This window comes from Artemia sp. Qi Xiang Cuo, chromosome 14, assembly GCF_049724085.1.
Source record: "Artemia sp. Qi Xiang Cuo chromosome 14, ASM4972408v1, whole genome shotgun sequence".
Classification (NCBI taxonomy): Eukaryota; Metazoa; Arthropoda; class Branchiopoda; order Anostraca; family Artemiidae; genus Artemia; species Artemia sp. Qi Xiang Cuo.
Genome location: NC_142807.1, coordinates 52,433,540 through 52,505,628, shown reverse-complemented (window position 1 = coordinate 52,505,628; position 72,089 = coordinate 52,433,540). Strand labels below are relative to the sequence as shown.

The 72,089-nt window shown below is 34.7% G+C and overlaps 3 protein-coding genes across 3 annotated transcripts; 1 reads left to right on the top strand and 2 right to left on the bottom strand.

Moving 5' to 3' along the window:
* Window positions 1-7,977: 7,977 nt before the first annotated feature.
* LOC148944608 (uncharacterized) lies at window positions 7,978-8,349 on the bottom strand. Its single transcript, XM_089099967.1, has one exon. It carries the CDS (start codon window positions 8,347-8,349, stop codon window positions 7,978-7,980), a length of 372 nt encoding a protein of 123 aa, XP_088956093.1.
* Window positions 8,350-15,585: 7,236 nt separating this feature from the next.
* LOC148944606 (uncharacterized) lies at window positions 15,586-68,861 on the bottom strand. Its single transcript, XM_089099718.1, has 7 exons — window positions 68,819-68,861; window positions 50,239-51,596; window positions 45,149-45,294; window positions 43,105-43,280; window positions 41,381-41,591; window positions 35,534-35,677; window positions 15,586-15,957 (listed from the first exon to the last, which is right to left on the bottom strand). The coding sequence occupies exons 2-7, from the start codon at window positions 51,566-51,568 to the stop codon at window positions 15,766-15,768; spliced, it is 2,199 nt and encodes a 732-aa protein (XP_088955844.1). The 5' UTR covers window positions 51,569-51,596; window positions 68,819-68,861; the 3' UTR covers window positions 15,586-15,765.
* On the top strand, window positions 18,140-33,100 carry LOC148944607 (uncharacterized). Its single transcript, XM_089099719.1, has 4 exons — window positions 18,140-18,261; window positions 21,788-22,000; window positions 28,860-29,084; window positions 32,885-33,100. The coding sequence occupies exons 1-4, from the start codon at window positions 18,151-18,153 to the stop codon at window positions 33,080-33,082; spliced, it is 747 nt and encodes a 248-aa protein (XP_088955845.1). The 5' UTR covers window positions 18,140-18,150; the 3' UTR covers window positions 33,083-33,100.
* Window positions 68,862-72,089: the final 3,228 nt, after the last annotated feature.

The following is a 72,089-nucleotide window of genomic DNA, read 5'->3' as shown; positions in this document are numbered from 1 at the left end:
ATTGAATTGAGGAATTCTGTAGTGAATTCAATTCCTTCTTTTTCTTTTACAGAATCATAACTTTTATAAGATTTGTATTCTCCTGGGAGGCGACCGACAATTTTCGCTTTCATTTTACTCACTTCTTTGTTGAACGAAGCTAAAATTACACGATCCTTTAATTGAAATTTTGATTGGACAAACGTTCTCCAAATACTTCCTCAATTAAATTTTTCGATCCGTATACAGTTCCTCTTTTCCAGGGGTTCAAAATGATAAGGCCTCTTTCCAGCGGGTATAATATTTCCAAATGTATTACAAGAGATAATTGACAGTAACGGAACCTAAAGCCTCATGGAAATATTGAACACAAAAAGGGGGAAGAGTGGTAGTCCCCTCCCCAATACTTCTTGTTAGGCTCCTAGGTTTCAAAGTTTAGTTTTGAGGATTCGACATCTATTACTTTCTAGGAAAACAAATTCTTTTCACTACCTATCAGTTTCTATCCGGTTTATAAAAGAAATACGAAACCCAACTTCTTAAAGATATAAACTTTATTGGCCAAAACAAAAGAAAAGGAGAGAATTGACGTAAAATTATGCAAGTATTTGATTTATTTAAAAAATATACAAAGTACAAGTTTCATTTATTAACATAAGAAATGCGCTAGAACCATCGCTTCCAGAAAATAATAGAAAAAAAAAACCAACTGACTCTAACCTGACACAAAAATCATTAAAAAAAGAAAAAAAAAGTAGGGTTTGCTCCATAAAAAATGTTCAAAGAACAACGCAGTAATTCACAAACCGTTTTTACTCTGAAACAAACCGACTCACAAGTATCAGATACAGCAAAAACGCCAAAATCAAGATCGATACGTTGTAACCGTTAAACAAAAAATATCAAATAGAAAACACGGAATTCAAGAAAAGAATGGAAGAGAGATAACATCATTTACTGTGGGGTCCAGAATACCCCCCCCCCCCGGAGAATTCTCCCCATTTGAAAAATTGAGTTGCAAAGGGAAATAAAGACAAATAAAAGAAAGGAAAAAGGGATTATGGGAATTCTACCAAATTTCCAAAATACATGTAGAATCAAAATAGTTCGTGGTACCGAACTGTAAGTAAGAAGCGACTCGGCCAATTGTGACAAAAACTCTAAAAAAAAAAACAAAACCGAATTTCGATTACAAATAATACATCTTAGGAATTGGTTTTTTAAGCTGATTCCAAATATATAAAGTTCATTAAGTTTAATGTTACGCATCAAACGCCACAAGCATGAGAAAATTTGCCTGGTTTTCGAAATATGGTACCCCCCCCCCCAAAACAGAAAATGATCGTAATTAAAATCGTACCAATAGGTTCAGCATTTTAGAGAATCCTACTCTGGAGTTTTCAAGCCCCTATCTACAAAATGAGGGAAATTTAAATCTTTCAAATTAGTCAGTAAAATGACCAGCCATCGGTAAATCCATCACCTCCCTCCCCGAAAAATGAAAACTTGGCTAGTGACGCATCTGGTCAGTACCAGACCTACGGGAAGTAATTACTCGTGCTTCTTGTTCCCAGCCTGTTATCTCTGTGCGCTTCCATCATAAAGGAATTCTTCCACAGTTGCTACTAATTTCATATCTTCAAATTATTTTCCTTTATATGTGTTTTACCCTGTTACGATAACTAATAACCCCCCCCCCTCAACCATACATTCTGCTTATATTTTAGACTATGGGTAAAATAGTCCAAAATTCATTGTTCTTCATTATTTTTATTTGTCATACTTTCATTTTGGCTGCTCAATTGTGCACGTGGGGGAGTTTTCAGAACGGGGGGGGGGCGCCTAGAATCGTTTACTGTATTTGGTTACCCCTTCAAAATATCCAGTAATTTAAAATAATAACAGATAATTTTTTGGGTTGTAATTAAAGAAAATGGGGGGGGGGGACTAGCCTTAATGGGGAAGAATGACCAGCATTTGGTAGTTTTACTGTGCAATGCAGTACTGTGTCCGCACTCCATTGCGTTTTGCGCAACTTGCCTGATTTTGTGAATAAAAGCAAGGCCGTATCCAGAGGGAGTCGACCCCCCCCCCCCTGAAATGTTTGTCCGACTCGCAAAAACGTAACAAAATGAATATAAAATTTTTTTTTATGAAATTTTTTTTTTAACCACCCCCCCTCCCCCGAAAAAAGTCCTTTTGTAACGCCTTCCCCCTAAAAAAAAATCCTGGATACGGCCCTGAATATAAAGTAATCGTTAGTCAGACATCAGTTGCATCAATAAACTTGTCAAGCCTGGTTATATAAAATTACAAAAAAAGCGGCAAGAACTTGAACAAAAAAAAAAAAAAAAATTTAAAGAGATGATTCCATGACAAAACGGGAGAATATAAGCCTATTTCTTTTTCTGTTAATGCTCATGTCAGACTGTTTTTTTTTCTTATTTTGACACTGCCTGTCTTAGTTAACTCTATGGACCATAGATTATACTCAATCACCTAAAAAACAAATTAAATTTTTTTTTTATTTTAATTGAAAGATTAAACTCAGTCACCTAAAAAACAAAGAAACAAACCAAAAAAAATAACCCAAAGGGAATTCATAGTTTCTAAATTGATACAATAAAAAATGCAGACAAAGGTGTATATGCACAGCCTGAACTTAATAAAAATGCTATTATTACATAACAATGATCATAAAATAATATTTTTCTCACAGGGAAGTAAAAAAAAGAAAAGAATATTACCTGTCAAATGATATGAAAAATAATCCTGGACACTCTGTAGTGTCTACTTTAAGATAAAGTTTGTAATATGTTCCTAAATTATTATTTATGTACATGTGTATACAATTGTCTCAACAAAACATATATAACATCAAACTAACATGCTACCAAGGGGTATCCCGCCACCTCGTGTTTATCTTGGAGCGCCACAAGTGTCGCAAGATTCCACCGCGCGTGGCATAGTTCCCGCGATGCTTGACAAGCGCTTTCTGGCATACGTGATATCTGAATTTCAGCGACCCCTCGTATGCTAAATATCACTAAGCTGGAGTGTACTCAGCAACTATAAATCATGACTGCTACAACTACTTGAATTACAACAGCAACTTTTTAATAAATCGCTACAACTACTAAACAACTTCTTTTTAAAAAGGGGAAAATTGAAAGATATGATTCATTAAAAATATGATAAAGATATGATTCATTAAAAAAATTGAAAGATATGAAGATATGATTCATTAAAAATAGAGACGCAGTTAACATTTACTGTAGTGGGAGGGGGGGGGGCAAAATTATCTATGATTAAAACTCGGGCATAAAATTTTGAGTGCTATACTTCAGTTTATTGTTGTTTCTACTTTTATATATTATATTTAAGAAACAAATTAAAGCTTATGACAGTTATAATCTACGTACAGTACGAGTACAGTAACAGATCTTCATAGGAGACTTGGGACATAAAAAAAAAACAACACTTTTATTAAATAAGAAAAATAATCAACTAAAATAAATAGAAAAACAAAATACAAAATTTTTAACATATTCGTATTTCTTCATCGTTAAATATCATTTTAAATTAATCTCCAAAATCAAATAAATACACTTTCTCGATCACAAGGAACAAAAACAAAATCAATCGAAATAAAACCATCAGAAATTTAAGCGACTGGAAACTTTAATCACGAAAAAAAATCTATCTCTATAAATAACTATAGTAGGAATCAAATGAAAGCGAACTACAAACATTTTTATATAACCTAAAACAACAAAATGTAAACTTTATCCAATGCGTTAAAACACAAAACATTACAAAAAATACGCGTTCTAACCAACTATTTTTCGTTTTGAGGACCAATTTGGGAAGGAATACCCCCCTCCCCCCGGTCTGTATCCGGGCATAGATAAAGCGTTACTACATGAATTACGCCCATTAAATTCCTTGAATTACAACAAGATTTATGAGCATTTTTTTGTCATAAATATAGTATTTACAATTTTATGCCAGCTTTTCACAACAGCCTCATGGTAGAAGAAACACATTGAATGTTTCTTTTGCTATATTTGGTATTTCGTTAAAAGGCTAGTTTTTCTTCTTTTATGAGCACTGAAGACGGCTTGGCGGAGGTCCTTCCAGAAATATCTACTTTTGTCCTTTTCGCTTCTTTTCTGTCCACTTGCTGATATTACACTCGTTTTCTTGGCTATTTAATTATATCATAATTGATGGATATTTGGTTTGTTTGTCATGCGTCACGCACAGCCCAGTGTGGTCTTAGAATGGATTTATGTTTAACTTTTTTAAGAAAGTAGGCAAAGTTTAGCCAATAGCCGAAGACTTTTGAGAAATTTCAAATAAACCAACTATATGTAATATATTAATAAGCGTCTACATATATAATAGTGTCTACTTGTTTAAATATTTTGCTGGGATAAAAGTAAGGGTTAAAATAAAAAACCCTAAAACAACTTTTTAAATGGAAGTAAACTTAGAAAAACGTGTTTCTCACCTCCACATCTGATTTATTCAAGGTATTTGCAAAAAAAAAAAAGAAAAAAAGAAAAGAAAAAAAGAATCGGTAATTTGTATAAGAAGTACCTAGGAATTCAAGAAAATTCGGGATTTAGCCCCCCCCCCCGGGTATGTGCATGTATGTAGTGTAGTATTCTTTAAAAAAAATTCTATTGGTGAATACTAACGTACAAATTATAGATCAAATATTTTCTCGGGAGAAAAGTAACGCGTTATCCCAGTGTCATGAACACCTATGAAGCTTACATTTTGCAAAAACATAGAAAATTAAGACTGCCAATTTTTTATTTTTCCTTCAAGCAAATCCCGGGGAATCTCCATGTCCCTCCCCTTGTAAGGCATAGCTTGAACAACAATTCTTTCAAACCTAATTTCTTAAGACGTATGTCAGATTTATAAGATGTCGTCAAAAGACATTTACATGAGTATGTCCCTTTCTAGGAGATTGTCTTTTTTTCTTCGCTTTTCTTGTAAATATTTTTGACTTGGTCATCTATTTTATTGTTTTATTGCTTTTCTTTTCCTTGCCTTTTTTCGTAAATACATTACGAATCAAGACACCATATTCAAACAAGAATTAGGGGCTTTCATAAAACAACGTTCACCTACGTTTTTTGCTAGACGTTTATGCCTCAACACACGTGTCGTTAGATCTCCTTGTCTTGGCAGCTCAGTTTGATACTCAACTAAAACGAGCCATAGCTAAGCACCTAGCTTTGGAGCCTAGAACTCTCCACCTAAGATTACAAATTCAGCAATTAATAAAGTTTTAGTGATAATAAATCAATTAAGTGGTATTAAATCACAGGTCACACAGTCAGGGTTTCCACAATGTCACAAAAAAATTTCGTTCATTCATCAAAAAATATTTTGCTAAAAATACAAAATAGAATCTATATTCCATACTTCCTCAGTCTTATGGGGGTAATTTGTAAGAGGCATTTTCATCATTTAGTTGTTAGAGATATGAATTATTTTGGGCATGGCACGTGTTTCAAAAATAAGAAATTGTGTAAATAATAAATTTTTGTCTTTTTCAGGCAGCCCCCTCCAAATCCGTTTTTTCCTGGACAACAACCTAGATTTCCACCGAACTTCCAAGGAAAGTCTCCGAACTTTGATCAAGCTGCGCAGTTTAGACCACCGGGTCCAGGACCAAGTCATCCAGGGCCAAACCATCCTGGGACTGGTCATCCAGGGTCAAGCCATCCTGGAACTGGTCATCCAGGACCAGGACATCCGGGACCGGGCCAAGCTTGGTCCGGTCAACCACAGTTTTATCGTTGAATTTTATTCAGACTTACTCTTTTATGTCTCTTACTAATATATCTTATTTGCTATTATGTCTGACGCTTGAGATAATTTTCGTCGGACATGTGGATTTAGAGCATAGAATGTGTTATTTAGCTACGAACTTCGCTTCGAGACCTTGGTCCTTATAGACTTCACCTTAGTTATTTTCATAGGTACTTGTTAATTATGACGCTTGAGATAATTTTCGTCGGACATGTGGATTTAGAGCATAGAATGTGTTATTTAGCTACGAACTTCGCTTCGAGACCTTGGTCCTTATAGACTTCACCTTAGTTATTTTAATAGGTACTTGTTAATTATGACGCTTGAGATAATTTTCGTCGGACATGTGGATTTAGAGCATAGAATGTGTTATTTAGCTACGAACTTCGCTTCGAGACCTTGGTCCTTATAGACTTCACCTTAGTTATTTTCATAGGTACTTGTTAATTATGACGCTTGATATAATTTTCGTCGGACATGTGGATTTAGAGCATAGAATGTGTTATTTAGCTACGAACTTCGCTTCGAGACCTTGGTCCTTATAGACTTATAGACTTATAGACCTTATAGTCCTTATAGACTTCACCTTAGTTATTTTCATAGGTACTTGTTAATTATACGGAACATACTCAAGAATTTCTCTCTGGAAGATCTGACAAAAATCAGTTTGCCTCTCTGCAATTGGTTGTAATTTTCTTATTTCGAGTGAGAAAAACTACAATTTAGGTATTTTTTAATTAAACATTTAATATACAGAGGCGGTTAGGCATTCAGTGTATCGCGTTCTGAGCGGCCAGCTTTCCATAATTCTGTTTCTAAAGTATTATATATTTGTCATATATCATGGTATATTTCATTAGAATTAACCTAACTTCACTTCTTGGGTGTTTTCTGTATAATTAACAAGTACCCTTTCCTGTACTAAATTTGAGTTATTCTCTAGTAACTCCACTTTTATATGGAGCAAAAGTGTGGAGCACTTTTATGTATCAGCAAATACCTACACTCCATGTTTCGGTTGATTTAAAGTTTATAGTAGCAACAATAGTAAACAGCAAATTGCACCGCTGAGAAGAAAACATCATTCCAAGATGGAAAATACATAAACAAATTACGTACAGTATATGCAATGGATAATCTCCTTCAAGTCATCTTTCTACAAGTCTCTATAAGTCTAATAATCACAACCACTCATTTACAATCTAACCTTCAAAATACTGTATAGCAACTATTTCTTATACTTGGGACATCCCACGGAGGTTGGTGCAAAAATGCAGCAACTTTAATCAAGCTGTTCAATTGGGCCATCAGATCTCTCCGTAACGACCTCTTGAGGACTTTTAATCAAAGATCGACCAGGGAAGACTTGAACGGTACAGAACCATTCTCGGGAGATATATTTCCCTCAAAGCCCGCTCATTCCATCAAAGTTTAACTTTTTTCGAACAGTGCTCGCAGAAAGAGCTCATTAGTATAACCCAGACATGTCGACATTCATCGGTGAATGTCTGAATTTCCCTTTTCTCTACTTGGATTCAGTCAGGTTTTCAACCCATTTCTGAGATATATAACCTAATCTGTCACCATCAAACCTTGCATAAGACTGACAAAACTGATATATATGATTCTTATATAGAGTACCGGGCACTGGTACGGCTACGCGGCAGGCTTGTATATATAGATTCTTATTGTCGCTTGTCTTCTAACCGCCGGGAATGTGAGCCTCAGCTTTTGTCATGACGTCACCGTTGGTTCGATACAAACACCCTGGGAAAACCACAAATTATTACTCAAAGTTGTGACCTATTTAAATCGTTTGTTTCTTGTGGCCAGATGTGTCAATATGCCAGTAAAAAAACAACAAAAAACTATGAAATCAATTTCGGGAAAAAATCTATAAACAAATAAATACATAATTATTAGTCGTTTAATTAATATAAAAAGACAGATAATTCTAACAATAAGATGTTTTGTTGGCAGTTGTCAGGGCTTCCTTCCACACAGCAGTATATGTTTGTCGTTCATTTTCAGGGGGTAGCAGAACGTTTAAGCTACGTTGCCTTTTAGCCCGAAAAATGCCACGTACAATATACCATGATTAAAAACAGGAGTACTGAGGTCGACGCCAACAAATTCAAAAGTTTGGCTTTGCGACTTATGGTATATTCATGGCAAATGCAGTTCGAAGTGGACATTGATGTCGTTGAAGAGTACATCCAATTGACCTTCACTAGAGTCGAGCGTAAATCGAGAAATGTGAACTTTGTTTCCTGATTTTTCCCAAGTAATTATATTCGCCTTAATTACTTTGTTACATAATTCAGTAACAATAAGGCGGGTTCTATTACACATCCCTCCTGAAATATTTAAGTTACGCCTAAGCATGACGATTGTATTTTTCTTTATTTTTAAATGTGCAGTATCAATTGAATTGAGGAATTCTGTAGTGAATTCAATTCCTTCTTTTTCTTTTACAGAATCATAACTTTTATAAGATTTGTATTCTCCTGGGAGGCGACCGACAATTTTCGCTTTCATTTTACTCACTTCTTTGTTGAACGAAGCTAAAATTACACGATCCTTTAATTGAAATTTTGATTGGACAAACGTTCTCCAAATACTTCCTCAATTAAATTTTTCGATCCGTATACAGTTCCTCTTTTCCAGGGGTTCAAAATGATAAGGCCTCTTTCCAGCGGGTATAATATTTCCAAATGTATTACAAGAGATAATTGACAGTAACGGAACCTAAAGCCTCATGGAAATATTGAACACAAAAAGGGGGAAGAGTGGTAGTCCCCTCCCCAATACTTCTTGTTAGGCTCCTAGGTTTCAAAGTTTAGTTTTGAGGATTCGACACCTATTACTTTCTAGGAAAACAAATTCTTTTCACTACCTATCAGTTTCTATCCGGTTTATAAAAGAAATACGAAACCCAACTTCTTAAAGATATAAACTTTATTGGCCAAAACAAAAGAAAAGGAGAGAATTGACGTAAAATTATGCAAGTATTTGATTTATTTAAAATATAAACAAAGTACAAGTTTCATTTATTAACATAAAAAATGCGCTAGAACCATTGCTTCCAGAAAATAATAGAAAAAAAACCCAACTGACTCTAACCTGACACTAAAATCATTAAAAAAAGAAAAAAAAGTAGGGTTTGCTCCATGAAAAATGTTCAAAGAACAACGCAGTAATTCACAAACCGTTTTTACTCTGAAACAAACCGACTCACAAGTATCAAATACAGCAAAAACGCCAAAATCAAGATCGATACGTTGTAACCGTTAAACAAAAAATATCAAATAGAAAACACGGAATTCAAGAAAAGAATGGAAGAGAGATGACATCATTTACTGTGGGGCCCAGAATACCCCCCCCCCCCCGAGAATTCTCTCCATTTGAAAAATTGAGTTGCAAAGGGAAATAAAGACAAATAAAAGGAAGGGAAAAGGGATTATGGGAATTCTACCTAATTTCCAAAATACATGTAGAATCAAAATAGTTCGTGGTACCGAATTGTAATTACGAAGCGACTCGGCCAATAGTGACCAAAACTCTAAAAAAAAAACGAATTTCGATTACAAATAATACATCTTAGGAATTGGTTTTTTATGCTGACTCCAAATATATAAAGTTTATTAAGTTTAATGTTACGCATAAACTCCACAAGCATGAGAAAATTTGCCTGGTTTTCGAAATATGGTACCCCCCCCCCCCAAAACAGAAAATGATCGTAATTAAAATCGTACCAATAGGTTCAGCATATTAGAGAATCCTACTCTGGAGTTTTCAAGCCCCTATCTACAAAATGAGGGAAATTTAAATCTTTCAAATTAGTCAGTAAAATGACCAGCCATCGGTAAATCCATCACCTCCCTCCCCGAAAAATGAAAACTTGGCTAGTGACGCATCTGGTCAGTACCAGACCTACGGGAAGTAATTACTCGTGCTTCTTGTTCCCAGCCTGTTATCTCTGTGCGCTTCCATCATAAAGGAATTCTTCCACAGTTGCTACTAATTTCATATCTTCAAATTATTTTCCTTTATATTTGTCTTACCCTGTTACGATAACTAACAACCCCCCCCTCTCAACCATACATTCTGCTTATATTTTAGACTATGGGTAAAATGGTCCAAAATTCCTTGTTCTTCATTATTTTTATTTGTCATACTTTCATTTTGGCTGCTCAATTTTGCACGTGGGGGAGTTTTCAGAAAGGGGGGGGGGCGCCTAGAATCGTTTACTGTATTTGGTTACCCCTTCAAAATATCCAGTAATTTAAAATAATAACAGATAATTTTTTTGGTTGTAATTAAAGAAAATGGGGGGGGGGGGACTAGCCTTAATGGGGAAGAATGACCAGCATTTGGTAGTTTTACTGTGCAATGCAGTACTGTGTCCGCACTCCATTGCGTTTTGCGCAACTTGCCTGATTTTGTGAATATAAGCAAGGCCGTATCCAGAGGGAGTCGACCCCCCCCCTGAAATGTTTGCCCGACTCGAAAAACGTAACAAAATGAATATAAAATTTTTTTGTAACCCCCCCCCCCTCCCCCCAAAAAAGTCCTTTTGTAACGCCTTCCCCCTAAAAAAAAATCCTGGATACGGCCCTGAATATAAAGTAATCGTTAGTCAGACATCAGTTGCATCAATAAACTTGTCAAGCCTGTTTATAGAAAATTACAAAAAAAGCGGCAAAAAAAAATATTTAAAGAGATGATTCCATGACAAAACGGGAGAATATAAGCCTATTTCTTTTTCTGTTAATGCTCATGTCAGACTGTTTTTTTTTCTTATTTTGACACTGCCTGTCTTCGTTAACCCTATGGACTCAATCACCTAAAAAACAAATTCAATTTTTTTTTATTTTAATTTAAAGATTAAACTCAGTCACCTAAAAAACAAAGAAACAAAGCAAAAAAATAACCCAAAGGGAATTCATAGTTTCTAAATTGATACAATAAAAAATGCAGACAAAGGTGTATATGCACAGCCTAAACTTAATAAAAATGCTATTATTACGTAACAATGATCATAAAATAATATTTTTCTCACAGGGAAGTAAAAAAAGAAAAGAATATTACCTGTCAAATGATATGAAAAATAATCCTGGACACTCTGTAGTCTCTACTTTAAGATAAAGTTTGTAATATGTTCCTAAATTATTATTTATGTACATGTGTATACAATTGTCTCAACAAAACATATATAACATCAAACTAACATGCTACCAAGGGGGTATCCCGCCACCTCGTGTTTATCTTGGAGCGCCACAAGTGTCGCACGATTCCACTGCGCGTGGCATAGTTCCCGCGATGCTTGACAAGCGCTTTCTGGCGTACGTGATATCTGAATTTCAGCGACCCCTCGTATGCTAAATATTACTAAGCTGGAGTGTACTCAGCAACTATAAATCATGACTGCTACAACTACTTGAATTACAACAGCAACTTTTTAATAAATCGCTACAACTACTAAACAACTTCTTTTTTAAAAGGGGAAAATTGAAAACAATACAGATATGATTCATTAAAAATAGAGACGCAGTTAACATTTACTGTAGTGGGAGGGGGGGGGGCAAAATTATCTATGATTAAAACTCGGGCATAAAATTTTGATTGCTATACTTCAGTTTATTGTTGTTTATAATTTTATATATTATATTTAAGAAACAAATTAAAGCTTATGACAGTTATAATCTACGTACAGTACGAGTACAGTAACAGATCTTCATAGGAGACTTGGGACATAAAAAAAAAACAACACTTTTATTAAAGAAGAAAAATAAGCAACTAAAATAAAGAGAAAAACAAAATACAAAATTTTTAACATATTCGTATTTCTTCATCTTTAAATATAATTTTAAATTAATCACAAAAAACACATAAATTCACTTTCTCTATCACCAGTAAAAAAAAAAAAATAAATCTAAAAAAAACCATCAGAAAATTAAGCGACTGGAAACTTTAATCACGAAAAAAAATCTATCTCTATAAATAACTATAGTAGGAATCAAATGAAAGCGAACTACAAACATTTTTATATAACCTAAAACAACAAAATGTAAACTTTATCCAATGCGTTAAAACACAAAACATTACAAAAAATACGCGTTCTAACCAACTATTTTTCGTTTTGAGGACCAATTTGGGAAGGAATACCCCCCTCCCCCCGTTCTGTATCCGGGCCTAGATAAAGCGTTACTACATGAATTACGCCCATTAAATTCCTTGAATTACAACAAGATTTATGAGCATTTTTTTGTCATAAATATAGTATTTACAATTTTATGCCAGCTTTTCACAACAGCCTCATGGTAGAAGAAACACATTGAATGTTTCTTTTGCTATATTTGGTATTTCGTTAAAAGGCTAGTTTTTCTTCTTTTATGAGCACTGAAGACGGCATGGCGGAGGTCCTTGCCGAAATATCTGCTTTTGTCCTTTTCGCTTCTTTCCTGTCCACTTGCTGATATTACAATCGTTTTCTTGGCTATTTAATTATATCATAATTGATGGATATTTGGTTTGTTTGTCATACGTCACGCACAGCCCAGTGTGGTCTTAGAATGGATTTATGTTTAACTTTTTTAAGAAAGTAGGCAAAGTTTAGCCAATAGCCGAATGCTTTTGAGAAATTTCAAATAAACCAACTATATGTAATATATTAATAAGCGTCTACATATATAATAGTGTCTACTTGTTTAAATATTTTGCTGGGATAAAAGTAAGGGTTAAAATAAAAAACCCTAAAACAACTTTTTAAATGGAAGTAAACTTAGAAAAACGTGTTTCTCACCTCCACATCTGATTTATTCAAGGTATTTGCAAAAAAAAAAAAGAAAAAAAGAAAAGAAAAAAATAATCGTTATTTTTTATAATAAGTCCCTTGTAATTAAAGAACCTTCGGGTTTTAGCCCCCCCCCCCCCCGGGTATGTGCATGTCTGTAGTGTAGTATTCTTTAAAACAAATTCTATTGGTGAATACTAACGTACAAATTATAGATCAAATATTTTCTCGGGAGAAAAGTAACGCGTTATCCCAGTGTCATGAACACCTATGAAGCTTACATTTTGCAAAAACATAGAAAATTAAGACTGCCAATTTTTTATTTTTCCTTCAAGCAAATCCCGGGGAATCTCCATGTCCCTCCCCTTGTAAGGCATAGCTTGAACAACAATTCTTTCAAACCTAATTTCTTAAGACGTATGTCAGATTTATAAGATGTCGTCAAAAGACATTTACATGAGTATGTCCCTTTCTAGGAGATTGTCTTTTTTTCTTCGCTTTTCTTGTAAATATTTTTGACTTGGTCATCTATTTTATTGTTTTATTGCTTTTCTTTTCCTTGCCTTTTTTCGTAAATACATTACGAATCAAGACACCATATTCAAACAAGAATTAGGGGCTTTCATAAAACAACGTTCACCTACGTTTTTTGCTAGACGTTTATGCCTCAACACACGTGTCGTTAGATCTCCTTGTCTTGGCAGCTCAGTTTGATACTCAACTAAAACGAGCCATAGCTAAGCACCTAGCTTTGGAGCCTAGAACTCTCCACCTAAGATTACAAATTCAGCAATTAATAAAGTTTTAGTGATAATAAATCAATTAAGTGGTATTAAATCACAGGTCACACAGTCAGGGTTTCCACAATGTCACAAAAAAATTTCGTTCATTCATCAAAAAATATTTTGCTAAAAATACAAAATAGAATCTATATTCCATACTTCCTCAGTCTTATGGGGGTAATTTGTAAGAGGCATTTTCATCATTTAGTTGTTAGAGATATGAATTATTTTGGGCATGGCACGTGTTTCAAAAATAAGAAATTGTGTTATACACATGCAAATATCTACCACAGTCGTGACACAAGAACTTCATTGGATGGTTCAATAACAACAAAAAGCCCTTGCTTTTAGTCCTTGTATAACCAAACAGTACATGTATTTATTTGTAGTTTAACTTACGGCGTTCAGGTTCAGACCCCTCCAGGGTCCGATTTATCGGACTATATCTGAAACATTGAAATGACTGACCAAATAAGGAGAACAGGCAGAGTTAGCAGTCTCTATGAACAGAGGATTTCGGTAACCGGTTCTACAGAGAGCGGCACCTAATGGTAATAAAAAGTGTGTACAGAAACCTTATATGATCATTGTCAGACATTATTGATCGCAGATCACATTATCATAAAACTGACCATAAACATTCGAAGGAAACTACACATACGAGTCGTGAGTATGATACAGTAACTAACCGGCCTGTTTTTCTGTTTCCACCACGACACGTTTTTCTGCAGTTTTCCTTTTGTCAAAGATCTGACGATAAAAAATAAGATCTGACGATTTTTTTTTTTAGCAAACAACAATTTTCTTTTTTAGCAATTGACAATTTCTTTAGTAAATGACAATTTTTTTTTTTTAGCAAATGACATTTTCTTCGGCACATGACAATATTTTTTTTTAGCAAATGACAAAACTTTTGACGACAAAACTAGGGAAACATTGTGACCAACACTTAATAATATGCATTCGTTGATGCTCAGAAGAGAATTAGAAAGTTACTTTTAAAAACTAAATGCCATGTATGACCAAATACACCAAAGAAGCCAATGGAAGAATTCAAAAATTCCAAAATTGTGGAAAATATAATACTGGGAGTTTAGATACAGACTCCCCCCAACCACCACATGTTTATGTTATATTTCACCAAGCAAATACGGTTCAACATTCAACATTAGCCGCCCAACGATTTCTTTTTATAAATAGTTCTAAAGGGGATTCCCGGCTCTTTTTAGAACTCGTTTACTTCGAGAGTTACTAATTACATAACCAATTACATAAAACGGAAGAAAACAAATTACAGAAAACGGAAGAAAACCAAGCAAAAAAAAAACGGAAGAAAACAAATGAAATTTGTATATAAAATAAAACTCTAGTTCATACAAGAATGACTCAACTTTGATATTACAAGGCTAAAAAAATAGGGGGGGGGGGAGGAAATCTGAAATAAGTGTTAGTGTATGCAAGAAGAACCCAACTCAATTATTACAAGGTAACATAAAACAAGGTTAAAAAAGGAAAGCAGGAAGTTGAATTAAGTCAGGAAAAAAAAAAAAAAAAAAAAAAAAAAAAATTATGCAAGAAGGATTCGACCAGGTTATTACAATGTAAAACAAATTTTAAAAAAGGAAAAAAAGGTGAATTATTTTGCAAAAAAGTAAAGTTCAGTGTATACGAGGAAGATCCAAGTCAAATACAAGAAGTTATCAAATAGCTATGGTAAGTTTCGCGCAGCAATTTCCAGCAACTCTGATGCCGAGGATCCAGGATTATTTGACGTGTCGTCTATGTGGGTGTTCTATAAATACATGCATTGCTCTCCGTCAGAGAAGGTGTCAAACTCGTTCCGGACAGAGCAAAGCCTTTGCGATCAACTCGCCAAAGTACAACACTACCTTGTACAGGGTACACCCCGCTAAGATTGCTTGAAAACGAGTTTCGCCCGACGATCCATCGCCACGCAAAATGGCCTCCGAGTAGAGGTAATCTAAGAAAATACTCTCTAGCTGTTCAAGAGAAGATATAATAAATACCTCAAAAGTAAAAAGCGAGGTAATTACCAGGACTAGCGGCATATCGCTTGTGATGGAACCGTGAAGCCTGTAGTAAAAAAAAACAGAAAAAAAAAAAAAATCCAAATTCATCTATCATTCAAGGAAAAAATTTACAAGTTGTGATAGTAAAATAAGGGAGAGCTGGACTTCCACCGTACCAATTTTTCTCTTTGGACGACTCCTCAATTAATAAATCACTGCCTTTCACGACTCTACAAAAAAGATAACTATAATAAATATAAGGGTTTCCTAATCTCAGACTCCAAATCAAACAAAAAAGAAAAACAAACTATTAAGACGTAATATGACATTAGCCATTTTCACTTTGTCATAAGCACTTCCTTTTACCATTTTTCCAGTTCAGTTCGACCAAATCTTCATCCCTCAAATATTGCCTTATTAGGTGTTGCCCTTCACTAGATGACCAATGGTCCACAAGAAGCAAGGATTCATTTTCTAGTGTCACCGCCAGCTTAGATCTAACCTGGTGCCGCAAGAGGGCTTTAGTGGAAGCCATTCCCTGGGAAGAAACAAAACATAAATATACAAATAGTTTAAAAATATGGAAAAAAATAAGCAATCAGAGCCTAATGACTGAAATATAGATTTTCAAATACTAAAAATCTATCTATTGAATAGATCTTCAAATAGAATAAATCTTACAATAGATTTTCAACGAGTAACTAAAACTACCCTTAGACCATTCCTCTGATAAAAAATTTAGCACATGTTCCTTCAATTTTCAAAGCACCGAAATGTTTTTCCAAAAATAAGGCTCTAAGCGAATTTTCCAGAAATTGTTACCTACCTAGATAGTTTTTCACGCAAAAAAAAATCTCAGCGTACCAATTTAAAAAAAAAGAAAAAAAGAGCCGTTTTCGAAAAAAAATCACACTTACAGAGAGTAGATGTAGAAACAAATATATATATATATATATATATATATATATATATATATATATATATATATATATATATATATATATATATATATACATATATATAAATAAAATAATATATGGAAATCATTTTTGTGGGTAAACTATTTGGACAGTGTGAAGTCAAAAAACAATTCTTACTTCTTAATATGCAAAATAATTATAGCTAACACATTTTGAAGGCAGACCCGCTGTACTTTACCCCACCCACCCTAATGTGCAAATTTACAGCCTTAATTATCTATATATATATATATATATATATATATATATATATATATATATATATATATATATATATATAAATATATGAAATTATTATTCGTTTAATTAAGTAAGATTTTAGGCACAAAGTTAAGGGATGATAAGCGACTCTTCTTTACATTTATTTAACGGCAATAAGCGTATGGAAAATTCATTGCCTATTTACAATTCAAGTATATTTTTTATCTATCTTAATAATCTGTGAATCGAAAAATTTACCAGACATTTTTCAGGTAAATCATATAAGGATATTTTTGGGCACAAAGCACAGTTAATTAGGTACTGAACTCATCTGCTTGCGAAAGAACTAGTTTGATTCTATTCATCATGTACAAGGAAAGAGCGGCTAAGTCTTCCAAATAAATACAGACCATATCCCTCGAATTGTATCACTATTTGCCACATAACAGGTTTTATCCCTCAGAAGTAATGGGGTGTAAAAATAACTAAAAAAAGAGATCACAATAAAACTTTGCCTCCTACAAGGGGGAAGAGAAAGGCTAAACATTCCAAATTAGGCTAGGATGAAATGACCCCAAAATTACTAAATCTTTGAGAGTTTCTTGGTCTCTAGCTACTACTAGTAGTAGCTACTTTTTCTTTTTTTTTCAAAATTACAAGACTTAAAGGACACCCTAGAGGGCCAATCGTTTTGATCAAAAGCTTCCGTCAATCAATTGATTAGATGATAATTGACCGTCTAGGAACCGATTGAATCACTCAGACTTCGTATCAATCACCGTCAACGCTTGACTCAACCATCAACCAGGTTCCTAGATGATCAATCATGCTTTAATCAATTGATTGACGGAAGCTTTTGATCAAAATGATTGACCGTCTAGGGTGTCCTTAATAGCGAAGTGGTAAAATTACTTGCCTGCGGCTATGGTAGCTTAGATTTTAATTGGATAAGACAAATTTTTAAGAAATTCAAAATCAAATGAAATAAAACATGGTCTCAATAGGAAACTGAGGGAGTATAGTAGTTAGAAATATGAAGTATATAAATTTTTGCACAGAAACAAAATACAATTTCATGATGATAAAATCAGAAGACCAAAAGGTCAGAAATAAATTTTTTTTTTCTAGAATCTACAGATGTAAGTGAAAACGAGGGGCACGAAACCGATTAAGCTTTACATAATTTGATCTTTTTAGATCGTTTTCCTCAACTCACCAACTTTTTTCATTTATGCATTTATAATTTAATCAAATTAATATTCCTAGATTATTGAATTTTTTTTTTATTTTTTAGTCCATTTTGCAAACGAGTTATTTTTTTTTCATATTTATTATTTATTGTTTCTCGTGCTGTATATATACTTAGATGTTTGTTTGTGGACAGATTTTCAATAAGTTTGATTCAACAAATCATAGAAAATCGTTTACAAAAAGAAAATGCCAGACCAATTTCCTCCTCGAACGCATTCGCCAATAAGCACTCCGAGGAATGGTTTCCGCTCCAAAATTATCCTCACAGCTTTTAGTTTCCCCGGGAAAATAACAAGGGAATGCTTTGTATTATTTTCCTATTAGCTTTCATAGAAGTGAACAGTCAAACTGAAATTGACAGAGATGCTATTCTAAGGAAAAATGAAGCAATTATTGTCTATCCAACAAATGTAAGATGTTTTGGGTTTTTATTTATCTAATAATCAATGCTAGGACTATCGTTTGACGGGCATGTACAGACGGAGGTGGGGGAGGGGGGGGGGAATCCAAGCCTTAGTTTTCGATTGAGTTCTCATAACGTCCGCGCAATTTGCTGCTTTTGGTTTTATAATGAATTGCGCCTCCTCCCTCAACAATATAAACCCATGTGTTTATCATTTGAATTAAATTCACGATGAATTATTTCAAATTCACTCCCCTTCGGATAAATTTCTGATTAGATAAGCCTATATTTATTCACTTAGTTTCAACCGTACCTTTACCCATATAGAAACTTTCAAAATATATGCATTAAGATGAAATCGTAGCAAATTTTTCGTACACAGAACTAGTTGAACTTTTGTAAAACCTATTTTAATGTGAGGTGGAGCTGGAGATTACAACTAACTTAGCTAATTCATTCAAAACCAAAACACGGTATGTATACTTTCCAGTATTGTTAACTGCATAAATATGCGTAAAGACTGCTGTCTTTATTCGTAAAGTCTGAAAAACCTCTAAACATCTTAAGATCCAAAATTTAATATATACCGTTATTTACCATATAGTAAGTCAATGTTTATTTCAAAAAGCTCAATGGAGCCAAATTCGGACGTCAACCTTAAACTAAAATTGTTCAAAACTTTTCGGTTTTATTGCACACAAGTTCTTTTGATTTTGGACAACAGCTTCACCAGAACTTGTTTTCATTGGTTGTACTGCAAAATGAAAATGTATTTCTTGCGAAGTCAACAAGTTTTTGGTGTTTTTAAGCTTAAAGGCTTAGGAAAATACATACATTCCGTTTTTTGTTTTCCGAGAATGCTAGCAGGAGGAAAGGCAATAGCTTTCGAAATTTCAATGTATCTTACTTTTAGTTAGTAAATACTTATCAAAATACTTGCTTAAAAACTTTAATGTTCAATATTTAAATAAATATTCAACATTTATTTAATATTCAGAAATACAAAACTTCAATTAATACCACATTCTTATGATTTTGGATAACCAGCAACGGCAACAGTGGCGTAACTCTGTAAGCTTAGCCAGAGTCGACCTAGCTCTAAATATGTAACTATAGAAATCTGGGGAAGGTAATTAGGAAGGTTGTGCAAAAGCACATGATGGCTGACACCCAACCCCAAATCGCCATTCCTGGCTGAAGGGCCATAAAACAGAAATCAGCACCGCCAGTTTGGTCTAGTGCCGCATCGTTTTCTTTTTTTCTTAAGCTCATATTTCGTAAAAATCTATTTTTATTAGTTGCGCTGCAAAGTGAAAATGTGTTCCTTTGGAAGCAATCATATTTCTTTTCTTTAAAGCTTCAAGGCTTAGCAAAATACAAACACTCTTTTGATTTTCGTAGGAAGGGGACAGACAAAAGCTTTTAAATAATCACAAATAATCACAAATATACCTTGCCTAAAACTAAATACTTTTCTTTTGGTTTTAATTTTGTAAGAACAGCACACTTGTAGGATCAATTTTCCAGGACCCCTACATTTCGAAAACTACGTTCACCCGCATCCCACACCTTAAATATGGCGAATATAAACTATGGCAAAAACCATGAAAATTTGTTGATAAAGGAGCCTCTAGCCCCTTCCAGCCCTTTTTTACACGTTTTTCATACCTTACCTAAAACTAAATCCTTTTCTTTTGGTTTTAATTTTGTAAGAACAGTAAACACTTGTAGAATCAATTTGCCAGGACCCCTACATTTTGAAAACTACGTTTACCGACACCCCACACCTTAAAATTTACGCAAATTGACGTCACCGGATCTAATGAACCGTTATGAAATCAGACGAAATAAGGACATTACTGTTATTATTCAGTTTGTTGCAAAAAAAAAAAAAAAAAAAAAAAAAAAAAAAAAAAAAAAAAAAAAAAAAGGTCAAATAGACGGGGGGAGATTCCAGGTTTTCACCCAAGTATTACGAGCTGAGATAAATATTTATGGGCTAAAGCTGAGCTGAAGTATGAACCTAACCCCCTCCCCCTCCCTTGTATACTGGCCTTTCCCAATGACAAATGGTTTGGTTCACTAGGCATTTTTCGAACACTCCAATAAGCACTGAAATATCTGACCAAGGGACGAATTTGGACTGGGATGCTGAATTCATCGAAAATATTGAGCTTCAACTACGTTGAAAATCAGGACTTTAAACTACGTACAAAATAAGTACTTTTGAAGCAATTCGAAACCCCAGAAACCATATAGGCATTTACCACCCTCTTATAGTTTCATTAACTGGCAAATTCTCGTATAACTTTTGGGCTTTATCATTTAGTTATGTTTGATACTTCCACTTATTAATCACAATCAGGCCTTTCTTCTATCATTCTATTGTATTGTGTTGGCTTTAGGCTATACTATTTATTAGTGGGTAACCACGTCAGGGCATAGGATGCGGCACCAGAATTCACCGTCCGAATCGACGGTGCTGATTTCCGTTTAATAGTCCTTTAGGCAGGAAGAGAAATGGGCGGATGGGGTTATCTATCCTTTGTTTGCGCACAACTTCCTGTTTACCTTCCCCAGATTTTTCCAGGCACTCATTTACAGCTGAGTTCACCCTGGCTGAGCTTACAGAGTCACGCCATTATCTCCCGCCCCAAACCAAATAATCACCAGGACTCCAACTCTTGTCCAAAGGAATGTTGGGCCATGCCCTAATTTGAATAGTTTTTTTTTGTATGAATGCCAAGTTTTTCTTCAAGTATTAAATTTTCGCTTTCCCGATTTGGATACTTGCCTTATATTAAGTGAATTTGAATCCAAAATAATTTATTCTATAATAATCCTATACATTCTGTACCCAGAAAAAAAAAAAAAAAAAAAAAAAAAAAAAAAAAAAATCTGATTGTTTGTATTGGTAAAGTAGAAAATTTACCTACGGCCAACAACAGCCATATATATCTTAAAAATAGGAAAAATTTGGGGAATAATTTTTAATGAAAAAAACTTCGGTACGCAGTTATGTGAATTTTTGGTAGCAGCAGGTGCCAAGTAAAAAAAAGAAAGCTGGGTGAAAAATCATCAAATGTACAGTTGTATTATTAATATTTGAATTTTTATGGACGTAGAGCGTCGTCGACTTTAACTTTTTACATTTGCTAATTTATTTTCATAGTTTAACGTGGCAACGCTGACAGAAATATGGTACTGCACTAAAAACTTTATAATTTTGAAACAACCAAAAGAAAATTTTTGGGTATTCACAGAATTTAGATACGAACAGTTAAAATGGGCCCAGGGGATCAAAATATTTTATTTTGATGTCCTTGGTACATTAATTCAAAGATTTAAGTATTAGTGGGGAAATGGTTAAACGGTCTTGAAAACAGACTTCTTCAGCAAAGGCAGGAACAATCCAAGGTCATATAAACCCCTTGTAGCCATGATCCAAATGTTTTCATATTCTATTGTCTCAGGTGTATCCAACTCATCTTATTACAGCTCCTTTTCCACAATTCTAATACTATATATAACAGATAAAAGGTGAAAGAGATTTGCCATATTGCTCCAATGAGCTTGGAAAGGTGGCTTGTAACATCATCCAACAACGATTTTGGTTTCTTTTAATAGCCTACAGACAATGCAGATGCCAAGACAGAAGCGAATGTGATAAAACACCAACGAGATATGGCAGAGATAACAAGAGTGTCGAGCCAAGCGTTTTCTTAAGCAGTGGAGCAGAGCTAAAGGTATGGCGACGAATAATTGTATGGTCGTTTTTAACAAAGCATGTAACAACATAGTTTTATTGTTAAAAAGGGCAAAAATTGTTCTCGGCAAAAATCCTTGATTTTTCTTCCCTACAAATTAATTTCACACTGAAAAAAAAAAGTCTCCAAACGTAAACATACAAAGGTGAAGTTCTTCCCTTGAAGAGATCCCGAAGAGTGAGACTAACATATGTCTCCTCAATAACACGAGATTGAAGTTCTCTATCTCCTTATGACTTCTACGAAATAATTCGGCAAAAATCGGAAAAAGGACAAAGCGACGTCACTACATTTATTCTATCCGGTATATATGATTGAAAACAACGTTATCTGATTTTTTTTTTTTTTTTTTTTTTTACAAATTTGTGCAGTGGGTAAAAAAGGTAATTATTGTTAATTATTAAATCTTCATAAACAAAAAAAGACTTTTCAAACACCCCTTCATTTTGGGCAAAACTACTTAAAGCGACAATTCTGACAAACCTACGTATTTTTTTCAAAGACTTTTCATACACCCCTTCATTTTGGGCAAAACTACTTAAAGCGACAATTCTGACAAACCTACGCATTTTTTTCCCACCGTTGACGTAATCGTGACGTAATATTTTCTATCGTTGACGTAATGTTGACGTAATATTTTCCATCGTTGACGTAATGAATATCGTAAAAAAGCTCCTTATCGTGGAGTTGGACTAAAGACCTGGGATAGAAGGAAAATAAAGGCAGAGAACGGACAGAATGACCAAGGGAATTCGCTATATTCATTCCTGTTAGTGTATATGATTGGAAACAACATTATCTGAATAGTTTCATTTTTGTTTGTAAAATAAGGCTAACCAAAAAGGTAATTATTGTTTATTACATCCCCATAAACATATAAAGACTTTTCATTAGCGGTCGGCACCGTTTCTGTTTTTGGCCAAAACAGAAACGGTAAAAAACGGCAATAAAAAAACGGAACAGAAACGAAAACGGTGAAAAAAAACGGAAATCCGTTTCTGTTTTTCCGTTATTTTTACCGAAAAACCGAAACGACCTGTTTTTACTTAAAAAACGGCCTTTTTAACAGATATTTCTGTTTTTTTTTTCAGTTTCTTTAGGTTTATGAGAGTAAAGTGAATATTTATTAATATAGATTAATAAAAAAGACCAAATATACAAAGACCAAATATATGAAAAGACCACATAAATTAAAATTTATCACTTAAAAACATTCGGAGTTCAAGTGACTTTGCAGTCATTCGTGAGCACTGCTTTCGCGTAAAGTACCCAGTAATACTAAATGCACTCTCACTGGGTACTGAAGTTGCAGGGACTGATAGATGAATACATGAAATTTCACTTAACTCCGGGTAAGTGTAAAAGTAATCAGACCAAAATTCTAGTGGAACAGAATTATTTTGTCCTGATCTTCGTCTCTCGCTCAAAAACACAGGAACTCGCTCCTCATATGCCCTGATAATATTTGCTGCCACGCGTTCAATGCTCATACTGTTGGCATTTTGCCTCGTAGACTTCATCCGTTACCCAGTCGAGAAACTTAGAAAACAAGCTGTGTTCTTGATCAAGAGTTTCTGGTGACCCTTTTCGGTTAGTCACTGCCTTAGTAGGAGCGACATCAATAGGGAAAGATTTGGAGTTCAATTGGATTGGATCGAGTTCTTCTGTGCTTCTCTGCTCGGAGATGAATTGCTGGAGAAGCGAGGAGATGGACTGACGAGCTGACTCTCTGTCTACACGTGTCATTTTTTCATAAATTGCAGTGTCCAAAAAGCCAGCTCTTGTGAAGAGCATCATATCAAACTTAGGACTGGCTGAAAATTATCTCCTGAGCTGAACAACTAGAAGTTCCTTCAGCCCATTGATTGACTCAGCCATAACACTAGTATCTGGAGTCTGACAAAACAACAGTAATCCCTTAATCGTCAGCACGACTTTGCTTGCCAAAACATAATTGTATCCACTAGCTATCACTGTTGCCTGTTTGAACGGGCGAAGAACCTCAATGACAGCTTCCACGACGGACCACTCATTGCTGTGATGTTCGAGCTCTCTAATCTTAGCGTCACGTAGGTTTTGGTTGAAGAAGTCGCGCAGTGGCTCTTTTCGGGCACAATACATTTCTATCATGGTAAGTGTGCTGTTCCATCGAACATTCACGTCTTTTGTGATGGATGGACTAAGATTATATGTCTTGCAGATAGCTTCAAAAAGATCGTGGGATTTGGAAGATACTATCAGGATTCTAACCAGCTTTCGTATTTTTACCAGTGCTGGTCCCAGCGTCAATACTTCACTAGAGACGCCTCTTTGTCTAGGTATTGAGCTCTCACTATCGCTGTCAAGGTCTGGATCATTTAATTCTGAGCTACTATCATCATCATTACTGCAGTCGGTATACCCAGTTTCTTTAATGGCATCATCTCCTACAGTCACGCCAGGAAAGTCATCTTGTTCAGCAGTATCAACGTTGTCATCAGATTCTGAACTGGATCCTGAATCATTTAGGTGGGGAACACTCGCTAAATCTGCCTGGTTTCTGCATTCCCAAAGCTTAAGGGCATTAGTCACCACACTATGCAGGTTGTGTGCAAAGCATGAGCTTCGCATAATTTCACCGTCTCTGAGAGCCTTTACTATATTAGCTCCCGAATCAGTAATTATAAAGTAGACTTTCCGTAGAATTCTGAACTTCTGGAGGCTACTACAGATTGCACGAAGAATGTTGGCGCTAGTGTGAGCAACTCTTAGTCTCTTAAACTCAAGGATTCTATGCACCAAAGTTAGCTTGCCATCAGTGCTTTTCATCACATAATGAGCTGTAATACCTAGAAAGCCAGACCCCGTTCTTGAAGACCAGCAGTCTTGGGTCAAATTCACTTTCCGGACTTTCTGGAGTTCAGCTTTGAGCTGCTTGACCTTCCTTTTCTTTGCTGTAACTAGATGTCTCGCAACAGTACGAGCTGACGGGCCAGTAAGACCTCCTGTAGGTTTAGATATTAGAGCCTTTACTCCTGGTTTTTCAAATATTGAAATAGGAAGCTTGTCAATGCAAACCCTTTTCCTACACAACGTGTTCAGCTTCAGCTGCTGCTGCTTTGTTGACTTCAAAAAATTTCTTATATCCCTTTTCTTTCCAGTGCCTTCAAATCGAGTTGGGTTAGTTTCACATGATGTGCTCGGCATGCTGAGCTGAGACAAGGCTGTAGAATGTGACTTCTTTGGAACAGTACTTGGTTTAGGTTGTTCAGCAATTTTGTGTTTAGCCATAAGGTGATTTTTAAACGATGTTGCAGACCCCTTTGTTGACTTCACATCTTTTTTGCAGTAATTGCAGGTAATTACAGCTGCTCCCTTATTCCTGGTCCCATGTTGCTCCCAGAACTTGACTTTCTTTGATGGAGGGCCCTCTCCAAGTTCTGAGTCAGAACTTGATGAAATATTTGATGCCAGATTTGATGCCATTTATGACAGCATGTGTATTGGTACCTGCAAAGCATACCATTACTAAGTGCATGGAGCAGTGCAGGTCTAGTTACTCCTGTGATTGCAAATAAGAGTATGAAAGAAGAACAATTCAAGGAAAAATGACACTTCTCTGTAGGACAGAGCATAATTTTATTCCATAAGCAAGTCTTTTTTCTGTATTTGTGAATACTCCTCATATGGTATATTAAGGGAAATAAAATTATAGTATTAATAATAGTAGGAAATGGTAAAGCGTAGGCCCAGGACTCTCTGATGTAGCTAGAAGATTTTATAATGCAGATAATAGATTGACTAATTAGACCATTGGAAATAAGCTGCTCCAAATATTTACTAAAGTATATGACATTTGAAGGGTAAAGAATATCGAGGCTATTCACATTTCCTTCCTGGGTGCTACTAGTGAACATGCCTAAAATCAACATGTCATTTGGAAATTTTATACCCTCATGCTGAAGGGTAGATCATCAACATCTTCAGCCTACTCCTTTGTTTAACAGTCCCTTGATTATAAATTTCAATCAACTAATTCAATTATGTTGATGTGAGAAACCAGGGGTAAAGGTGCAGATTAGTTCCTCCTGATAAAACAACTTATTTCTTTCTGTATATTATTCAGTCAATTGGGCTGTAAAGTTGCACATATACTGTCGAGTAGGAACAGGATAAAAACAAATCTCTTACTGTGGCTGGGTTCCAACCTTTTACTTCTCGTAAGCCTAGTAAGCCCTGCAGCACTAGCAGAGGCAAAATCAGCAAGATTCGTTTAGTAGCTCCTATATCTGACCATTGGATATCAAAGATTTTCTGTAGTTCCGCTTCTGCTAGTGCTACAGGGCTTACTAGGGTAATGAAAATTAAATGGTTGGAACTCACCCTGTATATCCTGGTTCTGTTGGTAGGGCCTCTGTGCCCTACACTACAGGGGGAACTAATCTGGGTGAAGGTGCAGTTTAGCAACCCCTGATAAAACAACTTATTACTTACTGTATATTATTCAGTCAATTTGGCTGTAAATTTGCACAGATAGGGTTCAGTAGAAGCTGGATGTAAACAAATCACTTTTTAGTGTATATCCTGGTTCTATTTACAGGGCATCTGCACCCTACACTACTGGGGTAGATAATCTGCACCTTTACCCAACCAGGTAACCATCTACTTTCAAAGACTAACCAAAGGTGTAAATCCAAGTAGACTGCTTTAGATTAATTTTTACTATGGCGAATGTTTTCTTCAATAGCAAATCTTTTCTTCGGAAGACGTAAAGACATCGCTTTTCGATAGATGACAAGTATCGCTAATCCAATAAAAGTCGCTAGGCTGTGCTATGGTGCTATTCGTAATCAAAACACGGAAAATGAAGAAAAACGGGTTTAAAATAAACAGTAACGGCAAAAAGGCCAGAAAAAAAACGAAACAGAAACAGGAACGGTAATAAAAAAATTGGCTACCTTTTTTCTGTTTTTTCCGTTTTACCAAAAAAAACATAACAGAAAACGGTAGAAAAAAACAGAAACAGAAACGGCGCCGACCCCTACTTTTCATACACCCCTTCATTTTGGGCAAAACTACTTAAAGCGACAATTCTGACAAACCTACGTATCTTTTTCCCATCGTTGACGTAATGTTGACGTAATCGTGACGTAATATTTTCCATCGTTGACGTAATGTTGACGTAATCGTGACGTAATATTTTCCATCGTTGACGTAATGAATATCGTAAAAAAGCTCCTTATCGTGGAGTTGGACTAAAGACCTGGGATAGAAGGAAAACAAAGGCACAGAACGGACAGAATGACCAAGGGAACTCGCTACATTCATTCCTGTCAGTGTATATGATTGGAAACAACATTATCTGAATAGTTTCATTTTTGTCTGTAAAATAAGGCTAACCAAAAAGGTAATTATCGTTTATTAAATCTCCATAAACATATAAAGACTTTTCATACACCCCTTCATTTTGGGCAAAACTACTTAAAGCGACAATTCTGACAAACCTACGTATTTTTTTCCCATCGTTGACGTAATGTTGACGTAATCGTGACGTAATATTTTCCATCGTTGACGTAATGTTGACGTAATCGTGACGTAATATTTTCCATCGTTGACGTAATGAATATCGTAAAAAAGCTCCTTATCGTGGAGTTGGACTAAAGACCTGGGATAGAAGGAAAATAAAGGCAGAGAACGGACAGAATGACCAAGGGAATTCGCTACATTCATTCCTGTCAGTATATATGATTGGAAACAACATTATCTGAATAGTTTCATTTTTGTTTGTAAAATAAGGCTAACCAAAAAGGTAATTATTGTTAATTATTACATCTTCATAAACATATAAAGACTTTTCATACACCCCTTCATTTTGGGCAAAACTACTTAAAGCGACAATTCTGACAAACCTACGTATTTTTTTCCCACCGTTGACGTAATGTTGACGTAATCGTGACGTAATATTTTCTATCGTTGACGTAATGTTGACGTAATCGTGACGTAATATTTTCCATCGTTGACGTAATGAATATCGTAAAAAAGCTCCTTATCGTGGAGTTGGACTAAAGACCTGGGATAGAAGGAAAATAAAGGCAGAGAACGGACAGAATGACCAAGGGAACTCGCTGCATTCATTCCTGTCAGTGTATATGATTGGAAACAACATTATCTGAATAGTTTCATTTTTGTTTGTAAAATAAGGCTAACATTTCGTTACCACGAACTATTCGAAAATTTCTGTAAATACGACAATCCAAAATGGAATACCAATAGTACATCTTACCAATCGATAAACAGGAAATTTGTTTATTTTAAAGAAAATTCTGTTGGCCCATTAAACAAATTTTTCCACTCTGGTCCGAAATGAAATACAAACAAATTTTCGCCGACACGAAAACTTTCATCGAAAGATGCGAATTCCGGCTGCTAAGCGGAACTCAAATCCCATCAGAAAATATTTTAAGAGTAGTTCCAAAACATCTCACTCTTGAAATCAATCCTTAACATGTGATTCGTGTATTAATATTGTTTGTGCTTCATTATCATTCATGTTCCAAATGAAAGCCAACTGACATAAACTATTTCGATAATCAAGGGAACTTGATAGACTTACTAGACAATACTATTTCATTTACTTTAAATATAATTTTGTCGGCCCGTTCAACAATTTTTTTCAACTCTGATTCGAAATAGAATACAACCGAATTTTCATTGATATCGATATTTTTTTCATCAGAGACGTGAAATCCAAATCCTGTCAGAGAATAGCTAAGTAAAGCCCCCAAAATTCTCACTATCTACCAACCCTTGAAATACCGTATTTCAAAAGAAAGGTCACTAAAATGATTTATTTCCATAGTTTTGCGGAACCTTGAGAGACCTACCGGAATGTAAGGTCGGGGAGATCGGACTTGGAATCGACATGTCAAAATCAGCAGATAGGTTATCAGATGCGAACCCTAAACCTGGCGCTCTTGCGAAGATTTACTTGCACTGCAAACCGAATGATCGTTACTACCAGTGGCGAAAAACCTACGATCAACATATTAACGAAACTATGAAAAAAACATACGCTTATGAGCATGTAAGTGCAGATATTTCAAAATATTTCATTCTTTCAAACTATATCATAAATGTCTGCTAATATAAATTATCTAATGCAAAAAAAAAAAAAAAAACAACAACAACATTGTATGGGTCTGAAAAAATGAAACTAAATTTAACGAAAACGAAGATGATTTGAGTTATTTTGCAGAAACACCAAAAGAACAAAATATTGTTTTTTTTTCAAAACTATACCACAAACAATAGCTACGGCACTAGAAAATCATATAGCGCGGTAGAAAATTATAAAATTAATTTGAAAAATGAAGTGAAAATAAATAATGAAAGTGGAGACATTTCGAATCATTTTGCTTCTTTTGGAATAAAATTGTCCTTATTAGGACTCCATTATTGGGGGGCCCATTCCCCAAACTAGAATTATTTTAGCTTTTTAGGGTTTCCTTGGCCAATAGTGTTTACGGCTTTGATATTGAAGCCGTTCATAAAAAAAAAATTATGTTAGCCTTATCAAGCCCCTTTGTCGGGCCCAAACAATACCACAAGAAATTGCTACGCCACTAGAAAATGATCGAGTACGTAGAAGTAATTTTGTAGAAAGACATAAAGAATAAATTTTTTTTTCAAAACTATACCCCAAGCAATTGCTTCAGCGCTAGAAGATCATCTAGGGGGGTAAAAGAAAATCTTCCCATGAATTAAAAAAAAAAAAAAAAAAATAACGAAAGTAGAGATGTTGGAGTCATTTTGTAGAAATATAAAAAGGACACTAAAGCTTATAATAAAACAAAAAGCAGAAAAATACCGTGAAAAAAAAATACAAAAAAAGGCAACACAAAAAAAAAAAAAATCATGAGTGCAATAGCAAGTGTGTAAAAAAAAGGACATAAAATGTATCACTAAAAAAAATGTGATTTTTTATTTTATGATCGAAATATCAATTATAATGAAAAAAATTCAATTAAAACAATGTGTATTTCTTCGTCATTTAAGGGAACCAAAATAATTATTTCGAATTGTCAAGTTTCTAGATTTACAGATGTCGTTGACAACAAGAAAAACTCATCTTTTTCAACAAAAAACAAAGAATCCAACAACTACTCCTATCCACTTGTCATAGCAAAGCCTCAGAGGCAAACACACTCGGAGGACATGGCCAATGTCCTCAGAGGCAAAGTGACCAATACCCCTCCTCCATTCCGCCCTTTGTGAAGCACCTACTTTAGCCATCTCCCAAGATCCCAAAAGATTGTAAGAAATTTCTTAGGCTCTCGTTCCAGCCAAATCTGAGTGGTCTTACCACCTTGCAAGTTCTTTAACAAAACCAATTTAGGTTTTCGGTATTTGTCCACTTAAAAGACATGGTGAATCCGCTCTTTCACGATATATATATATATATATATATATATATATATATATATATATATATATATATATATATATATATATATTGATCGTAGTCAGCGTATTACAGTTCTCGCGTGCACACTTCGTAGAACACTATCAACTTTTCAGGATTCCGAATTCAGATTATCGATATAGTACATCGATGATTCTAATTCGTTGTCTCCTATCTTATTGATTTCTAAGATACAAAAGTTTCTGTTTTTTTCTACTTTTATTTTATTTTTGACTTAAAAACCTCAAAACACATTTTTAAGCCTTTAACTCGGCCTTAAAATTTACGTTTTACGCATAAATTGAAAATATATATTCTACATGTCGCTTCTTTCATCATATGCATATTGAGTAGAATCAAATATCGCAGTTCTCGCTCGCGCATCTCGTCGAACAATGTCAACTTTTCAGAATGAAAAAAATAAACTAATTTAATAATTTCTTGATTGATCGTGCATATAAGGAACATACATATATATATATATATATATATATATATATATATATATATATATATATATATATAATTGTTTCACAAGAATCTTGATCTGTTTTGTCAGAGAAGAGTCGTTCATTAAATTCTAGGCTGGATATAATCATCATCAAGCGAATTGAGGAATCGATTCAAAATTTATTGGTAATTTATTTGATTTTCTTGAAAAAATTTGATTTTCGGATTTATTTTCTGGAATTCACGAATCCATTAATTTTGATTCTGAATTTGATTTTGACTCAAACAAAGAACATCGAGCTCTTATTTTGTGTTAAAAAAAAAAAAAAACATTTGATCTTCGGACTTATTTTCTCGTATTTTCAAATCGTTTATTTTGACTCAAACAAATAACATCGAGCTTTTATCCTAGATTTACAAAAAAAAAAAAAATAATAATAATAATAATAAAAAAAAAATTCCAATGAACTCTTCCAAGTGCTACACAATTAATCTACCTCAAATACAAATTAAAGCAGGGAAAAAAAGAAGGAAAAACATCCCAGCATAACCCCTAGTTCCTACTAGATGCGTTTTGTGAAAAACCAAACGATTATACGGATTGCGGACGATTTTTTACCAGCTTTTAGGGGATAAACACAAATCTCGCCAGCGTTGAAATTGTCTAACGCGTTCGAAAAATCGTGCTCAGAAATCAAATGAATATCTGATTGTTCAATTGCTTACATTCTATATCCTGTAAACTACCATCCTTTTTCCTTTTTGTGGTAATTGAGACCATTGAGGGCAACCTAACCCGCGTTTTGTTGAGACCATTGAGTTGGGGGAGACTGTTGATATTAAGTTACTTATTGACAATATTTTACGGAGCCACAAAAACGTTTTCGAAATTGGAGGGGTTATAGTGTTAATAAATAGACTTCAGACTTTCAGTGTTAATAAATATCACATCATGTCATATTTTAAATACAATAAGCAAGATAAAAAAAGAGGAAAAATATCTCACATTTTGTGGAAAACCACAATACGGATCGCGGTCGATATTTTACCCGCTTTTTGGAGAAAAACGCATATTTGCATGCGTTGAGATTTTCCCGCGCATGCGAGAAAACACGCTCGGGAGTTAAATGGATATCTGCTTGTTCCACTGTTTACATTCCATAGCTTTGAATTACCATTTTTTTTTCTTTTTGTAGTAATATTAAAAGTTTAACAACAGACAGTGGATTAAAACTCATTTTCTATAAGATAAATTAAAGGTAGCTACTTTATTTCGTATCATGCCTACGATTTTCTAAGCAGATAGCGACGAAGACAACACTGCATTTCAACCATAAACATAAACAACAAGTAGAACAACAGAGAATTTTTCTTAAGACAGTGGAACTTTAAACCTAAATGAATATTTCGATCTATATCCAAGGGCCGTCCTCAGCAAAACAAGAAATATAAATATAAAAGGAACTTACATTCAAATACGAACATTAAAACTAACTTTTTTTACAGTTCTAGCATCCTTACTTCAGGGTAGTTCAACCAGAACTCTCCTGATTGAACTTCCCTGTCCTGGATGAACTTCCTAAAGGATGTCTTGGTCGAACTTTCCTGAAGTAAGGATGCTAGGACTGTTTTAATTTTTTTGTTAACTTTTTTTTTAGTTTTAATGGTTGTATTTGAATATAAGTTTCTTTTATATTTTGCTGAGGCCGACCTTTGGGCATAGGGTCGAAATATTCATTTAGGTTTAAAATTCCACTGCCATTAGAAATTCCACTGTCGTTATTCTACTTGTTGTTTGTGTTTATTTTCTAAGTAATTCTATGCGTTTTTCCCGCAAAATAAATGCGTTGCCAGAATCACGCTTTTCCTTAAATAACAACATGCTGGAACTAAGAATAAGATGGAAAAATACAACCAGTTTAATAATAATAATAATAAAATTAAATTATAAAACCTATTTCTTTTATTTCTAGTTAACAAAATGCAAGCTCGGTAATTTCTGTGGATATATATCAAAAGATACGTTTTCTACCTACTATAAGTGCCAGTGTCCGTCTGGTCAGATGTGCCTTCCAAAAGAAGAAAGTCAGCTACAATCAATCAGCGAAGTTCTATTCGAAGGGTTTGCTTATGAAGGCTTTTGTTCAAAAGTAAGAGGATTCGACGATTAAATAAAACATAATTTAGTATTTGAATGTAAGTTGAATGAAGTTCCGTTATTTAATCGGCAATTCAAAAAATCCGAATTTTTGTTTGGTCTAATAATCACATTAAAGATGGCGTTCTCACTGCAACAAGATACTGAATTTGGTGGTCCTCGGTGAATAATAAGGCAAAGCTTCACGCAAAAAGGGTGTAACTTAAAAGCTCATTTAGGGAAATAATGGCTTCTTTTAATACATTTCACTATTCTGCTTCGGTTGATATCAGGCAATCAGGCACAAGGGGGCTATTTGATTCATGCCAGAGTACGGGTAATTGGTAAGAGTGGAACTGGTGTTAATCTCCAAAAGAGAAAATCACCAGTACCATCTAGCGTTTTGCGTTTCCTGTCATCTTCTTCGAGCTTCGTAATTGTTTTTTCTTCTTCTGAACCTGAGGTCAGAAATTTATTACTAGATAGTGACTAGATGAGGTAGATGACGTGTGTGCCTCCACTTTAAAGTTATCCCATACTCTTTGTTCCATCCCTTTGGTCCATAATCAAATACTTATTATAATAATAAATAATTTTATTTATCTATTAATAAATAAATCTTATTTCTTTACTATTATTTGGAATAATACATCCTATTCATTAATTTAATATATTTATTGATATAGTTTTTATTATAATTATTTATTTATATTTGCGTTCCAAAACATTAGATAATAAAATAAGTCGGTCAATTTCTGGCATTATACGTGCAGAAAGAACTATGATGATACTCTCTGATAACCATATAAGAGGTCGAGTTTGTAGTGATTAGTCATTCTAAGGCGGGGCAAATAACAAATGACTAACTAAAACTAATGACGGCTGGCTTCTAGAACGCAGCCTAAGTAACAGCAGCCCAAAAGAGGTGAAAAAACTAAAGCAAGTCTTTCAATTTGTTAGACTTCATTTATAAAAGTAAATTTTACCTTATGTTCAGCATTTACAGTTGGTATTCACAATTTTTTATTGTAACTTCACCTTAAGCCTCAACCCCTTAAATTTTTTAGGGTAAATTTTTCAGATAATATTTATTTCACAAAAAATCTTCTTTTCCTAAAAGATTCGAACCAAGCAAAATTTTATGGGTCGGCACTTGACGGCAAGTTGAGAGAGGCTCGTTATTTATTGGACAACTAAAATCGGCTTGATATCGATACTCTACGGCTAACTGCTAACGGCTAATTAGGTTTTGACGAGAATCAAATTTCGTTTCAGTAGTAGGGTTTCGCGTCACCTTATAAAAAAAAAAAACGATTCACACGAGCGAATACTTGCCTCTTATATTTTAAATCTTATTGACAAATTCCTCTCTTCGGCTGAAAAAACTTCATTTAAAATAAATACAATCTTTCTGGTTATTCACTGGCAACACTATATTATTTATATTGTTTTCTTTTAGATAAAAACTCAAAGTAACCTTTTTCTTCGCGAGCGTATTTGTAAAAACTTCCTGAGAATTTAACTTTCAACGACATAAGCCACCCAGAATTCACACATTAGTGTCGCTTTACTGTTTTGCTTGACAAAATACTACCTTTATTAGGGCTGAACTTAACAATAGAAAGATGAGCAGCAAAACGTGCATTTTTCAGCCGAAATAATTGAAATTCGTGACATTTTTAACGTCTCTTTGAAAATATTCAAACAGAAGTACAAAATTGGCCGACACATCAAAGAAAATTGTAAAAATTAAAACTAATCCGTTAAAATTCTTCAAACGGCAAAATTTCAAATTGTTATTCCAGATAACCAAAAGGAAGAGACAATACAAAGACATAAAAATATACTATACAAATTTGGTTTTACCAATTTTACTGGACCAACGACATATTCAGTCTAAGGACTACATTATTCATTCAACAAACTCAAAACAATACCACGTCTTCTCTCCAATGAAATTCCGATAACAAACCCTAAAAACGGAGAACAACATAGCGGGTGTTGCGTAGATGCCCCATGGTTTATTCTTTACTGAGACTAGCCCTTCACTGTGAGAGTGCTATACATCAATATAAAGGAAGTAGTTCTTTTTCTTTTTGGATTCTTTTTTTGCTTTTCAAATTGTTTGATTAACTCACTATTATATATTGATTGCTCTATTTTTACTAGCGCATTTTTCTGAAATATCTGCTATTTTCTTTTCTTTTGTTCACCAGCTGTAGGTTTTCCTCATATCAAGTTCCTTTTTTTATTTGTTGGATTTGAGAAAAAAAAAAAAAAAAAAAAAAAAAAAAAAAAAAAAAAAAAAAACAGAACGACAGCAAAATGTTAAAAAGGTATTACCTGAGATTAGAAAAGAGAAAAAGCAAAGTAAAAAATAGAACAAAGGTAAAATGTAAAAAGGAGCACATGAGATCAGAAAAGAGTAAAAGCAAATTAAAAAATAAAAATAAATAAAACGAAGGTACAATTTAAAAAGAAATACCTGAGATGCATGACCAGCCAGTGCTTGGACCATAGGTATTAATTCTTCCAAAAATTGGTCTGGCCACAATATCCCAGTAATTAGACCACAACTTTGTGCTTCTGTCGCAGTTAACTTTTTACTTCCATAAAGTAAGCTACATGTCTGAAAAATTCATAGTTATACGAACAAAGCAGACAAATCAAACTACTTCAAGAAACAAAGAAACAAAAAGGAAGAAAAAAGGAACAAAGAAAGAAACAAAAGAGACAAAGAAACAAGAAAAATAAACAAAGCAAACAACTTCAAGACAAGTGAGGACACTAATTAAATAACTTAAAGGCATAGCCTTTAAGGTTATAAATGCCTTAATTTTAAGATATAATAAATTTAAGACACAAATTTGACATAACCTATTTCCTTTCTATGGCAAAGCTCTAGCAGTTCTTAAGTTTATTAAAGTCAATTTCCCCAATTTGCTTAAAATACACAAAGTATCGTTTTTCAAAGGCTGCATGGTTTAAAAAGCCATCTGTATCAAAGTTAACAAATTTTACTTTAAAAGGTCTCAGTATGTTTTAAACTTTTGTTTCATTTTACATGTTTGTCCATTTCTAACAGTTACTTTATAAACCATACTCTAAGCCTTAAGGTACCTGAAGAAAGTACACTTAAAATACCTTAGAAGTAAACTACCCTAAGAATCACCCCGTGCCTTAAAGTTCACTACTTTCCAAGCAATTTCCTAAAAGTTAAAGTACGGATTACTTTTCTAAACAATTTTACAAGCCTTAAAATTCCTTAAAGAACAGTAAATAGTACAAAATTCCTTAGACGTACGATACCTTAAAAAGTACCCAGCTACTTAAACTATACTGCTTTCTAAACCATTTTCTAAAACACAGTATGGATTACTTTCTAAACCAATTTCTTAGTTATATAAAACCATAAGGTACACTAAAAATACATTAAAGTATCTTAAAAGGGGAGTACCTTAAGAAGCACCCAACACATTAAAGTACCTTGGAAGCACAGTACCTTAAAGTAGCTACAGTACCCAGCAACTTCAAGCACAAGCAAACTTGTCAATACTATTCTTGAAAGATTTGGTAGTCAGCCATAACTACTTCTTGAGGGAGGTTGCCCCATTCCTTGACTACTCGGTTTTAGAAGGCCCACCTTCCAACTTCTTTATTGAAAGTGTTTTGCTTTAGTTTAAAGTCGAAGATGTCCTCGAAGATTGTTTGTGTTAAAGAAGACAATTTCCTCTAGTCCAATGTTATTGTAATGCTTGCGACATAGCTTGAAACTTTCAATAACATCACCTTGGAGGAGTCTATAGGAGATGGAAGGAAGTGACAGCTTTTCCAATCGTTCACAGTAGGAGAGGCCTCTTAGGTTTGGTACAGATATTGTTGCTCTGCTGAATCTTCTCAAGTGCATCAATGTCTTTTTGAAGGTGCGGTATCATGGCCGTGTGTCCATATTCAATAATCAGCCGAACAAGAGACTTGAATAGAGTTGAAAAAAGCTTAAGATTGCTTAAGGTGAAGTTTCTACGAATAATTCCAACTACTTTTGAAGCTTTTCTCACCACGGATTCTTAGTGGCTGGTGAATTTTAGCTCAGTGTTTCTCATTACTCTAAGGCCCCGCTCAAAAGATGTTTTTGGTATTAGACTGGTGTTACAGCTATGGGCTGACTTGAAATTCTGCGGTCCAAGGCAAAGGTGGGAGCTTTTGTTTGCGTTGGCCTCCATTTCCCACGCCCTCATGCAATCGGCTATCTTGTTCACGTCGGTCTGCAGTTCTTGAATATCATTTGGGCATTTGATAGGTCTAAAAAGCTTTGTATCTTCAGCATAGAGTGTGATATCTGAGTTAGTGTTGTCAGGCAGGTCGTTTGCAAAAAGATTGAAGAGCAGGGGCCCGATGACGCTACCTTGTGGAATACCGCTAGTTATTTTGTCACAACTGTCCTCATGTGGCCATCTACATTCACCCTCTGAGTTCTGCCTGCCAGAAAATTCGTGATCCAGCCAAGAGCTTTGCCCGCAATCTCAAGGATTCTTAGATTATGAAGGAGCTTTGAATGAGAAACTCTATCAAAGGCTTTACTAAGATCAAGGTATATTGCGTCGAATAGTATATTTTTGTCGAGGTTTAGTCTCCAGGTGTTTGTAACTAGAAGTAGCTGGGATTTAGCTGACCTATATCTCAAGAATCCAAACTGCCCCTTTTTTTTTTTTTTTTATAAATTTTTAGGTTAGAAGGTATTCTAGTAATCTGTCTGCTATGATGGACTCTAGGATTTTACCAGTGATGCATGTAAGATTTGTGGGCCTGTAGTTGATTGGGTTTTGTTTTTCACCTTTCTTGAAGGTTGTGGTGATAATTGCCATTTTCCAGATACTAGGGAGTTTTCCCGTATCTAGAGATGCCATAAAGATGAGAGATAGGGGTCTTGTGACTTGTTTTGCAAGTTCTTTAAGATTTTTTTAAGGTTCTTTAAGACTCATTAAGGTTCATTAAGATTCTTTAAGACTGTGTGGGCCATCTGATTTATTTGTGTTTAGCTTTTTAAATTTTTGGTAGATGGACTCTTCATCGAAATCTATTACTGAGAAAGCCAATAATTTCTTCCTCTGTTCGTGCTGCTTCATTTCTATACTCTCATTGTGGTGTAAAAACTGGTGCAAAATGATAATTAAATAGATTGGCTTTTTCAGTGGGGTCGTCCTATGTTTTTCCAGATAAAAGATTTATTAGAACTGGAATGCTAGTTCGGTCTGGTCTCTTGGAACTCACATAATTCCAGAAAGCCTTGGGATTTTCTTTTATATTTTTTGCGACTTGTTTTTCTCTTGGAGCTGCAAAATAACGTGTTAATTTTCTTACTTTATTTTTTAAGCGGCAGAATAGCATGAAATGTGGCGAACTTTCTCCAAGCCTGCTGCTTTCTTTCAATGAGCTCCACAGTTTCTCGGTTCAGTGCGGGTCTTGTGTACTTTATTTTAGCTGGCACAGATTTTTTTTTTTACCAATTTCTGGATTTTATCACAAAATAGCCCATACATTTCCTCCGCCGTCTCAAGATTTTTGAATTCTTTAGGCCAATCCACTTCGCTCAGAGCCTCAGGCATTGATTTGTAGTATGCTTGATAATAATTAAGTTTATTTTCAGTTTTAATTCTGTTTTGTTTCAGCTTTCCATTCGACAGTAATAGTAGCGTGACCCGACTTGCCCAGAGGTGCCTCAACTCTAACTATTTCGATTTCTGAGCGATTGCTGCACAAAACCAGGTCAAGTGTTGTTGGTTTATCTTTTCCCTGAATTCGAGTTGGCTGTTTTACAAGCTGGAGTAGATAGTTGTTATTTATTGATTTTAGATTTTTTTTTTTTGGTATGATGACCCAAGTGATTCTTGTGTATATTGTGCATCCCAATCAATCAGTGGGTAGTTGAAATCACCCAGTATGATGCTAGTAGTATTCGGTCGGTAATACTCGGGTAATTGAAGGGCTTTTGTACCTAAATCCACGGTTCATCGTTTTTTTATTTCTCTGGGTTAGCTGTAGCCATATACTCTCTAATCCATTTGTTTTTACATTAACATTAGCTATGTTACATTTTTCATGAGTGTAGAATAATATTCCTCTGCCATTTTTATCTTCAAGATTTGTGTAGTTTGGAACTGAAAATTCGGGAAGCGTGGTTGGGTGGCGGCTATTTTTGGGTTTGACTTCTACAATTCAAACATTCTGTGGGTTTTCAAGAGAAATTAAATGCTTCAGTTCCTCAAGTTCATTTGCAAGGGAGTCTGAACTTAGATAAAGTTTTTGATGCCCTTTCTCTCTCTGGATTTTAGCTTTTTGGTCTGGAGTCAGTTAGTACCTTGTTGAGCTCTAATTGTTGTTTCGTAGTCCTTTCGTCTTTGGTTGGAGAGAAAGTCAGGTTGGTTCTGACCATTTCTTTTCGACAGACAAATTTCTGCTAGGGCTCCTCTCAGCATGGGAGTTAGGTCTGGATTTATGTAAATCTTGGCTCGGTGTACTCATTGCTAGATGCTCAGAGGCACGGTGCTGGTTTAAGGATGATTCGACACTTCCTTTCAGTTTCAGAGGAGCCTTTCCTTAATTTCAAAAGAAGTGTGCGAGGTGACGACTCATCTTTTGGTCTATCGACTCGGAGGGCTTCAACGATATCATCTGTCGTTAGGATGGCTCCAAGGTTATTTTCTACTGCTAAGTTGATTGCTTCTTTAGAATCCGAAATTGTTCAGGACTGTGGCCAATAATCCCAAAGTTTATTTTATTTTCCTCTCTTAATTTTTTTTTTGTCTGCATCAGCACGATAATTACATTGACAGTAGGACAAATCTGCGAGTACTAAACTGTTAGGTTGACGGAGCTGGGGCTCAAGGTGTTCATTGGGATTTATTGCTGATGTAGGATTCGCGGTTGGGCCAAGATTGCTTAGCTCTCGCAATTTGAGCTGTAGCTGGGCAGCTTGCCTTTTATTACACCCTGACATTCGTATTTAAAAAGTGTTTGATAAAGGTTTTTGCAGCCTTTGCAGCAAGTTCTAAATCGGCACTCATACCTCTACAGGAGGCATGTTCCTATTCTTTACAGAAGAAACATAGAAAAGAAGTTGAAGTTTCGGTTGTTTTGTGGCAGTAAGTGCATTCTGGGTCGACGCCGGTCAATAACAATGATCCAGAACTTGAGGGCTAGATTTTGGTAGGGCCATGTGAAGGATCTAACGATAGAGTTGGTAGTAAGGCTCATTATTGCTTCCAGTAAGTGCATCATTACGCTTAGCTCTACTATTTTGTTCAAAATTTGCTCCGTCTTTCTTCAAAATTATTTCCCCCTTAGTTCCGCTCCGTTATTTAGAATAGCTTCTGCAGCGCTTGTTGGAGAGAGTTGTTTCGGTGTACTAGGATATGTTATGGGACTTGGGCTATTCGTCGCTCCTTTATACCTGTTACACTTCCATTTTTCTCGAATTTTATGTGTGTTTAGTTCGCCCAAAGTCGTGTTGACGCATGAAAAATTCATTTGAAAAAAAAAATCACTGATTTAATAATGTTTATAAGTATCCGATTTTAGTTGTTATCAGTTGAAATTCTGAAACGAGACTCATTTTGAACCGATTGGGGTGACTGAGGAGCGTGCATGGCCAAGCTCAGAAGGCTTGGTGCCGTGGAGAGTTACTAGCAGTAGCTAACAACTTAGCAGTCAAATACTAGACAAAATAAAATTGATCAGATACGTAAGTACGTCGGACTTCATTCTGAGGAGGAAAGGAGGAATTGTAAAAAAGATAATGAGGAGGAAAATGAGGACTTCTTTTTTAATTACGAGGTTTATAGAAAGCAGATTTCAAGCCGCCTCCTACGGGTCAGACCTGTATGCACTGATCATAATAGAAGGGAAAAAATCTCAAAAGTTACTTCCAACATATAATACACTAAACATCTTTTCATAAAAAGCTTGACACTGCTACGTGGTACCAAGTTGTCACAACGTTCAGCTTGAAATGAACTCTGCTAAGCCCTTTAAAACAGTAACGTCATTTCAACTATCTTGGATTCTTCATATCATAGGTGCAAAAAGGCCTGAGTCAGACGGGAGGAGGCGTAACACTCTTCCAAGGTAGGAGGAGGGCTTTGGATCAGCTCCAGGTACAAAAATTTGCGTCTCAAGGCAACTAGTTTCCCAAAAGAAGGGAAGGGGCCTCAACGAAGGTGAGGACTCCTCCCCTATTTACAGGCATAAATCTAGCCCTCGTTTTTCCGTGACCTTATAAAGCAGCAGGAGTAAATACACTAAATAAAAACAATCAGACAAAAAAAAAACTTACTAAGGAATTTCCAAAGACAACTGGAAAAGATAAAGATATAGCCCCTTCGGGAACTTGACCCAGCTTTCCATAAGGCATGAAAAATACAGCAGTGTCACTAGCATAGATAAGGTCAAATAAGGGCAGCATTGCAGCTCCTAGTCCTATACAGGAGCCATTTATTCCAGCTATAATTGGTTTAGGAAAGTGTACTAAAGTCCATATAAAATACCTATAAAATAAATAAATAAATCAGTAGATCTAATAGGAGTATAGGACAATCTAAAAAAAACAGAGCAGCAGTGTCTCAGCACATTCCTGGTGTGCATTTGTGTCTGTTTGGGGCTAAACTGGTTGATAGTATTTTTTGACATTTTACCAAAAATTTCTCAATTTTTAACCAGAAATCCTCCCGTAGATTCTCAGCGCAAAACTACAGTGAATTTCACAGAGAACCATATAGCTAGTTCTTTAGAACATAAGTAAATTCAGGTAAAGTTGAAAAATTTGGACTTTCACTGGTTACCCATACCATCCCAAATTGAGCATATATTTGGGACAGGGATGGATGCAGCAGGGATGGAGAGACAAAGAGAGAGAAAGAAAGAGAAAAAGAGAGAAAGAAAGAGAGAAAGAAAGAGAGAAAGAAAGAGATAAAGAAAGAGAAAGAGAGAAAGAAAGAGAGAAAGAGAGAGAAATAGAGAGAGAAAGAGAAACTGAAAGGGGTGTGTACTTAGAATTCATCTAAGATGCTATAGAAAGACCACTAACAAAATTTTTGTCAAATTTTCATACTGGTACAAATAAAAAAATGACCATATTTCAATGACCACCAGTTGACATTTTTAAAAACTGTAACTGAATTAACCGATAAAAGCATTAGCAGAGCAGTACGCATTAAGTATATGAACATATCAGCTGGTGCACAAAACTGGTGCTAGACAAGGAACAGGTGCCTAAACCTCCAGAACTAAACCACACTAATCAACGATTAAGAGTCGATTACCAATAGGAGAAGAAGCACCAGAGTTGGCTAATTTACACAATTTTATAGTAACACATTACCATTTATATAAGAAATCAATCCCCTTTCTTAAATTTCATCTTACATTAACCATTTTTTAATTCGACACCAACAAAATTCATTTATTGTCATTTTGTCAACAAAATTCATAATTGTCATTATTGTCAACGAAATTCATTCAAGAAACAACAAAATACCTTTCACAGTCTTCAGCTCTCTGCAGTTATTTTCACAGGACATTTCCAATTTGAAACAAATGAGATAAAATGGGTACACCCTTTAAAACTAGTCTAATCTAAAAACAAAACTGTTCATCTCATATTTAATATTAAATAATTTAAAACCAAAGAATCTAACTTTTTTTTTAAGTACATTTTTGATTGGATAAAAATAAACTTAGTCCTTCGACTAAAATTCAAATTTTGTAAATTAATATTAAGCTTGTTTCGAAGTTTTGCATCAGTTTGTCATACTGCTTGGCGTCAACAAAAATTAACCAATGGCGCCAATTGGGAGGGTTTAGGGAAATATACCCCCCAAAAACTCTGTGAATTGACCCCAGTGACAAATGAGTATACTAATAAGACAGTGGCGGTTGACGATACACCCAATTAAGTCTTCTGTTGACCTAGTGCCACAGACATTCTCGGTACGGCATTACGATCTACAGTAAGGGGAAACAAAATTATAAAAACTCAACACGAGGAACAGAAAACCTTACTTAATAGCTTCAGCCATCTCTACCGCCACTTTTCTGCACCCTTCTGGAGTTGAACGGACTAAATAAGGCAAATCGACTCCCTGGCAGAATATTCTATCCACAGATGTCAAAAGTACTACTTTACAGCGTTTATCTCTTCTCAATAATAAGAGGATATCTCTAAGCTCTTTCAAGACCTAAAAAAAAAAAAAAAAAAAAAAAAAAAAAAAAAAAAAAAAAAAAAAACTGGATTTGAATCTACTATAAATTGAATTTGCACCATATGTACAAATCTAAATCGCAAACATTAACCCGGAAAACAAAAGAACAGTATCAAAACATAACCTCAATGATCAGTGATAGCAGAAACAATGTTGCCAACATCAGCAAATAAAAATAACGGGCTTTCCAAATCCAGCGTTCTTTTTAGATACCCTTTGTACTTTTTAGGCCCAAGGACAAAATAACTCACTTTGCCACAGAGGATAAAAACGCTGGGAAAGTAGAAAATAATTACTTTTTCCACAAGAACATACTAATAGTTAAAATAATTAATTGAATATAATTAAGTTATTAATAGTAACATAATAAAATATAATTTTGTCGTTACTAATTAAAAAAAATTAAAATATAATGTCAGTTATAAAAACCCAAATAAAAATTTATCATACAATTACACCACATTTGGAGCCCACACCACAGACATTAACCTGCAAATGAAAAGCATAGGATCAAAACATAACCTCAATGATCAGTGATAACAAAACATGCAGAAACAATGTTGCCAACAACAACAAATAAAAATAACAGGCTTCTCAAATCCGGCGTTCTTTTTTAGACACCTTTTACAACGAACACGGTACATATCAAGGCTTCATTGAGAGTTCAACAGAGTAGAGGCAAGATATATCAACATAGAGGGCTTTACTTGACATGTTAGATGGTAGTAAAAGATACGTCTTTAAAAAAAGAAGATCCACAGCAGGGGCGGATTCAGGATGTTTTTTAGGAGGGGGGGGCCAAAAGAGGTTTATCCGAAAAATGTGCGTTAGGAGCAAGTTTAATTAAAGCAAACTGTCGTTAATTAAGTACACTACACAGCTTCAGACTATGTTGGGGGGGGGGGCCCCCCTCGCCCCTCCCATGGATCCACCACTGATCCACAGAATTTATCTTAATCAGCTGTGTATATTTTTTCTGCATAGAATTATATTAAATTATACAGTATAAACAGTTAGGTTTATGCTGTAATTGCAATATTAGGATATAAGAACTAAAAACTATTCCAAGGCAAGGTTATAATTTTTTGAATAATAGAATGAAATAACTAATTCTGAATATGTAAACGAATTCGTATTTCAACAGCTGTTAATTTTTTCTTTTTTTTCTCCCTATTGATTTAATTTCTTCTGTAGATTTCTGGTCACTTTTACAAGTCTTTTTGCTATCTGCCAATTTTTTGGGTGATGTAAGAGCATAAGAAACAAGATTCGTTATATAATGATTTAAATTTTATTTGATTTCTGCTTAATTTAATACAAGGAAAGAGGTCTAAATCAAGGTTCTTTTCAGCAGGATCTTAAACTTTTAGTAAATGTATCTCAATCTTCAACTCTGGCATCCCCCTAGTGGTTTACAAAAGAGATCGTACTGAAGTGGCCAGATTTTCAAACTCCAGAGCATCTGCACGAAGTGTAGTAGGGAAGGGGCAGAAGATTACTGCCTTGAATTATAATGCTCTTTTTTAGACAGATTCGTACTGATGAAACTAAAAACAATACATAAGTACACTTAACCAAGGCTGGGGGAGGGGCTCCCTCCCCCTGTCCCCAGATCCTTCACTGACAACATTGCGTACATGTATGCTATATATAGCGCAGGAGCATTCAAAATTCATAAGAAGTCACTGTTCTGAAGAGGGCAAGAACGTAAAAACATATAGTTTATAAATACCTTTTTAGCCTCGGCCCTTCTCCCCCCTTTGAAAAACCTTATATATCTTTTACATTTAGGACTAGATACATCTATGATATGACAAGAGATAAAGACAAATAGGCCTACTTACAAGGACGTTCAATGCATTCTTCAAAGATGTAGAAACTGGATTCAAAATAATTTGCGTCACGTGTCCAATTATCTTCACAGCCACTTCCTTATATTTCGAATATGGGTCTATTTGACGAAGACTGGACCTCTGTCCTTTTTTTGGATCTAAAAAAAAATCTAAAAAAAATTAACAACAACCCAATTTAACCATAATGTTTCGTTCCTTATTTCTCCTTAAGCGGTTTTTTTTTCAAGAAGCATGTTCAATTTTTTGTCTCAATGTTTACAATTTTGTTGATTGCCTTTTTGTGTCAACCAGGTATCCTTACACTTTGCCATTTGTCTTTGCTTTCAATAAATAATGCAGTTCAAATCCCACTCATTATTTACGATTATTCTATTCTAATAATGGGTAATATTTTCAAGACAATGAATATGCTAAATAATTTCAAAACATCACTTAATTATGACTGGAAGGCACGGACTTAAAAACTTTGACAGCAAGAGTTCCCAAGAGAATAATGTACCTACTTCCACGTGAAGCAAAAGAAATAGCAGCACCATTCTAGAGAAGAACGCACATCAGCTGCTTAGATATAAATAGCCTGACCACATTCCCTATATTTTGAAAAAAATCTTTTAGGGAATTCCATTGAAAAATGTCTTTTTTTGGTAGGCCTATTTCATTGAAAAATGACGAATCCCCCTTAGATTTTGAAAAATACATTTTCTACTCCCCAAGTTTTCATAAATAGATGCCACTGGACATAATGCATGACCATACACCATGTACCCCTGAGAATTGTCCAGAGGGCTCTCCCTCCTGGAAAACAATGAAAAATAATAGCCAGAACAAGCCCTTTTTCATCCTCTTCTCCATAAAGCTTGAACCTGTAGGCGTCACCTATGATAGACATGAGGCATATGAACAAAATATCTAAAATTCAAAAGATGGTGCTATCAAATAGTTCGTGGTAACGAGCTGTAAGCAGGGAATGACTCGTCTCAACAGTAACCAAAACTCTAAGTTTTGAGCCTGAGAAAATTTACTGAATTTTCAAAAAGGGGGAAACAACCCCCAAAGCGATTTTAAAGAAAATCACAGCATCATGTTTAGCATATCAGAGAACCCGACTCAAAAGGTTTCAAGCTCATATACACAAAAATGTAAAATTTCGCATTCTTTGCCAGAAGAAAAATCACAGATGTGTGTTTGTTTGAGTTTTTTCCCCAGGGGTGATCATATCGAACCAATGATCGTAGAAGATCAGAAAAGGGCTCTTTTGACTGGAAATCAAAAGTTCTAGTGCTCTTTATCAGTAACCAAAAAGATTGGAGGGCAACCAGCCCACCTCCCATGCCTTTTTTTTCCTCCAAAGACACACGCTCAAAATTTCGAAATAATCATTTGATTCAGTAAAGTTGAAAGGTCCAAGAACTATGTCCTTGCTTTAAGATCCGCAATTTGCCCATTGTCCGCAATGTGCCCATGGTATTTGTTATTGAGAAACATACGGAAATTTTTTTGGGGGTGTTTTCTGCGGGGGTTTCACGGGGAGAATTTTACGTGGGAGGAGAGTTTCTGGAGGGAATTTTCCTAGAAAATTTTACACGAGGGAGGGGGGAGTGAAGGGGATTTCCTGGCATGATTTGAAAAGCAGCCAGAAATTAAATAAAAAAAAAATGTAATAAAAAAAAAGTTTTTTTTCAACTGAAAGTAAGAAAAACAACATTTATGTTGAAACAACATAAACGAACAGAAATTATTCCGTTTATTAGGGGGCTGTAATTCCTCAACCCTCGCTCTTTAAGCTAAAGTTTGAATTTTTGCCACAATTCTTGAACAAAGACTGCTCAAACACAAGGCCCATTGAATTTGAACGACAAGTGTTTTAAAGAACTTGAAGACTTTAGTGTAAAGCGCGAGGGTTGAGGAAGGGGTAGATCCCCTCATATACGAAATAATTTCTGTTCGTTTTAAGTTTTAATGTTGCTCCTTACTTTCAGTTGAAAAAACTATTTTTTTTATTTATTTGAGTGTAAAAACAACACACTTAGTGGAGAAAGCTTTGACAAATACGAAAATTCAAAAATGTTTGCTTATGGCTTCTGTTGAAGTAATACTGGTGGAAAAGCTTGCCCCTCTCTACTGCTGCTACCAATTACGCTATTCAGACCAAGGGCTGCATTTTGGAGATTAGAAGGCAGTATCTGTGAAACCATTTTGCAGAGTTATGTTACAACCAGGGTCAGATCTGACATCTGCTTTGCAACACCTTCAGGTGGATATGTACTTCATGTCACATTCATCAATTGGGTGAGGTTTAAATGTCAGTGGGGGGGGAGGGGAGGGGTCTATATTTACAAGGGGAACACGTTTTGTATGAGTCGGATGTTCTCTCTTCAAGACCTAAGCAGCAGTCATCATAGGTATATTTTTGGTGAATGAGTAAATCACAATAGCTTTTTTCTCAATGAGTATTGGACACTCCTTGGAGTTTGCAGCATGTTTTCTATTACAGTCTGGGTACTAGGTGTCTGTTCTTCCTTTGCTGTCTTGGAATGGAGGCATTCTTCAAGGGCATGTTGTCCACTACATAGTAGACATCTTCTGCCTCTACAGCAATTTGAAGCCATGTGGCCAAAATCCTGGCAATTGAAGCATTGTATTGACTGGGGATAAACTGCTTTACTGTATACCTAGCACCCCACAACAAAGATTCAGTAAGAATTAAACATCTTGCTTGAAAGTACAAACCAAAGGGATGGGTCAATGGGCTTCCCTGACAAATTCATAAAGATCAGTAACCTCCTCAGATGGGATGAATACAGCTTGGCTTTCATCAGTAGTTCCAGGTTGAACAGCTAGGAATAGAAAGTATGACAGTAGCTACTGATTGAAATCAGGTGGTTCCGGATAGAACAGCTTGGTTTTCTTCCAGGAAGGAGCACTACAGACGCCCTCGTTAGACTGGCGCATCTGATAAAGCAAAGTTTTAAAAACAGGAAAAGCAGTCCACCTAATATTTTCAGAAATGGACTCAGATTTGATAGTTTTGATATAAGACAAATAGTTGGAAAGCTGTCTGTACTGGGATTACCAGGCCTAATGTTAAATCGGATTTACCTATTTTTGATGGGTAGGGAAGTCCATACCTCTTCAGGGGGTCTCTACTCTGAGTTTAAGAAAAAAAGCTTATGAGGTTGGACTCCCTCAAGGGGCTGTTCTATGCCCACTAATCTTTTTTCAATTTATTGTCATGAGATAGGCCTAAATAATATCCTGGGGGTAAAGCTATTTCTGTATGCTTATATTATTGCAGTTGTGGGGAGATACACTATGTAGTCAGCCTCTCAAAAGGCAGAAGATATGATGTCAATTAGGGCAACTAAAAATAACATGGTTTTCTCAAGCCAAAAGTCATTTATTCTGTTTTCCCATAGAATATAAAACATGACCCACTTGCAACCTTTGGAAAAATTGAATGGAAATGTGATTGTAGCTGCAGAACATTCCCGGTTTTTAGGAGTTATGTTTGACCAAAAACTCACATGAAACCTTTTACCTGGCTTTATTAAAACAATAAACCCAAGAAACAAGAAAACAAAAGACAATAAAACAAGAAACAATAAAGCTTTAAACAATAAAGCTCTCTGACTTGGGAGAAGAGGAGCCCACACAGCATTTGATTCAACAATTATCATATCTAAGATAGACTACAGATCATTTATCTATGGAGCTGCTAAGAAACATCACCTGAAGAAAATTGACACTACCCTCCATGCAACTTTATGAAGAGCCTTTAACTACCTAAAATCAACTCCTATTGCAGCAATGCACTGCGAAATCTCCATCCAGTCGCTTCACATGAGAAGTAGATACCTGCTTGCAAGATATTTTGCAAAAAAGATTTAGTTCAAAAATCACATTATTCATGAAAAAATCATTAGTCACCAAAATCCTGATACCCATTTCAAGCAAAATGATATACCCTCTTACTAGATTCTTTGTCTTTCTAGTGCGGAAGACTTTATGGAGAATGGCAAACTGAATTTTAAATTAGATGACGATTCTTCTAGGGCCTCCAGAAGAATTGATGAATTATTATCCTAAAATCAGTGTCACAAAAAAAGAAGGATTCCCCAATTTATTGATGAAAGTTATCATCTTGGGAAAGATGACAGATTATTAGGACTACACTCCAGTTTATATAGACGGCTCAGAGATTGAGAAAACATGCAGTTGTTCAGTTGTTATATCCTCTCACCTCCGAGAGTCTATCTCTTTCTTACTGCTTACACACGTATCTGACAATTTTTTCAGATGAGCTTATGACAATCAAGTTTGCTTTTCAAGCCATGTAAAGCTAAATGTTTGTCAGACACCAGAAGTGCATTGTCTACACTAATCCACTATAAGTTCTGAATTACTTTTGACATCAGCAAAGCCCAACAAGAAATGTTGCCCTCCAGATTGAAAATATGGTTACACAATTATCAAGAAAAGGTACATCAGTTTTGCTTATTTGGACTCCTGTACACTGTGTGATAACAGGAAATGAATTAGCAGACTTGGTAGCAAAGCAAGCTTGGCCGCAGAAGGATCAACTGATACAAACGTATACAATCTACTGGCTGAACCTGTCAAACTCCAAACAACAATATTTACTTTTTACATTATTCTAACCAATTCTATTTCCCTCCTCAAAATCAATCAGCCAGCTATAAAGAAATAACTTATATCCTAAAAGAGAAGATTGTCTATTAAACCTTAAACAATTTACCCCAACCAGACTAACAGTTCTAGAAACCAGCTCCAAAATGTGAATAAACCTTCATTGTGGTTCATATACCTCCATGCATAAGAAAAAAAAAAGAATATTCAGAGTCATAAACAAAAAAAAAAACTTGTCTAAATTGACTATTGGTATAAGGATAAAGTATATAATTAAAACTGGAAAACAGATTTGGGAAATTTTCAATAGTTCCTAAATCATCCAAGTTCAATTACTGATAAGTTTTGAACTTGTACAAAAAAGAAGAAAGAATTTATCTACTTACATAGAATTCATCTAAAGAAAAAATGATTCTACTGAAATAGATTCTTACCATCATTTTCCAAACATATGACTTCTTGATACTCAGGTAAGATCTCATCAGCCTGAGGTTTAAGAACTAATGATTTTGTTGTTGAGTCAAATGGAACAGTGCTACTTGCTATAGGGACCATTATTGGTGTACAGCTATTATAAAACAGTGCTGAATCTATAGATCTTTTACTTGCTTGAACAGAAGAAATAGAAGATTCACTTCGAAAACTTGCTGTCTCTGAAGCATTTTCATCTTCAAATGACTGTTTTTTTCTCTTCTTCTTTGTGCTTTTCATTACAGGGAATGGAGGCTCTTCAACACTTAGGCATGAGGAGATATTTAGTATTTGCTCTTGGTCAACAGTTTCAGTTTTTTGGTTTTCAATATAATTTCGGGGTTTCTCAAATATCTCAACATCAGAGTAAGATGAATCAGATCCAAATGATCGCCTTCTTGCAATAACTGATTTGGGGGGCATAATGAATGGGCGTGGTTCAAAAATATATGAAAATGCTAGATCTGGATCAAGATTTTGCTGAGTTGAGACTGCACCTTTGGTCACTTTACCATTTTTGTTATTGTTAATTTTTGGAGCTTCTGAATTTGGTACTGATTTCTCTTTTTTAACATCTAGCTGCTTTCTCTCTTCCACTGGCTTTCCTTTCACTTTATTTGAATTCTTCTTTATTCTTATGGTAGTTCCTTTAGCTTTGTTTTCATTTTTCTTTTGAATCTTTTTAAAAATCTTTGTAATGTTGAGTTTTTTTGAAGAGTTTTTCAAGACTTTACCTGGAGTTCCTTTAATCTTCCTCAACTGACTATCTGCTTTTCCATTCACTTTTTTCAGGGACGATAAGGTATTGATTTTGTTTTTTTTCGATGGCATTTCCTTTTTCTTAAGAGACTTTTGTGCCTTTTCCATCTTTATCTTTTGGGAGTGATTTTTAAGTTTTTTTGAAGAATGTTTCAAGGTTTTACTGGGAGTTCCTTTAATCTTTCTCAACTGACTATCTGCTTTCCCATTCACTTTTTTAAGGCATGATGCAGTCCTGACTAGTGGTTTTTTTGATGGCACTTCCTTTTTCTTAATAGACTTTTTTAGTTTATCCATCTTTATCTTTTGGGTAGTTTCTTTCTTTTCTGTCCTACAATCAAGACTCCTTAATGAACCAAGACCCTTTGGTGATTTGGTTCTACTTCTTCTTCTTAGAAATGATACAGCAGTATTGGTATAATTTTTGGGGAGTACTTTATCACTACCTGGACCAACTCGAGAATCAATATCATACATCATAAGCAGTGCCCCCTCATCACACAATAATTGTGAAATTTCTCTCTTAGATGACATCTTTGCCAGAGCTCTAATGGCTGCAAACCTATGAGAAAAAATTACAATTAACTGACATGAGTCTTGCATCAAAGCTAAATATAGCAGCAATCAGCTTATTGAAAAAAAAATATTATATCTTACATAAGTCTTGTATTGAAAGATAAATCAAATACGTAGAGATAAAATTAACAACATGGGGGACTGTGAAAGTTAAAATTTTAAACTCTATGAACCTTGGAGGTTGACAAATCTACATTTACATGCACAAGTATCAGAGTTTATGTACCATACATATATAAAAAAAACGGCCAGAAAATATAAATACTTGCTAAAAAATGTCTTGTTCTAATGATATTTAAAATTAGTAATCTCAGCTTTTCTAATCTCATCATTAAATCTTAAAAATACGTTTTTTTTAACTAAAGAATATAACAATATGACAGCTTAAATTGAGTATGAATAATGTCATATAATAAGTTAAGCCTAAACAAGCAGACATCATTATGAATTGCTAAATAAAATCTAATACAGACAAACATTATCCATAACAATAAAAAAGTATGAAACAGTTATAAATTCCAAAAAAGAAATATTGTGTTGTTCAAACCCTCCTAAGGCTACATTAACCTTAATACAGCTTTAGAAGTGGTAACATTAACCTCAGATTTGTAACCAGCAAGTTCAGAAAGTCTAAAAACACAATTTTCTGCAAAAATTGTACACCATTTGTAAAATATGTAATTCAACATCTTTTAAATTTGGTATTATATGCTAGAATGTTAGCCTGTATGTGATCATTAAACATTATAACTTGAATGCCAATTTTGGTTGAGATCAAAAACCAGTTTTAAGTATGCTTATGCCCTTAAGTTCCTTTGATTTGGGACTTTATTCATTTTGCAACATTAGTCAGGGATTTGAAATCAGTAAACACCAGTTTCAGTGAAAACCAAACAACATTTGTTTAATGCATGTCTTTATTTGGGAGTTCCATTGCAATCTTATCCAATAGTTCATTTATTTAGGGCTATTTCCTAAACAAAACCTTAATAATCATGAGTTGAAAGAAGTAAAGTATGCCCACAAATAAATGTAGATTGTGAACCATTGCATTACTCTAATTTAAAAAGGTGTAATTCATACAAAATTATACTAGATACAAATGTTAAAAACAGACTATTTTCACAATTTGGAGTGGTTGCCCATGGGGCTGAACTTAACACGTCATCCCTGGAGCCACATATTTTCTTTTTTTTTCTTTTTATAACTCTTTTAATTAAAGTGACTATCTCAAAATTTTGGTCTTATGTCATGTAAGGATTCAGGGCATGCAGTACCATAATTAGGAGGCAGTAGCCCCTAGTTGGAAGGAAAAAAAAGGCAGGTTACCTTCTGGCCAGTTTTACTCCACATAAAAGGAGCCAGAGCCCAAAATTTGCAAGCATACAACCCTTTTCCTTAACTTTCTATGGTCATTCATTCTACACAATGACCTAATTACCTTAAATTGCAGCTAGGAGCAATCTAAGGATTTCTCCTTTTAGAGCTCCAGAATGATGACTATTTGTATGCAAGAACCACTGGTGACCAGGTGCTGCTCCATCTTCAATAGCATCCCAATTGAATTTACACTCTCTGGAGGACCACTCAGCATCTAGCCTTTGTGTAAAAACATCAACAGATTCAGTAACAGTTCCATTAGATAATTTGTTCCAATTGTTGACAATATGTGTTGAGAAGAATTGAGTACAGACTCTAGATGTTGTAGAGTGCTTGACAAGTTTCAGTAGATGACCTCTAGTTTTTGAATTGGTACTAACAGTAGGGAATAATGCTGGGAGAATGTTAGCCCTCAATAACTTAAAGGCTAAAATGACATCCCCTCTATTTCAAATGAAAAATTCTTTTAAATGTTTTCACTCTTATAGCTAAGAAATCAAAAATTAATTTAGATTTTTAAGGAATAAATATCAGCATATGTATATTTAACTGACAATGCACATTTTTTTCAGTAAATTCATTTGAATTTTTTTCAGTAAAGTACAAATTATATTCTGGCACTTAGAAAGCATAGGGGTTTTGAACCCTACTCATATTAATATCTGCTTGTTTTGAGTTTGACTCTGTTGTTTATTTTAATTTCTGTTTGTTTTCGATTTCACTTGACTATTCATTCTGGCTTTTGGCAACTGCTCGCTTTGAATATTATTTGATTCTATTTTTTGTTCGATTTGTGTTTAAAAGGTTTCTTTACTTTTTTTGAAAAACTTATTAAGTGGAAAAATTTTTTTTTTTTTTTTAGTTAATTACAAACAGAGAACATGTTATTTTAAACATATTAGTATTATTTAAAATGATCAAAACAGATGAGTGATAATAAAACAGAAGACAGTGATCTGATTATTAGAAACTTGCTGCATGTTGCAAAGTAAGAATTTTATTAGTAGTTTTTTCTTTTGGTTTTGTATATAGCCTAGGGCACCATAAGACAGGGAAGAATGCTTTTGTCAGAGTAGCAAATTTTGCATTTGGAAAGCTGTTATTTTATTAATATTAATTAAAAAAAAAACTTTCCATAAAAGAAGTTTTTCAAAGAAAAGTAAAGGCCATTTTAAACTTAAGCTCAGCAGATACAAATACCTGTTAAAATTCAAACTCAAAATGACAAGAAATTACTATTAAAGAATAAATGAAACCCAAAACGAACAGAAATGAAATAAACAATCATAGCAAAAAACATACAACAAGTAATAATATAAATGAATAAATAAATCTTAAAGCAAGTAATCCTTAAATTGAATATTAGCTTAAAACGAAAAAAAGTGTTTTGCTATTGAAGAATAAATGAAACCTGAAACGAACAGAAATTAAATAAACAATCAATGCAAACAAACATACAATAGATATTAATGTAAATGAATAAATAAATCTTAAAATGAGTAAAACTTAAACGGAATATACAAATCAATCTTGAAACAAACAAAAATCACTAAACAAAAGTTTGGGTATCACCACCTTCTCTCACTGTAAAAGTCTAAAACCTACTGCGTCATTGGCACTGCGTCATTGGCTACTGAAAACCAATTGTATTACAAATATTTTCTTTTGTACTTAATATTAAAAATAAACATTAAAATTATGGTAAAATTTTGAACTGATGAGCTATCAGCAATTAATATCATTATACATCAAATATTCAGTTTCATTTGTTAGCTCTTTCTAAAGTTGTTCAAGACAAATATAGTTTCACTACAAACAAGAGTTTGGATACCGCCCCCTTCCTTAACTGTAAATAAAAACCAAAAGCCTACTGCATCATTGGCACTCAACTGAAAACGAATTATATTACACATATTTTCTTTTCCAGTTCTAACAGCATTGAAATTATATGTAATTATATCAAATGAACCCTCTCTGAAGTTTATATGAGGATCCCTTTCATAAGAACCATATATGCCCCAAGGCATAACTTACAATGCCTGCCCCCGGGCCATGGAGGGTTGTGTTGACACTTGAATTTTTGTTATCTGACTTTTGAACAATTTTTAACTTAATGACTATCTCAAAATTTTTATTGGATACATTTGGGAAAAAGGAGCTTGGGAGGGGGGGGGGGCTAGATGCCCTCCAATCTTTTTTGACTTTCAAAAACTAAAATAGAACTTTCAATTTCCAATCAAATGAGCCCTCTCTGAAGTTTTTACAAGCATCCCTTCCATAAGAGCTACATATTCCCCCAGGGCATAGCTTACAACACATGCCTTCAGGCCCTGGGGGCTGTGTTGGCCCCATAGTTTTGTTACATGGTCTTTGAACTATTTTAAAAAAAAATGGCTATCTCAAAGTTCTTATCAGATGGGTTTGAGAAAAAAGGGCGTGGAGGAGGGGGGGGGGGGCTAGGTGCCCTCCAATCTCTTGACTCTTAAAAAGTGAACTAGAACTTTCAATTTCCAATCAAATGAGTCCTTTTTGAAGTTTATACAAGCATCTCTTCCATAAGAACCATATATGCCCCCAGGGCATAACTTACAACACCTGCCCATGGGCCCTGGGGAGCTGTGTTGACCCCTGAGTTTTTGTTATATGATCTTTGAACTATTTTTAACAGAAACTATCTCAAAATTTTATTGGATGCATTTGGGAAAAAAGGGTGTGAGGGGGAGGGGCTGGTTACCCTCTGATATCTTCTGATGCTTAAAAAGTGAACTAGAACTTTGAATTTCCAATCAAATGAGCCCTCTTGTTTATACAAGCATTCCTTCCATAAGAACCATATATGCCCCTAGGGCATAGCTTATAACCCTTGCCCTGAGTCCTGCTCAAAGATATAATTTTCTGAGCTTTCAACTACACTGAACAAAATAGCTATCTCAAAATTTGGATTGAATGTGTTTGGGGAAATGGTGGGCATGGAAGGGGTGTTAGCTGCCTTCCAATCACTTTTGACTATTAAAAAGGACACTATCCTTGAAATTTCCAATTGAATGTGCCCTTTTTGAAGTTTCTATGACAAAGCTTTCTATAAAAAACTTATATGCCCCCAGGACATAACTTACAACCCTTGCCCTGAGGGCTGTGTCATCCTCAAAGACCTAATTTCCAGAATTTTCAACTACATTGAACAAAATGGCTATCTCAAAATTTTGATTGGATGTGTTTGGGGAAAAAGTGGGCATTGGATGTGTTTGGGGAAAAGGGGTTAGTTGCCCTCCGATCACTTTTGACTATTAAAAAGGGCACTAGCCCTTTCAATTTCCAATCAAATGAGCTCTTTTTGAAGTTTCTATAACAAAGCTTTCATTCAAAACCATATATGCTCCAGGGCAAAACTTACAACCCTTGCCCTGAGGGCCGTGGGGGAATGTCATCCTCAAAAACATAATTTCTATTTGGAAATCAACTATGTAGAACAAAATGGCTATCTCAAAATTTTGATTGGATGTGTTTGGGGAAATGGTGGGCATGGAAGGGGTGTTAGTTGCCTTCCAATCACATTTGACCCTTAAAAAAGGCACTAGAAATCTTAATTTCCAATCAAATGAGCCCCCTTGAAGTTTATATGACAACCCCTTCCATACAAAGTGCCTCTGAAAAAAAATAAAATAATAAAACATTACAGCCATATGGCCTTTACTATAGGCAATGCTATAGTGTTGCCTCTGATAGTTGTTTCCATCAGAAAAGCCATAACTCTACAATGTTACTAAACATATTCACTGAATCATCCTTTTATAATCCTTAGTTTTGTATAAAGGAGCTGAAGTTCCATAGCCATACACAAGCTCAGGTTGCAAAAGCAAACCAGGCCCTTTGGCTCATCAAGACAACTTTTACCACAAGGAAGCCATGTGTGGTAAGGAAACTCAATGAGGTATTAGTCTGCCCTCATTTAGAATTTGGTATCATTTTGGCAAGTTGCTGGTTTAAAACAGACATTAAAGAATTTGAAAATGTTCATATTGAGCCACTAAGCTTGTACCAAACCTGTGAGAAAAAACTTATGAAGAACATCTTAGATCCCTACAACTCCCCATGCTGGTATACAGAAGAAAAGGTGCAGATGTCATTTTGTGTCACAGGCTGCTTGAATGCATTAGTCTATGCTCAGTTTTCTCTCCACCCCTCTTCAGTGCCACCAGGTGACACAGCCAGAAATTACAAGTCTTCACAAGTCAACAATGTGTGTCAGAACTTCTACACTGTTTGCTTTGTGCCACTATGGAATAGTCTCTTAGATATCACTGCTTAATCCAAGACTGCTAAATAATTCAAAAAGGGTGTCTATCAGAATTGGACAAATGTGGAATCAAAAATAACTTGGGATCCTACCTATTCTTAAAGACACTAACACCCCTAGGAAGATTCTATACAGGAGGTTCAACACCATCTTATCTTACTAGTCAATAGGGTAATTTTTGGTATATTTGCAGTTTACAACATAATTCTACTAGGATGAATGTGAATAAATCACTTGTTGCATTTTTTATACTCTTTCATCATTGAATATTTGCTTCTGGGTGACATTACATTTTGAGACCATAGTAGGTTAGCCAACAGTTTAAAACCATGTTCCTAAAAAGAACTGGCTAGTTTTGCAATTTGAAGCAGTTTTGGGAATATTAATTATTATTTTCTCTAGTCTTAATAGAAAAATGTTAGGCTGTTTTGAAAACTAATTTGCAAGGATTTAAAACAAAGGTCAGAAACTTCTAAAAAATGAAATCACAGCAAAACTGACATCATTTTTGCAGGATTTCTATCTCTATTTAAAAGTTCCTACAAGTTTGTTTTCAAAATAAGATTTTACTACTCAGACCAAGGGAAATGAGGTAAGATTCTAGTTTAGCTACTTTGTGTTATCTTGGAAAGGGGTTAGGTTACAAAAATGAGACTTTCAGTAATGAATCCAGGGCCAAAAACATACTTTGGGATAGTATTGCAAAGCTCCCATGTTAATCTCCTTCTGATTTCTAGGTCTTTAGAAATTTGTCTACTTGACAAGTCTATACCTATTAAAATTTTGACAAAACAGCTATTTAACCTAATTTTTAGTTATCAGTTTCTTTTCTCTAGTTTTAGTTCTGAAAATGCAATTCCTGTTATATGAGTAGAATTTCAAGTTATATCAATGGTTTTTTTTCTTTTAAATTTAAAAAATGTATTTATAGACCTTTGAAACCTCATAAATTGGGATTGAGCAAAGTTGTGAAGCTGAAAACAGTTTTCTTGTACTTTATTTAAGCAGAAGACCTATTTTGCAAGGTTTCACTCACAGTTTATATAATTATCCAGTATGATCATTCCCTATCTCACCCATTATAAAAACCCGGACCAGGGTGCGAGTGCTCCAGAGAATGTAGAAACATAGGTGGCATCAGATCTTTTCACGGGTAGACAAGTCAGACGTGAAACAATTGGAAACAAGTGGAAACCTGCTATTATGAATAATGCACTTAGTAACCATTTCTCATTGATAGACGCAAACACACTGATCTATAACTGCACAAAGAAGTGGGAGGAGCTTTTTGTTTGCACCAAGAACAAAGACCAGAAATGATCTGCAATAAGCTTACTGGATAATTATATAAACTGTGGTTTCACTTTAATAACAGGAAGATGTTTAAGGCTATCAAAGGTTGCTGCTCTCTAAAGGGAGAAGGAGTGGAGGTAGGGGTATAAATTTACAACCAGTCCTAGTTGTAAGGAGACATGTTGAGAAGACAATTCTTTCTTTATAATATGTACAATAATCCTACTTAACATACATCCAAGGGGAGAGCCTTTATCCCCACTTCTTCCCTCTTCTCCTTGTTTTTCTAACTTAAAAGAAAAAAAAAACAGGAAAAAGCCATGCTTCCAATAAAACATTTTATATGTTTGAAATTTGTGCTATAAATTATTTCATAGATGGCATTTGTCTTGGCTGCTCTAGTTTTGGTTTAAAAAACAAATTAATTAAATATAGTTCTAAGACATTCATGAATATCTTAGAACCTAGGCCTATATAGCCTATTAACAGAGTATATACCCTCACCCCCTTAATGTCAAAATATATACATAAAATTGGGCTCTTAATCTCAATAGGCTAGAACCTTCATTTGCATCACAAATGATTGTTACCCTCACCCCCAGGATGTTGAAATATATACCCTGATTTGGATATAGGCTATGCAGGGGTTAGGGTAAAGTTCAATTGGTTAGGCTATATTTAGATTCAGAATGCAATTTTGGGTAGCCTATATATTTTCACATTAGGAGGTTGGGTATATACTCTGTTAATATATAAGTTCTAAGATATTCATGAATGTCGTAGAACCATATTAGAAAAGAACTAGAATGGTTGAAATGAATAACATCTATAAAAAAAATTTGTAGCACAAATTTTAAACATATAAATGTTTAATTGGTGACTAGTTGTAAATTTATACCCTTCAAAATACCTTACTGGGATATACTTCAGTCTGCAGACCAATCCCTGAAAGGGTAAAATTCTACTTTAGTTACTTTTGGCTATCTTGGAAAGGGGTTGGGTTAGGAAAATGAAACTTTCAGGGATGGATGTACATGCTAAGGTTTGTCCCGGGAAGGTACTTTGAAGTACCTACCTCCACTCATCCCCCCTCTATATAATGGTAAATTACTGCACATTACTAGTTGTTTTTAACTCATATTTCATCCTATATTACTATCATAAATATAAATCACTGCTTACCTTACACAACTTCTGCTTTTAACCTTGTTCATTAAAATATATTCCAAAATCCTATTTAAATCCTAAGCCATTTAATTTTCAACCCATGCTGACTTTCTTTATGGTATATGAAACCAGCTTTGTTGTGATGTCACACTTGCCTTATCAGAAATCCTTACCCTTAAGGGTAGCAGGCAGATGCCAAACAACTCTGTTTATAAGACCATTTAAACTGTATTAATTAAGGAAAGGATTTGACAACAGAGACCAGTAAAAATAACCTAATCTTTTTTAGAGGACAAATTATGTCATGGAAAGATGTTTTTGAAATTCCCCTTCCATCCAAACTTAAAATTTTCTAAAATTCTACTTTAGAAGCTTTTAAAATATTTCTAAAGTACTAAAAGATAGAGTGCTAAAAACATCAGAATTGACTTCAGAGGACACATTATATCACGGGAAAAGGTTTTTGAAATTACCCTTCCCCCAAACTTAAAATTTTCTAAAATTCTACTTTAGAAGCTTTTAAAATATTTCTAAAGTACTAAAAGATAGAGTGCTAAAAACATCAGAATTTACTTCAGAAGACACGTTGTATCACGGGAAGATGTTTTTAAACTCCCCCTCCCCCAAACTCAAAATTTTTCAAAATTCTACTTTAGAAGCTTTTAAAATATTTTAAATATTTCTAAAGCGCTACGACATAGAGCACTACAGACATCAGAATCAACTTTAGAGGACAATTTATGTCATGGGAAGATGTTTTTGAAATCCCCCTTCCCCCCAAACTCCAAAATTTTCCAAAATTCTATTTTAGAAGCTTTTTAAATATTTCTAAAGCACTAATAAATAGAGTGCTAAAAACAACAGAATCGACTTCAGAGGACAAGTTATATCACGGGAAGAGGTTTTTTAAATCCCCTTTCCCCCAAACTCAAAATTTTCCAAAATTTTAATTTAGAATCTTTTAATATATTTCTAAAGTATTAAAAGATACAGTGCTAAAAACATCAGAATCAACTTCAGAGGGCACGTTATATCACGGGACGAGGTTTTTAAAATCCCCCTTCTCCCAAAACTCAAAATTTTCAAAATTTCTACTTTAGTAGATTTTTAAATATTTCTAAAGCACTATGACATAGAGTGCTAAAAACATCAGAATCGTCTTCAGAGGATACGTTATATCACGGGAAGAGGTTTTTAAAATCCCCCTTCTCCCCAAACTCAAAATTTTCAAAAATTTTACTTTCGAAGCTTTTTTACATATTTCTAAAGCGCTAATAGAAACAGTGCTAAAAACATCAGAATCAACTTCAGAGGATACGTTATATCACGGGAAGAGGCTTTTAAAATCCCCTTCCCCCCAAACTCAAAATTTTCCAAAATTCTAATTTAGGAGCTTTTTAAATATTTCTAAAGCACTAAAACATAGAGTTCTAAAAACATCAGAATCGACTTCAGAGGACACATTACATCACGGGAAGATGTTTTTGAAATCCCCCCTCCCCCCAAACTCAAAATTTTTGAAACTTCTACTTTAGAAGCTTTTAAAATATTTTAAATATTTCTAAAGCGCTACGACATACAGCGCTACAGACATCAGAATCAACTTGAGAGGACAATTTATGTCATGGGAAGATTTTTTTGAAATCCCCCGTCCCCCCCAACTCAAAATTTTCCAAAATTCTAATTTAGAAGCTTTTTAAATATTTCTAAAGCACTAATAGATAGAGTGCTAAAAACATCAAAATCGACTTCAGAGGACACTTTATATCACGGGAAGAGGTTTTTTAAATCACACTTCACCCCAAACTCAAAATTTTCTAAAAATCTACTGTATAAGATTTTAAAAGATTTATATAGTATTAAAAGATACAGTGCTAAAAACATCAGAATCGACTTCAGAGGACACGTTATATCACGGGAAGATGTTTTTAAAATCCCCCTTCTCCCCAAACTCAAAATTTTCTAAAATTCTAATTTAGGAGATTTTTAAATATTTCTAAAGTAATAAGACATACAGTGCTAAAAACATAAGAATCGACTTCAGAGGACACGTTATATCACGGGAAGAGGTTTTTAAAATCCCCCTTCCCCCAAACTCAAAATTTTACTTTAGAAGATTTTTTACATATTTCTAAAGCGCTAAAAGATAAAGTGCTAAAAACATCAGAATCGACTTCAGAGGACACCTTACATCACGGGAAGAGGTTTTTTAAATCACCCGTCCCCCCAAACTCAAACTTTACTAAAATTATACTTTAGAAGCTTTTTAAATATTTCTAAAGTATTAAAAGATACAGTGCTTAAAACATCAGAATCAACTTCAGAGGGCACGTTATATCACGGGAAGAGGTTTTTAAAATCACCCTTCTCCCCAAACACAAAATTTTCCAAAATTATACTTTAGGAGCTTTTAATATTTTTCTAAAGCACTAAGACATACAGTGCTAAAAACAACAGACTCGACTTCAGAGGACACTTTATCACCCGGTAATAGTTTTATAAATAACCCCGCCACACACAATCAAAATTTTACGTTTAAATTTTTGTTAAAGATTTCTACATCTATTTAATTAACATTTATAAATAACTAATACTATACTTCTGAGGCCACGTTTCAACCCGTGAAGAGAATTTAAAATCTCAAGGCCACATCCCCAAAAAAATTTAACTAATTCTAAATTTTTTGCAATATAAATATTTATTTATAGAGCCAAAATAGATTGATAAAACATCCGACTCGACTTCAGAGGACCCGTGAAATCACAGGACGAGGTTTTTAAAATCCTCCTTCCACCCAAACTCAAAATTTTCTAAAATTCTACTTTAGTATCTTTTTAAATATTTCTAAAGCTCTAATAGATAGAGATCTAAAAAAATCATAATCGACTTCAGAGGACACGTTATATCACGGGAAGAAGTTTTTAAAATCCTCCTTCCCCCCAAACTCAAAATTTTCTAAAATTCTACTTTAGTAGCTTTTTAAATATTTATAAAGCGCTAAGACATAGAGCGCTAAACAACTCAGACACAACTTTAGATGATACTGTATGTGTTTGTTAGTTGAATAATAGAGATCCCGGCCAATACCCCAACCTCTGGTCCAAAGATATACTTTTAGTTGGTTTATAAATGATTTCGAAGCACTAAGTTCTCTATAAGTAAAAATAACTAACTCAAGTTAAGGAAACCCATGCTTATCTGGGCCCAGTTGTTTATGATCCCCCTCCCCCAAACTCAATATTTTCCAAAATTTTGCTTTTGAAGTTTTTTTAAATATTTCTAAAGCGCTAAGACATAGAGTGCTACAAACATCAGAATCAACTGTAGAGGATAAATTATGTTATGGGAAGATGTTTGTGAAATCCCTCTTCCCCCCAAACTCAAAATTTTCTAAAATTATACTTTAGGAGCTTTTTAAATATTTCTAAAGTACTAAGACATAGAGCGCTAAAAACATCAGAATCGACTTCAGAGGACACGTTATATCACGGTAAGATTATTTTAACATCCCCCGTCCCCCCAAACTCAAAATTTTACAAAATTTTAATTTAGAATCTTTTTTAAATATTTCTAAATCTCTAATACAAAGAGCGCTACAAACATCCGAATCTACTTTAGAGGACAAATTATGTCATGGCAAGAGGTTTTTGAAATCCCCCTTCCCCCCAAACTCAAAATTTTCCAAAATTTTACTTTAGAAGCTTTTTAAATATTTTTAAAGCGCTAAGACATAGAGCGCTACAAACATCAGAATCAACTTTAGAGGACAATTTATGTTACCGGAAGATGTTTTTTATGTCATGGGAAGATGTTTTTGAAATACCCATTGAAATTTTGACAAAACAACATTTTACCTTAATTTTCAGTTATCAGTTGCTTTTTCTCTGGCTTTAGCTCTGAAAATGCAATTTCAGTTATTTGAGCAGAATTTTAAGCCATATCAATGTTTTATTTCCAAAATTTTTGAAATGTATTTGCATATATTTAAAACATTATAAGTTGGGATTGAGCAAAGTTTTGAAGCTGAAAACAATTTTGTTGTACTTCATTTAAACAGAAGATCTATTTTGCAAGGTTCCGTTGCTATAACTCACAAATTTTAAAGGTCATTCAAAGTTTTATAAATCCCCCTTACCATTCCTCCCATTCCCCCTTCATACTCTTAAATCTGTTTTATAATTTGAACACCCTTATTTGCCCCGGGGGTCTTTTTTGGGGGGGCGGGGGGATTTTCCGGGAGGATATTTCGCGTGGGGGGGGATATTTTCTGCGGGGAGGTATTTTCCGGGGGGAATTTCCGGCGGGTATTCGCCAAGAACCACAAAGTTGATGGTATGAGTTTTATTAAAATCTTTTACTTTTAGGGGTTGTTCCCCCTTTTACAAAACTCAGACAAATTTGTTAGACAGGCAATTTATCAACCAGATTTTAGAGTATTTTTCCGGTGCAACACGTTGCAACAAAATGGTCAGCTTAGATTAGTCTAAGCAGGGGCACTGCGAGCAGGTTGCTGCCCACCGCGCGCGGCCCCCCCCCGCCCCCCCCTATCAAATCTCCTTTCAACTAACCTTTGCACCCTCGAAAGAAAATTTTTATGTAAGTTCCAACATTTTTTACATATTTTAAATCTCGGATGTAAAAAAGAAAAGCAAAATTTTTCAACATTATAGGATTAAGCTATTTGAATATGTTTTATGTGGTTACCCAACTCAAAATGTTAAGGGGTTTCCAAAAAAAAATACTCAAAACGAATATAGATTATTCGGTACTTGTGCATTATAAATAACCCACTGCTATAGACTGTACAAGGAAACCAGACAAACGGGTATTTGTTAGACAAATGGATCGCAAAGCGTTATTTCTTATTGCGTTTAAAATATTTAAAATTTTTTTTTTTGGTTTTTGGGAGGTTAAATTGTACCGGGGGTTGTTTTAGTTTTTTATTTTGTATATTATTTACCCCCCCCCCCCCCACCCCCTAATGTGCCAATATATAGCCCAATTTTTTTTCTACACTGTTATATTTTCATCCTATTTTATTTCATTACCAGTAACCAAACTTAACTTCTTTCGTGTATAGTGGTGGGTTATTTATAATGCACAAGTACCGAATAATCTATAGTCAAATATTTACTTCTGCCCCCTCTTTCCCCCTCCCTATTTACACTCTAATAACGTCTCATAGCTTCAAGAATGAAGATTGTTACACTAAACTATTTTGACAAAAACATTTGAATTGCTTTAAGAACAAATGGGGTTAGATACAGTAAATTGCCAAATTTTCTGTTACAACGTTTTAAACATTAATTAGTAAATAATACCCATAAAAAACAAATTAGTTGGGGTTATAAAGGTCTGATATATATTTCATGAAATGGTGCATTCTCGAGGAGATTGAATATTTTTTTTGAAGTAGTGCTCTGCCAGATATCCTTCCATATGTTCTTCTTTTCTGCCATATCTGGGTATATTGTCTCGAACGTCACGCCAGTGTCTTTCGATGTTTTGTATGTGAGCACCTGTTGCAGGGTCAACAAAATTTATGCTGTGGTTGACACGTAAATGCTGATAGACCTGGCTAGCCAGGCAATCGTAGGCCCTCCAACAGTCACTGATAATTGTTGTCCCTGGCAGGATTCAGTTTTGGATAATTCCCAACAACGTGGCACTACTTCTATCCAGCACAGAAACCATGAATGAATTACAAGTTCCTCGCTCTATTCCACCAAATACCCATTTACTCTTGACAATCCAACCACTATTATATTTACGCTTCCCAAATTGGGCTTCATCTATCTCAACAATGACTCCTTCTCCTCCCAAAGGAGCGAAGTTTGAATGACATATGTACATACAAACCTCTCTTCAGAACTGGCTCCAATCCACAAAGGTTTGTTTACAACAAGTAACATTGTTGATCATGAAATCTTCCCTTGGAGGCGGTATTTGAAGCCAAATCATCAAAAAACGGAAATTTTCTAGCTCAGAAAGGTGTGAACAAGCCATCCATGTTTTGTCATAGATCGATTTTGAAAAATTACACTTTACCTGAGAATATTTACGGCCACCTCGGATAGGTATAAGCCTAGACTTCTGGCAACGGAACGAATTTCTATATTTTACGCAAATCTGCCAACAAATATCGCAATTCCTGCTTCTCAATAACATGCCATGGTTATAATACAACCCTAAGACTGCCTCAACAGTAGGAAATTGAACAATACCACCACAGAAATTTATTTCACAAAAATTGCAAGACATATCTCAATAATTGTCATTTACAGACTGAAGCTGTAACTCGTAATATCTGTTGAAGCATTAATTAATTGTTTCATTGTTAAACAGCGGGAATAGTCGAACAAAGATAACAGTGAATTAGGGTATAAATATATTGGAAAGATAGGTCAACTTAGTATGCGTTTTTCCTGCATTTGAAATAGTCACTTCTTAACAGATGTAAATATCCTAGTCGATTCTGATGTTTTTAGTACTCTATCTATTAGTGCTTTAGAAATATTTAAAAAGCTCCTAAAGTAGAATTTTAGAAAATTTTGAGTTTGGGGAGAAGGGGATTTTAAAAACCTCTTCCCGTGATATAACGTGTCCTCTGAAGTCGATTCTGATGTTTTTAGCACTGTATCTTTTAATACTTTAGAAATATTTTAAAAGCATCTAAAGTAGAATTTTATAAAATTTTGAGTTTGGGGGGAAGGTTGATTTCAAAAACCTCTTCCCGTGATATAACGTGTCCTCTGGAGTCGATTTTGATGTTTTTAGCACTCTATCTATTAGTGCTTTAGAAATATTTAAAAAGCTTCTAAAATAGAATTTTGGAAAATTTTGAGTTTGGGGGAAGGGGGATTTCAAAAACATCTTCCCATGACATAAATTGTCCTCTAAAGTTGATTCTGATGTCTGTAGCGCTTGATGTCGTAGCGCTTTAGAAATATTTAAAATATTTTAAAAGCATCTACACTAGAATCTGCCAAAATTTTGCGGTGGGGCGGCTGGGTGAGGTCAAAAAAAACGTCTCGTGATTTAACGGGTCCTATGAAGTGGATACTTATATTTATAGCACTCTATGTTTTAGATCTTTAGAAATATTTAAAAAGCTCCTAAAGTAGAATTTTAGAAAATTTTGAGTTTGGGGGGAAGGGGATTTTAAAAACCTCTTCCCGTGATATAACGTATCCTCTGAAGTTGATTCTGATGTTTTTAGCACTCTTTCTTTTAGAGCTTTAGAAATATGTAAAAAAGCTTCGAAAGTAAAATTTTGGAAAACTTTGAGTTTGGGGGAAGGGGGATTTTAAAAACCTCTTCCCGTGATATAACGTGTCCTCTGAAGTCGATTTTGATGTTTCTAGCACTCTATCTCTTATTGCTTTAGAAATATTTAAAAAGCTCCTAAAGTAGAATTTTAGAAAATTTTGAGTTTGGGGGGAAGGGGGATTTTAAAAACCTCTTCCCGTGATATAATGTGTCCTCTGAAGTCGATTCTGATGTTTTTAGCACTGTATCTTTTAATACTTTAGAAATATTTTAGAAGCTTCTAAAGTAGAATTTTAGAAAATTTTGAGTTTGGGGGGAAGGGTGATTTCAAAAACCTCTTCCCGTGATATAACGTGTCCTCTGAAGTCGATTTTGATGTTTTTAGCACTCTATCTATTAGTTCTTTAGAAATATTTAAAAAGCTACTAAAATAGAATTTTTGAAAATTTTGAGTTTGGGGTGAAGGGGGATTTCAAAAACATCTTCCCATGACAAATTGTCCTCTAAAGTTGATTCTGATGTCTGTAGCTCAGTATGTCGTATCGCTTTAGAAATATTTAAAATATTTTAAAAGCTTCTAAAGTAGAATTTTGAAAATTTTTGAGTGTGGGGGGAGGGGGGATTTCAAAAACATCTTCCCGTGATATAACGTGTCCTCTGAAGTCGATTCTGATGTTTTTAGCACTGTATCTTTTAGTACTTTAGAAATATTTTAAAAGCTTCTAAAGTAGAATTTTAGAAAATTTTGAGTTTGGGGAAGGGTGATTTCAAAAACCTTTTCCCGTGATATAATGTGTCCTCTGAAGTCAATTCTGATGTTTTTAGCGCTCTATCTTTTAGTACTTTAGAAATATTTTAAAAGCTTCTAAAGTAGAATTTTAGAAAATTTTAAGTTTGGGTGGAAGGGGAATTTCAAAAACATCTTCCCATGACATAATTTGTCCTCTAAAAAGGATTAGGTTATTTTTACTGGTCTCTGTTCCTTAATTAATACAGTTTAAATGGTCTTATCAACAGAGTTGTTTGGCATGTGCCTGCTACCCTTAAGGGTAAGGATTTCTGATAAGGCAAGTGTGACATCACAACAAAGCTGGTTTCATATACCATAAAGAAAGTCAGCATGGGTTGAAAATTAAATGGCTTAGGATTTCAATAGGATTTTGGAATATATTTTAATGAACAAGGTTAAAAGCAGAAGTTGTGTAAGGTAAGCAGTGATTTATATTTATGATAGTAATATAGGATGAAATATGAGTTAAAAACAACTAGTAATGTGCAGTAATTTACCATTATATAGAGGGGGGATGAGTGGAGGTAGGTACTTCAAAGTACCTTCCCGGGACAAACCTTAGCATGTACATCCATCCCTGAAAGTTTCATTTTCCTAACCCAACCCCTTTCCAAGATAGCCAAAAGTAACTAAAGTAGAATTTTACCAAAATGATAATTAACATTATTGAATCAGCTACAAATGGCAATTTTTTCTCACTACCCAGTTTTCAAACTTGTGGTTACTAGGCTAGGCCTCTATTTGCTGTTTTGAGGACTAAAAAACATAATTTCCCTCAGAAGCAATTATTGAACCATTGAAGAGCTTAAAAAATCCATCAAGTAATATTTTCACTTTCATCCTTGCTGTTGTAAACCTACAAATAAGGTGAACATATAGCTAAATTAGGTTGAAAACTACAAATTTTCTTCAAACTAATTTTAAAGCAAGCAAGAAAGTGAATAGCAGTAAGCATAGAAATTCAATGTGCATATACATTTTTTTGCTAGGCTACCATTAATAACTTTCTTACTCAATAGTTTTTAAATTCAGCAAATTGGAAAGCCCGCGTATTTTTCGTGGCCTTCTTATATAATAAAGGTTGACTAAGGACAAGCTAACACCCAGACTTCAACGCTAGGGTGCGTCTACATTAAACGTTTTTGAATTCGGTTTTTGAAAAGCCGAGACAGCAAACCGGGAGATAGGCAGCAGCCTAAATTGCCAATCTAGACTGCTCCCTGTCTCCTACTTTTCATTCTTTGGTTTTTCTTTCAGTTTTCAGTCATCAAAATGTGTCCGTCCATATTTCAATTAGCGAGTAAGTCTATGTGTTCAACAATTTCTGAAAGTTTTTAGAGGCTTCTTTTCTTTCTTGGTAAGCTCCACGGGCTCCTTTTCTACTTGATAAAGCTCCTAGAAAACAGAGCAACGTATCTTCACATCCTATTCTGGCATATTGGCCCATTTATTGGTATCTTTTTGTGCTGTATCTAGAAAACGAAATTGGATTTGCGGTTAAAGTCTGCACCAGTGGTTCCCAACCAATTTTGAGGCATGTCTCACCGAGACATCTTTAAAATCTCCATGCCCCCTTGTGATGATAAAATTTTTTCATTCTTTTTGTGTATTCACCTGAAGAAAGCTTAAAAGGCCATTAACTTGGTATTTCTTATGCTTACCTCTAGACATATTTATGCTACTGAAAATTTTTTTCTCAATACAACACGTTTTATATAATGTGCAACGTCACTGTAATACAATCGTGTATCTTTTCGCTCTTTAAATACTCTTGAATGTGATGTCATTCACATAAAAAATGTTTTTTTTTTCAATTTGCATTTTTTCGTATTTGCTTACTTTATCTGGTAATAAAATTATATGTAAGGTCTCTTTTTTTTAATCTGTCCAGATTCGTGGAAAGTACGGAAAAAGGCCAAGTTGTATATAGAATTTAGTGATGTATAATGGTAAATTTTTGTTTGATTCAATCAGTTACGAAAAACAATTTATTAAACTTACGATTAAAACCGAGCCAGACGAGGACTATGATGCAAAGAAGCACTTACTGGAAGAGTAAGTTGTGAAAAGTTTCCATAAATATTTTCTCTTGTTTGAATTTGCACAATTGTTATTATCAGTTGTTTCAAAATCTGTCTTTTTCCAAACAAATATTCTTTGTAGCCTTTGAATGGCTTAAACGTCATTGGTGGATCTAGGCCCTGGCAGAGGTTTTTTCTGACATGTATTTTTTCATTGTATATTTTACACTTCTGTAGTGTACTTATCAGTAGCCCCCTCCAGTTATGAGGCATTAAACCACTATAGGTAATCGTAAATATTGAAGTTCGAAGGCTAAGATGGCCAAAAGCAGCCTTATTACCCAGGCATGTACATAGACATTTATTACGGATTAGTCCAATAATAAAAAAAAAACCTTACACTGACTACTGCTTCCCAACTGATTTGGAGCCTTGCCCCACCTAGGCATTTCTAAAATCCTGATACCCCCTCGTGATATTTAAATTTTATTTTGAAAATGTTCCGTGTATTCACCTGAAGGAAGCTTAATAGATCATTAACTGGGTATTTTTGGGGGGTCATTCTCTGAGCATAATTTATGTTAATGGAGAATATTGTCTGAATACAACACCTATTATACAATATATAATGTTATTGCCATGTTATCATGTATCTCTTTTGCTCTTTAAATGCATTTAAATTTGACCTCATTCGCATAAAAATGTTTTTTCTTTCAAAATTAAGGTTCTAAAGGAAGTTATCCGAAGGGTACACGTCCTGCCCATGACCCACAAAAATATTGCCATGCCCTACCAGTGGGACCTGCATCCTATGTTAGGAACAACAGATCTACGCTATTTAGATAATCTTTTTTTCGTCCTGTTTGCTGTTTGTAATTATCTTTGAAAAAATGTGTCTTGTTGAGCTTTACTATACTTAACGTTAAGCATGACTATGGGACTCTCCTCTGGAGAAGGAGGATCGACGTTACCTATAGTAAAGGCCAAAATGATTTAATGTTCTACTATTGTTATTATTTTTCCAGGTGCATTTCATATGGAAGAGTTGATCGTATAAACTTTGAAGGGGGTCCTTTCGGTTGCATTAGGAAGTTCTGGTGCCCTTTATAAGAATGAAAAGTGAAATTTTCAGTAGGGGCCTCCCCCGGGCCACTCATCGTGTCCCTAGGTGGTGATAGGAAAACACCCTACAGATATGTAGGGTACCTCTATAGGAGGCAGGGGCCAACGGGGGGGGGGCGAGAACCTGGTCCCTGGGTGCCCATAATTGAAACTGGGGCTCCCTCGCTCGGGGCCATAAATACATGTGGAGGAGGAAAAAGGCCCCTCAAATATACACTCAGCAGGGCCAACCGGTAGGTTGAAAAGTCCTGTGGACACAAACCTTCTCCTAGTAATGGATTATTCTGCATGGTGACACAGAGCACCGTCGTGGGAGGATCCTCTATAGGAGGAAAACTGAGGCCGGGCACAAGATCCAGATCTATGTACAAATGCCTCTACAAAGGACTGCCTTGACCATGTCAGGGTACCTGCAAGAATGGGGACCTTGTGGTTAACTCTAATCCCACTTGAGGAGTGGTGCCCATCGATAAAATTATAGCCTAGTAAACAACATAGCATTCTCACGGGCTGTTGATTAATGGATAATTCTTCTGGGCTTGGTCTGTTTTGGTGGGTGTTTCTGGGCTGTAAACCTCTTCCTACCCAATTTATCTAAAATGGGTTTCCTCCCCGTAGCAGCATAATATTTTTAGACATGAATAAATAATGAGTCGGAAGTAATAGGCTTGAGATTATTTGTGCAGGATTTCGACTCTTGTTGATACAAGAGAATCACCGAGTGCTGAAAACCATGTTTTCAGCACTCGGCGCACCCCCCCAAGAAACTTCCTAGGAACAGTTGAATAGAAATCTAGAGAGTTTAAAATTTAACAGTGTAGAAAATGGATCGATTAATTTTAGGAAAATAATTTGTGAAGTTGCTGATGGTGTCTTAGGGAAGAAAATTAGAAACACAGCTAGGAATATTAGTGAAAAAGCTTTGTGTTTAATAGAGAGGAAAAGGTGCTTGTACGAGAATTATCTGAATTAGAAGAATTAGAAGGCTTAAGACATATAGATATTTGGGGATTATTCTTGATGAGCTTTTATGTTTCCGTAGTAATTTTGACCATCTCCGTATAAAATTAGCCCAAAATTCAGGATGTTTACATGGATTAAAGTATATTTTTCCTTTTTCAATTATTAAAATTCTTAATC

Excerpts from the sequence above, each read along its gene's own strand:
- LOC148944608 (XM_089099967.1), bottom strand. The coding sequence starts at position 8,349 with ATGAAAGCGAAAATTGTCGGTCGCCTCCCAGGAGAATACAAATCTTAT.
- LOC148944607 (XM_089099719.1), top strand. The coding sequence starts at position 18,151 with ATGCTTTGTATTATTTTCCTATTAGCTTTCATAGAAGTGAACAGTCAA. Across the intron at positions 18,262-21,787 it reads TTATTGTCTATCCAACAAAT|ATAAAAGGTGAAAGAGATTT; the intron begins GTAAGATGTTTT and ends TATATATAACAG. Across the intron at positions 29,085-32,884 it reads AAACATACGCTTATGAGCAT|TTAACAAAATGCAAGCTCGG; the intron begins GTAAGTGCAGAT and ends TTTTATTTCTAG.
- LOC148944606 (XM_089099718.1), bottom strand. The coding sequence starts at position 51,568 with ATGTCATCTAAGAGAGAAATTTCACAATTATTGTGTGATGAGGGGGCA. Across the intron at positions 45,295-50,238 it reads CATATGTTTGGAAAATGATG|ATCCAAAAAAAGGACAGAGG; the intron begins GTAAGAATCTAT and ends ATTTTTTTTTAG. Across the intron at positions 43,281-45,148 it reads AGAATGCATTGAACGTCCTT|GTCTTGAAAGAGCTTAGAGA; the intron begins GTAAGTAGGCCT and ends TTTTTTTTTTAG.